This window comes from Kogia breviceps, chromosome 7, assembly GCF_026419965.1.
Source record: "Kogia breviceps isolate mKogBre1 chromosome 7, mKogBre1 haplotype 1, whole genome shotgun sequence".
Classification (NCBI taxonomy): Eukaryota; Metazoa; Chordata; class Mammalia; order Artiodactyla; family Physeteridae; genus Kogia; species Kogia breviceps.
This window is the reverse complement of record NC_081316.1, coordinates 88,253,668-88,325,756: the sequence shown is the minus strand read 5'-3', so window position 1 is coordinate 88,325,756 and position 72,089 is coordinate 88,253,668.

The following is a 72,089-nucleotide window of genomic DNA, read 5'->3' as shown; positions in this document are numbered from 1 at the left end:
CTAGTGATAAGCAGCGCCCTGGAACGCACACGAACCCTAACCCTTATCCCTACCGCAATCTCCTCCATAGGCCTCACCAGGAGCCTAACCCTAACCCTAGCTCCAACCCAGACTCTGAACCCTAAACCTCACCCGCAGCCTGAACCATGAGGCCTACCCTAACGATCAGCCGTGCCCTTCAATGCACACGCCCCCTAACACGTATCCGTAACCCAATCTCGACCATAGGACTCAGCGAGAGCCTAACCCTAACTCTCGCTCCAACCCTGACCCGGAACTCGAAGCCTTACCGACAGCCTGAAATGGGTCCTACCCTAACGATAAGCCGTGCCCTGCAACGAAAACGCCCCCTAACACATATCCGTACAGCAATCGCGACCCTAGGCCTCACTGGGAACCTAACCCTAACCCTAAGTCCAACCCTTACCCTGAAACCTAAGCCTCACCCACAGGCTGAACCCTGAGGCATACACTAACGCTAAGCTGTGCCCCGCAACGCACATGCCCCCTAACACGTATCCGTACCCCAATCTCCACCATAGGCCTCACCGCGAGACAAAATCTAACCCTAGCTCCAACCCTGACACTGAACACTAAGCCTCACCCGCAGCCTGAACCCTGATGCCTACCCTAACGATAAACCGCGCCCTGAAACGCACACGTGCCCTAACAGGTACCCGTACCACAATCCCGACCACAGGCCTCACCGGGAGACTAACCATAACCCTAGCTCCAACCCTGACCATGAACACTAAGCCTCACCAGCAGCATGAACCCTGAGGCCTACCCTAACCATCAGGCATGCCCTGCAACCCACACGCACCCTAACACGTGTCCGTACCCCAATCTCCACCATAGGCCTCACCGGGAGACTACACCTAACCCTAGCTCCAACCCAGACCCTAAACCCTAAACCTCACCCGCAGCCTGAACCCTGAGGCCTACCCTAACAATAAGCCGCGCCCTGAAACGCACACGCCCCCTAACAAGTATCAGTACCCCAATCTCCACCGAAGGCCTCACCGGGAGACTAAACCTAACCCTAGCTCCAACCCTGACCCTGAACCCTAAGCCTAATCCACAGCATGATCCCTGAGGCCTACCCTAAGGATAAGCCGGGCCCTGAAACGCACCAACCCCTAACACGTATCCGTACCACAATCTCCACCCCAGGCTTCACCGGGAGCCTAACCCTAACCCTAGCTCCAACCCTGACCTTGACCCCTAAGCCTCACGCGCAGCCTGAACCCTGAGGCCTACCCTAACGATCAGCAGCGCCCTGCAATGCACATGCCCCCTAACACGTATCCGTTCCACAATCTCGACCCTGGCCTCACCAGCAGCCTAACCCTAACCCTAGCTCCAACCCTGACCATGAACCCGAAGTCTCACCCGCAGCCTGAACCCCGAGGGCTACCCAAACGATCAGCCGTGCCCTGCAATGCACACGCTCGCTAACACCTATCCGTACTCCAAACTCGACCCTAGGCCTCAGCGAGAGCCTAACCCTAACCCTAGCTCCAATCCTGACCCTGAACCCTAAGCCTCACCCACAGCCTGAACCCTGAGGCCTACGCTCACGATAAGCCGCGCCCTGCAACGAAAACCCCCGTTAACACATATCCGTACCCCAATCGCGAACCTAGGCCTCACCGGGAGCCTTACCCTAACCCGAAGTCAAACCCTTACCCTGAACCCTATGCCTCACCCGCAGCCGGAACCCAGAGGCCCACCCTAAGGATAAGCCGCGCCATGCAACGCACACGCTCCCTAACACGTTTCCGTACCCGAATCTCCACCGAAGTCCTCACCGGGAGACTAAACCAAACCCTAGCTCCAACCCTGACCATGACCACTAAGCCTCACCCGCAGCCTGAACCCTGAGGCCTACCCTAAAGATCAGCCGTGCCCTGCAATGCACACGCCCCCTAACACGTATCCGTACCACAATCTCGACCCTAGGCATCACCAGGAGCCTAACCCTAACCCTAGCTCCAGCCCTGACCATGAACCCTAAGCCTCACCCGCAGCCTGAACCCTGAGGCCTACCCTAACGATCAGCAGCGCCCTTCAATGCACATGCCGCCTAACACGTATCCGTACCACAATCTCGACCCTGGCCTCACCAGGAGCCTACCCCTAACACTAGCTCCAACCCTGACCATGAACTCTAAGCCTCACCCACAGCCTGAACCCTGAGGGCTACCCTAACGATTAGCCGTGCCCTGAAATGCACACGCCCCCTAACACGTATCCGTACTCCAAACTCGACCCTAGGCCTCAGAGATAGCATAAACCTAACCCTAGCTCCAACCCTGACCCTGAACTCTAAGCCTCATCTTCAGCCTGAACCCTGAGGCCTACTCTAACGAAAAGCCACGCCATGCAACTCACACGCTCCCTTACACGTATCCGTACCCCAATCTCGACTCTAGGCCTCACTGGGACCCTAACGCTAACCCTAGCTCCAACCCTGACCCTGAACCCTAAGCCTAACCGGAAGACGGAACCCTGAGGCCTACCCTAAATATAAGCCGTGCCCTGCAACGCACACACCCCCTAACACGTACCCATACACCAATCTCGACCCTAAGCCTCACCGGGAGCCTGACCAAAGCCCTAAATCCAACCCAGACCCTGAACCCTAAGCCTCACCCGCAGTCTGAACCCTGAGGCCTACCCGAACGAGAAGCCTCGCCCTGCAAAAAAACGCCCTGTAACACATATACTTACGCCAATGTCGACCCTTGGCCGCACTGGGATCCTAAACCTAACCCTAAGTCCAACCGTTACCCTGAACACTAAGCCGCACCAGCATCCTGAACCCTGAGGCCTACCCTAACGATAAGACACGCCCTCCAACGCACACACCCCCTAACACGTATCCGTACCCCAATTTCAACCGTAAGCCTCACCGGGAGTCTAACACTAACCGTAGCTCCAACCCTGAACCTGAAATCTAAGCCTGACCAACAGCCCAATACCTGCGGCCTACCCTAACGATCAGCCACGCCCTGCAATGAACACGCCCCCTAACACGTATCCGTACCCCAATCTCGACCCAAAGCCTCACGGCGAGCCTAAACCTATCCCTAGCTCCAAACGTGACCCTGAACACTAAGTCTCACCTGCAGCCTGAACCCTGAGGCCTACCCTAATGTTAAGTCGCGCCCTGCAACGCAAACGCCCCCTAACACGTATCCGTACCCCAATCTCGAACCTAGGCCTCAGAGGGAGCCTAACCCTAACCCTAGCTCCCAGCCTGACCCTGAAACCTAAGCCTCATCCCCAGCCTGAACCCTGAGGCCTACCCTATCGATAAGCCACTCCCTGCAACGCAAACGCCCCCTAACACTTATCTGTACCCGAATCTCGACCCTAGGCCTCACCGCGAGCTGAACGCTAACTCTAGCTCAAACCCTGACCCTGAACCATAACCCTCACAGGAAGACTGAACTCTGAGGCCTACACTAACGATAAGCCGCGCCCTGCCACGCACACGCCCCCTAACACGTATCAATACCCCAATCTCGGCCCTAAGCCTCACCGGAAGCCTAACCCTAACCCTAGCTCCAACTCTCACCCTGAACAGTAATCCTCAACTGCAGCCTGAATCCTGAGGCCTAACCTAAAGATAAGCGGCGCTATGCAACACACACGCCCACTAACACGTATCCGTACCCCAATCTCGACCCTTGGCCTCACCGGGAGCTTAAACCTAACCTTAGCTCCAAACCTGACCCTGAAAACTAAGCCTCACCCGCAGCCTGAACCCTAAGGCCTACTGTAACGATAAGCCACGCCCTGCAACGCACACGCCCCCTAACACGTATCCGTATCCCAATCTCGACCTTAGGCCTCACAGCGAGCCGAACGCTAACGCAAGCTCCAACACTGACCCTGAACCCTAAGCCTCACAGGAAGACTGAACCCTGAGGCCTACACTACAGATAAGCCGCGCCCTGCAACGCCCACGCCCCCTACCACGTATCAGTACCACAATCTCGACCCTAAGCCTCACCAGAGGCCTAAACCTAACCCTAGTTCCAACCCTGACCCTGAACCCTATGCATCACCCGCAGCCTGAACCCTGAGGCCTACGCTAAGGATAAGCCGCACCCTGCAACAAAAACGCCCCCTACCACGTATCCGTACCCCAATCTCGACCCTAAGCCTCACCAGAAGCCTAAACCTAACCCTAGTTCCAACCCTGACTGAACCGTAAGCCTCACCTGCAGCCTGAAACCTGAGGCCTACGCTAAGGATAAGCCGCACCCGGCAACGAAAACGCCCCCTAACACATATCCGTACCCCACTCTAGAACCTAGGCCTCACCGCGAGCCTAACCCTAACCCTAAGTCCAACCGATACACTGAACCCTAAGCCTCACCTGCATCCTGAAACCTGAGGCCTACCCTAACGATAAGCCGCGCCCTGAAACTCACACGCCCCCTAACATGTATCCGTACCCCAATCTCGACCCAAAGCCTCACCGGGAGCATAACCCTAACCCTAGCTCCAACCCTGACCCTGAACAGTAAGCCTCACTCCCAGCCCGATACATGAGGCTTACCCTACCGATAAGCCGCGCCCTGCAGCACACACGCCCCCTGACACGTATCCGTACCCCAATCTCGACCCTACGCCTCACCGGGAGCCGAACGCTAATGCTACCTCGAACCCTGCCCCTGAACCTTAAGCCTGACAGGAAGACTGAACCCTGAGGCCTACACTAACGATAAGCCACGCCCTGCAATGCACACGCCCCCTAACACGTATCCGTATCCCAATCTCGACCCTACGCCTCACCGGGAGCATAACCCTAACCCTAGCTCCAAACCTGACTCTGAACACTAAGCCTCACCCGCAGCCTGAACCCGGAGGCTTACCCTAACGATAAGCCGCACCCTGCAACACACACGCCCCCTAACACATATCCTTACCACAATCTCCACCCTAGGCCTCATCGGGAGCCTAACACTAAACCTAGCTCCAACCCTGACCGTGACAACTATGCCTCACCCGCTCCCTGTACGCTGAGGCCTACCCTAATGATCAGCCGTGCCCCGCAATGAACACGCCCCCTAACACGTATCCGTAACCCAATCTCGACAGTAGGATTCAGCAAGAGCCTAACCCTAATCCTAGCTCAAACCCCGACCCTGAACCCTAATCATCACCCGCACCCGCAGCCTGAACGTGAGTCCTACCCTAACGATAAGCCGTGCCCTGCAATGCACAAAGCCTCTAACACGTATCCGTACCCCAATCTCCACCGAAGGCCTCACCGGGAGCCTAAACCTAACCCTAGCTCAAACCCTGACCCTGAACCCTAAGCCTCACCTGCAGCCTGAACCCTGAGGGCTACCCTAACGATAAGCCGCGCCCTGCAAAAACAACGCCCCCTAACACATATCCGTAGCCCAATCTCGACCCTAGGCGTGACCAGGAACCTAAACCTAACCCTAATTCCAACACTTATCCTGAACCCTAAGCCTCACCCACTGCCACAACCCTGAGCCCTACCCTAACGATGAGCCACGCCTTGCAAAGCACACTCCCCATAACACGTATCCATACCCCAATCTCGGACCAGGCCTCAGTTGGAGCCTAACCCTAATCCTATCTCCAAACCTCACCCTGAAGCCTAAGCCTCACACGCAACCTGAACCCTGAGGCCTACCGTAACGTTAAGCTGCGCCCTGCAATGCACACTCCCCCTAACATGTATCCGTACGCCAATCTCGACCCTAAGCCTCACCGGGAGCCAAACGCTAACGCTAGCTCGAACCCTGACCCTGACCCTTAAGACTCACAGGAAGACTGAACCCTGAGTCCTACACTAACGATAAGCCACGCCCTGCAACGCACACGCCCCCTAACACGTATCCGTACCCCAATCTGGACCCGAATCCTCACCTGGAGCCTAAACCTAACCCTAGCTTCAACTCTGACCCTGAACCCTTAGCCTCACCCGCAGCCTGAACCCTTAGGCCTACCCTAACGATAACCCATGCCCTGCAACAAACACGCCTCCTAACACGTATGCGTACCCCAATCTCGACCCAAAGCCTCACAAGAACTTGAACACTAACCCTAGCTCCAACTCTCACCCTGAACCCTAAGCCTCACCCACAGTCAGAACCCTGAGGCCTAAGCTAACGATTAGCCACGCCGGGCAACTCACATGCCCCTTACACGTATTCGTACCCCAATCTCGACCCTAGGCCTCACCGGGAGCCTAACACTAACCCTAGCTCCAACACTGAACCTGAACGCTAAGCCTCACCTGCAGCCTGAACCCTGAGGCCTACATTAACGAAAAGTGGCGCCCTGCAACCCACACGCCCCCTAACAAGTATCCGTACCACAATCACAACCCTAGGCCTCACCGGGAGCCTAACCCTAACCCGAGCTCCAACCATGTCCCTGAAACCTAAGCCTCATCTGCAGTCTGAACCCTGAGGCTTACTCTAACGATAAACCGCGCCGTGCCACTCACATGCCCCCTTACACATATCCGTAGCCCAATCTCGACCCTAGGCCTCACCGGGAGCCTAAACCTAACCCTAAGTCCAACCCTTACCCTGAACACTAAGCCTCACCCGCAGTCTGAACCCTGAGGCCTACCCAAATGATAAGCCACGCCCAGAAACACACACGCCCCCTTACACGTATCCGTACCCAAATTTCTACCCTAAACCTCACTGGGAGTCTAACCCTAACCCTAGCTCCAACCATGACCCTTAACCAAAAGCCTCACCCGCAGCCTGAACCCTGAGGCCTAAACTAACGATAAGCGGCACCCTGCAATGCACACGCCCCCAAACATGTTTCCGTACACCAATCTCAAACCAGGCCTCACCAGGAGTCTAACCCCAACCCGAGCTCCAACCCTGACCCTGAAATCTAAGCCTCATCCGCAGGCTGAAACCTGAGGCCTACCCTAACGTTTAGCCGTGCCCTGCAAGGAACACGTCCCTTAACACGTATCCCTACCCCAATCTCGACCCAAAGCCTCTCCGGGATCATAACCCTAACTCTAGCTCCAACCCTGACCCTGAACAATAAGCCTCACCAGCAACCCGATACTTGAGGCCTACCCTAACGATCAGCCACGCCCTGCAATGCACACGCCCCTTAACTCGTTTCTGTAACACAATCTCGACCCAAAGCCTCACCGGGAGCCCAACCCTAACCCTAGCTCCAACTCTCACCCTGAACGCTAAGCCTAAACCGCAGCCTAAACCCTGAGGCCTAACCTAACGATAAGCGGCGCCCTGCAACGCACACGCCCCCTAACAAGTATCCGTACACCAATCTCGAACCTAGGCCTCAGCGGAAGCCTCACCCTAACCCTATCTCCAACCATTAACCTGAACCCTAAGCCTCACCTGCAACCTGAACCCTGAGGCTTACCCTAACGATAAGCCGCGCCCTGCAACACAAACTCCCACTAACACATATCCGTACCCCAATCGCGACCCTAGGCCTCAACGGGAGCCTAACCCTAACCCTAGATCCAACCCTGACCCTGAACACTAAGCCTCACCCGCAGCCTGAACCGTGAGGCCTACCCTAACGATAAGCCACGCACTGCAACGAAAATGCCCCCTAACACATATCTGTACACCAATCGCGACCCTAGGCCTCACCGGAAGCCTAACCCTAACCCTAAGTCCAACCCTTACCCTGAACCCTAAGCCTCACCCACAGCCTTAACCCTTATGCCTGCCCTAACCATAAGCCACGCCCTGCAATGCACACACCCCCTAACACGAATCCATACCAAAATCTCGACCCTAGGCCTCACCGGGAGCCTAACCCTAACCCTAGCTCCAACCCTGACCATGAACCTTAAGCCTCCCACGCAGCCTGAACCCTGAGGCCTTCCCTAACGATCAGCTGTGCCCTGCAATGCACACGCCCCCTAACACGTATCTGTACCCCAATCTCGACCCTAGGCCTAAGTGGGACCCTCACCCTAACCCTATCTCCAACCCTGACCCTGGACCCTAAGCCTCACACGCAGCCTGAACCCTGAGGCCTACCCTAACGATAAGGAACGCACTGCAACAAAAACGCCCACTAACACATATCCGTACCCCAATCGCGACCCTAGGCCTCACCGGGATCCTAACCCTAAACCTAGGTTCAACCCTGATCATGAACCCTAAGCCTCACCCACAGCCTGAACCCTGAGGCCGACCCTAACGATCAGCCATGCCCTGCAATGCACACGCCCCCTAAAACGTATACGTACCCCAATCTCGACCCTAGGCCTCAGCGAGAGCGTTACCTTAACTGTAGCTCCAACTCTGGCCCTGAACCGTAAGCGTCAACCGCAGCCTGAACCCTGAGACCAACCCTAACGATAAGCCACGCCCTGCAACAAAAACGCCCCCTAACACATATCCGTACCCCAATCACGAACCTAGGCCTCACCGGGAGCCTAACCTTAAAGCTAAGTGCAACCCTTACCCTGAACCCGAAGCCTCACACGCAGCCTGAACCCTAATGATCAGCCGTGCCCTGCAATGCACACGCCCCCTAACACGTATCCGTACCCAAATCTCGACCCTAGGCCTCAGCGATAGCGTAACCCTAACCCTAGCTCCAACCCTGACCCAGAACACTAAGCCTCACCCGCAGCCGGAACCCTGAGGCCTACCCTAACGATAAGCTGCGCCCTGCAACCCAAATGGCCCCTAACACGTATTCGTACCCCAATCTCGACCGAAGGCCTCACCGGGAGCCTAAACCTAACCCTAGCTCCAACACTGACACCTAAACCTAAGCCTCGCCCGCAGCCTGAACGTGAGGCCTACCCTAACGATAAGCCGCGCCCTGCAACACACACGCATCCTAACACATATCCATACCACAATCTTGACCCAAGGCCTAACCGGAATTCAAACCCTAACCCTAGCTCCATCCCTGACACTGAACACAAAGCCTCACCCGCAGTCTGAACGCTGAGGACTACCCTAATGATAAGCCGCGCCCTGCAATGCACATGACCCCAAACACGTATCCGTACCCCAATCTCCACCCTAGGCCTCACCGGGAGCCTCACACTAACCCTAGCTCCAACCCTGACCATGACCACTAAGCCTCACACGCACCCTGTACCCTGAGGCATACCCTAACGATCAGCCATGCCCTGCAATGCACATGCCCCCTAACACGTATCCGTAACCCAATCTCCACCATAGGCCTCACCGGGAGACTACACCTAACCCTAGCTCCAACCCAGACCCTAAACCCTAAACCTCACCCGCAGCCTGAACCCTGAGGCCTACCCTAACAATAAGCCGCACCCTGAAACGCACACGCCCCCTAACAAGTATCAGTACCCCAATCTCCACCGAAGGCCTCACCGGGAGACTAAACCTAACCCTAGCTCCAACCCTGACCCTGAACCCTAAGCCTCATCCACAGCATGATCCCTGAGGCCTACCCTAAGGATAAGCCGGGCCCTGAAACGCACCAACCCCTAACACGTATCCGTACCACAATCTCCACACCAGGCTTCACCGGGAGCCTAACCCTAACCCTAGCTCCAACCCTGAACTTGACCTCTAAGCCTCACGCGCAGCCTGAACCCTGAGGCCTACCCTAACGATCAGCAGCGCCCTGCAATGCACATGCCCCCTAACACGTATCCATACCACAATCCCGACCCTGGCCTCACCAGGAGCCTAACCCTAACCCTAGCTCCAACCCTGACCATGAAACCTAAGCCTCACCCGCAGCCTGAACCCTGAGTGCTAACCTAACGATCAGCCGTGTCCTGCAATGCACACACCCCCTTACACGTATCCGTATGCCAAACTCGACCCTAGGCCTCAGCGAGAGCCTAACCCAAACCCCAGCTCCAACTCTGACCCTGAACCCTAAGCCTCACCCACAGCCTGAACCCTGAGGCCTACGCTAACGATAAGACGCGCCCTGCAACGAAAACGCCCGTTAACACATATCCGTACCGCAATAGCGACCCTAGGACTCACCGGGAGCCTAACCCTAACCCGAAGTCCAAACCTTACCCTGAACCCTATGCCTCACCTGCAGCCGGAACCCAGAAGCCCACCCTAACGATAAGCCGCGCCATTCAACGCTCCCGCCCCCTAACACGTATCCGTACCCCAATCTTGACCCTAGGCCTAACCGGAATTCTAACCCTATCCCTAGCTCCATCCCTGACCCTGAACACAAAGCCTCACCCGCAGCCTGAACGCTGAGGACTACCCTAATGATAAGCCACGCCCTGCAATGCACATGACCCCAAACACGTATCCATACCCCAATCTCCACCCTAGGCCTCACCGGGAGCCTCACCCTAACCCTAGCTCCAACCCTGACCATGACCCCTAAGCCTCACCCGCACCCTGTACCCTGAGGCATACCCTAACAATCAGCCATGCCCTGCAATGCACACGCCCCCTAACACGTATCCGTAACCCAATCTCGACCGTAGGATTCAGTGAGAGCCTAACCCTAATCCTAGCTCCGACACTGACCCTGAACCCTAAGCCTCACCCGCAGCCAGAACCCTGAGGCCTACCCTAACGATAAGCCACGCCCTGCAAAGAAAACGCCCCCTAACACATATCCGTACCCGAATCGCGAACCTAGGCCTCACCGAGATCCTAACCCTAACCCTAAATCCAACCCTTACCCTGAAACCTAAGCCTCAGCCGCCCCCTGAACCCAGAGGCCTACCATAACGATACGCCACGCCATGCAACGCACACGCCCCCTAACACGTATCCGTACCCCAATCTCGAACGTAGGCCTCAGCATGAGTGGAACCTTAACTCTAGCTCCAACCCTGGTCCTGAACCCTACGCCTCACTCGCAGCCTGAACCCTGAGGTCTACCCTAACAATAAGCCGCGCCCTGCCACGAAAACGACCCCTAACAGATATCCATACCCCAATCTCGACCATAGGCCTCACTGGGAGCATAACCCTAACCCTAGCTCCAACCCTGACCCTGAACACTAAGTCTCGCCCGCAGCCTGAACCCTGAGGCCTACCCTAACCATAAGCCGCGCCCTGAAACCCACACGCCCCCTAACACGTATCCGTACCCCAATCTCCACCGTAGGCCGCACCGGGAGCCTAACCCTAACCCTACATCCAAACATTACCCTAAACCCTAAGCCTCACCCGCAGCCTGAACCTGAGGCCTAACCTAGTGATAAGCCGCGCCCTGAAACCCACACGAACCCTAACACTTATCCCTACTGCAATCTCCTCCATTGGCCTCACCGGGAGCCTAACCCTAACCCTAGCTCCAACCCAGACTCAGAACCCTAAACCTCACCCTCAGCCTGAACCCTGAGACCTACCCTAACCATAAGCCGCGCCCTGCAACGCACACGCCCCCTAACACGTATCTGTACCACAATCTCCACCGAAGGACTCACAGGTAGACTAAACCTAACCCTCACTCCAATCCTGACCCTGAACCCTAAGCCTCACGCGCAGCCTGAACCCTGAGGCCTACCCTAACGATCAGCAGCGCCCTGCAATGCACATGCCCCCTAACACGTATCCGTTCCACAATCTCGACCCAGGCCTCACCAGGAGCCGAACCCTAACCCTAGCTCCAACCCTGACCATGAACCCTAAGTCTCACCCGCAGCCTGAACCCCGAGGGCTACCCAAACGATCAGCCGTGCCCTGCAATGCACACGCTCGCTAACACGTATCCGTACTCCAAACTCGACCCTAGGCCTCAGCGAGAGCCTAACCCTAACCCTAGCTCCAACCCTGACCCTGAACCCTAAGCCTCACCCACAGCCTGAACCCTGAGGCCTACGCTCACGATAAGCCGCGCCCTGCAACGAAAACCCCCGTTAACACATATCCGTACCCCAATCGCGAACCTAGGCCTCACCGGGAGCCTTACCCTAACCCGAAGTCCAACCCTTACCCTGAACCCTATGCCTCACCCGCAGCCGGAACCCAGAGGCCCACCCTAAGGATAAGCCGCGCCATGCAACGCACACGCCCCCTAACACGTTTCCATACCCGAATCTCCACCGAAGTCCTCACTGGGAGACTAAACCAAACCCTAGCTCCAACCCTGACCATGACCACTAAGCCTCACCCGCAGCCTGAACCCTGAGGCCTACCCTAACGATCAGCAGCGCCCTTCAATGCACATGCCGCCTGACACGTATCCGTACCACAATCTCGACCCTGGCCTCACCAGGAGCCTACCCCTAACACTAGCTCCAACCCTGACCATGAACTCTAAGCCTCACCAACAGCCTGAACCCTGAGGGCTACCCTAACGATTAGCCGTGCCCTGAAATGCACACGCCCCCTAACACGTATCCGTACTCCAAACTCGACCCTAGGCCTCAGAGAGAGCATAAACCTAACCCTAGCTCCAACCCTGACCCTGAACTCTAAGCCTCATCTTCAGCCTGAACCCTGAGGCCTACTCTAATGAAAAGCCACGCCATGCAACTCCCACGCTCCCTTACACGTATCCGTACCCCAGTCTCGACCCTAGGCCTCACTGGGACCCTAACGCTAACCCTAGCTCCAACCCTGACCCTGAACCCTAAGCCTACCCGGAAGACGGAACCCTGAGGCCTACCCTAAATATAAGCCGCGCCCTGCAATGCACACACCCCCTAACACGTACCCATACACCAATCTCGACCCTAAGCCTCACCGGGAGCCTGACCAAAGCCCTAAATCCAACCCAGACCCTGAACCCTAAGCCTCACCCGCAGTCTGAACCCTGAGGCCTACCCTAACAATAAGCCGCGCCCTGCCACGAAAACGACCCCTAACAGATATCCATACCCCAATATCGACCATAGGCCTCACTGGGAGCATAACCCTAACCCTAAGTCCAACCCTTACCCTGAAACCTAAGCCTCACCCGCACCCTGAACGGGAGGCCTATCCTAAGGATAAGCCACGCCCTGCAATGCACAAGCCCCCTAACAGGTATCCGTACACGAATCTCTACCGAAGGCCTCACCGGGAGCCTAAACCTAACCCTAGCTCCAACCCTGACCCTGAACACTAAGTCTCGCCCGCAGCCTGAACCCTGAGGCCTAGCCTAACCATAAGCCGCGCCCTGAAACAAACACGCCCACTAAAACGTATCTGTTCCTCAATCTCCAACGAAGGACTCACAGGTAGACTAAACCTAACCCTCGCTCCAAGCCTGACCCTGAACCCTAAGCCTCTCCCGCAGCCTGAACCATGAGGCCTACCCTAACGATCAGCCGTGCCCTTCAATGCACACGCCCCCTAACACGTATCCGTAACCCAATGTCGACCCTAAGACTCAGCGAGAGCCTAACCCGAACTCTCGCTCCAACACTGGCCCGGAACTCGAAGGCTTACCGACAGCCTGAACTGGGGCCTACCCTAACGATAAGACGTGCCCAGCAACGAAAACGCCCCCTAACACATATCCGTATCCCAATCGCGACCCTAGGCCTCACTGGAAACCTAACCCTAACCCTAAGTCCAACCCTAACCCTGAAACCTAAGCCTCACCCACAGGCTGAACCCTGAGGCTTACCATAACGCTAAGCCGTGCCCTGCAACGCGCATGCCCCCAACACGTGTCTGTACCCCAATCTCCACCATAGGCCTCACCGCGAGACGAAACCTAACCCTAGATCCAACCTTGACTCTGAACCTTAAGCCTCACCCGCAGCCTGAACCCTGAGGCCTACCCTAACGATAAGCCACTCCCTGCAACACAAACGCCCCCTAACACGTATCCGTACCACAATCTGTACCCTAGGCCTCACCGGGAGCCTTACCCTAACCCTAGCTCCAACCCAGACCATAACCCCTAAGCCTCACCCAAAGCCTGAACCCTGAGGCCTACCCTAACGATAAGCAGCGCCCTGCAATGCACATGCCCCCTAATACGTATCCGTTCAACAATCTCGACCCTGGCCTCACCAGGAGCCTAACCCTAACCCTAGCTCCAACCCTGACCATGAACACTAAGCCTTACCCTCAGCCTGAACCCTGAGGGCTACCCTAACGATCAGCCGTGCAATGCAATGCACATGCCCCCTAACACGTTTCCGTACTCCAAACTCGAACCTAGGCCTCAGCGAGAGCCTAACCCTAACCCTAGCTCCAACCCTGACCCTGAACCCTAAACCTCACCCACAGCCTGAACCCTGAGGCCTACGCTAACGATAAGTCGCGCCCTGCAACGAAAACGCCCGTTAACACATATCCGTACCCCAATCGCGACCCTAGGCCTAAACGGGGGCCTAACCCTAACCCGAAGTCCAACCCTTACCCTGAACCCTATGCCTCACCCGCAGCCGGATCCCAGAGGCCCACCCTAACGATAAGCCGCGCCATGCAACGCACACGCCCCCTAACACGTATCCGTACCCCAATCTCCACCGAAGGCCTCACTGGGAGACTAAACCTAACCCTAGATCCAACCCTGACCCTGAACCTTAATCCTAACCCGTAGCCTGAACCCTGAGGCCTACCCTAACGATAAGCCGCTCCCTGAAACGCAAACCTCCCCTAACACGTATCCGTACCACAATATTTACCCTAGGCCTCACCGGGAGCCTAAACCTAACCCTAGCTCCAACCCGGACCATGACCCCTAAGCCTCACCCACAACCTGAACTCTGAGGCCTACCCTAAAGATCAGCCAGGCCCTGCAATGCACACACCCCCTAACACGTATCCGTACCACAATCTCGACCCTAGGCATCACCAGGAGCCGAACCCTAACCCTAGCTCCAGCCTTGACCATGAACCCTAAGCCTCAACCGCAGCCTGAACCCTGAGGCCTACCCTAACGATCAGCAGCGCCCTGCAATGCACATGCTGCCTAACACGTATCCGTACCACAATCTCGACCCTGGCCTCACCAGGAGCCTACCCCTAACCCTAGCTCCAACCCTGACCATGTACTCTAAGCCTCACCTGCCGCCTGAACCCTGAGGGCTACCCTAACGATCAGTCGTGCCCTGCAATGCACACGCCCCCTAACACGTATCCGTACTCCCAACTCGACCCTAGGCCTAAGAGAGAGCATAAACCTAACCCTAGCTCCACTCCTGACCCTGAACCCTAAGCCTCACACACAGCCTGAACCCTGAGGCCTACCGTAACGATAAGCTGCGCCCTGCAACAAAAAACCTCCTAACACATATCCGTACCCCAATCGCGACCCTAGGCCACACTGGAAGCCTATCCCTAACCCTAAGTCCAACCCTGACCCTGAAACCTAAGCCTCACCCGCAGCCTGACACTGAGGCCTACCCTAACGCTAAGCCATGCCCCGCAACGCACATGCCCCCTAACACGTGTCCGTTCCCCAATCTCCACCATAGGCCTCACCGCGAGACGAAACCTAACCCTAGGTCCAACCCTGACACTGAACACTAAGCCTCACCCGCAGCCTGAACCTTGATGCCTACCCTAACGATAAACCGCGCCCTGAAACGCACACGTGCCCTAACATGTACCCGTACCACAATCCCGACCATAGGCCTCACCGGGAGACTAACCATAACCCTAGCTCCAACCCTGACCATGACCCCTAAGCCTCACCCGAAGCCTGAACCCTGAGGCCTACCCTAACGATCAGCAGCGCCCTGCAATGCACATGCCCCCTAACACGTATCCATTCAACAATCTCGACCCTGGCCTCACCAGGAGCCTAACCCTAACCCTAGCTCCAACCCTGACCATGAACACTAAGCCTTACCCTCAGCCTGAACCCTGAGGGCTACCCTAACGATCAGCCGTGCAATGCAATGCACACGCCCCCTAACACGTATACGTACTCCAAACTCGACCCTAGGCCTCAGCGAGCGACGAACCGTAACCCTAGCTCCAATCCTGACCCTGAACCCTAAGCCTCACCCACAGCCTGAACCCTGAGGCCTACGCTAACGATAAGCTGCACCCTGCAACGAAAAACCCCGTTAACACATATCCGTACCCCAATCGCGATCCTAGGCCTCACCGGGAGCCTAACTCTAACCCGAAGTCCAACCCTTACCCTGAACCCTATGCCTCACCCGCAGCTGGAACCCAGAGACCGACCCTAACGATAAGCCGCGCCATGCAACCCACACGCCCCCTAACACGTATCCGTACCCCAATCTCCACCGTAGGCGGCACCGGGAGCCTAACCCTAAACCTACATCCAAACAGTACCCTGAAACCTAAGCCTCACCCGCAGACTGAACCTGAGGCCTAACCTTGTGATAAGCCGCACCCTGGAACGCACACGAACCCTAACACTTATCCCTACCGCAATCTCCTCCATAGGCCTCACCGGGAGCCTAACCCTAACCCTACCTCCAACCCAGACTCTGAACCCTAAACCTCACCCGCAGCCTGAACCCTGAGACCTACCCTAACCATAAGCCGCGCCCTGCAACGCATACGCCCCCTTAAAAGTATCTGTACCCCAATCTCCACCGAAGGACTCACAGGTAGACTAAACCTAACCCTCGCTCCAAGCCTGACCCTGAACCTTAAGTATCTCCCGCAGCCTGAACCATGAGGCCTACCCTAACGATCAGCCGTGCCCTTCAATGCACACGCCCCCTAACACGTATCCGTAACCCAATGTCGACCCTAAGACTCAGCGAGAGCCTAACCCGAACTCTCGCTCCAACCCTGGCCCGGAACTCGAAGCCTTACCGACAGCCTGAACTGGGGCCTACCCTAACGATAAGACGTGCCCAGCAACGAAAACGCCCCCTTACACATATTCGTACCCCAATCGCGACCCTAGGCCTCACTGGAAACCTAACCCTAACCCTAAGTCCAACGCTTACCCTGAAACCTAAGCCTCACCCACAGGCTGAACCCTGTAGCCTACCATAACGCTAAGCCGCGCCCTGCAACGCACAAGCTCCCTAACACGTGTCCGTACCCCAATCTCCACCATAGGTCTCACCGCGAGACGAAACCTAACCTTAGCTCCAACCCTGACACTGAACACTAAGTCTAACCCGCAGCCTGAACCCTGATGCCTACCCTAACGATAAACCGCGCCCTGAAACGCACACGCGCCCTAACACGTACCCGTAACACAATCCCGACCATAGGCCTCACCGGGAGACTAACCATAACCCTAGCTCCAACCCTGACCATGAACACTAAGCTTCACCCGCAGCATGAGCCCTGAGGCCTACCCTAACCATCAGGAACGCCCTGCAATGCACACGCACCCAAACACGTATCCGTACCCCAATCTCCATCATAGGCCTCAGCAGGAGACTACACCTAACCCTAGCTCCAACCCAGACCCTAAACACTAAACCTCACCCGCAGCCTGAACCCTGAGGCCTACCCTAAGGATAAGTCGCGCCCTGCAGAGCAAACGCCCCCTAACACGTATCCATAACACAATCTCCACCCTAGGCCTCCCCGGGTGAATAAGCCTAACCCTAGCTCCAAAAATAACCGTGAACACTAAGCCTCACCCTCAGCGTGAACCCTGAGGTCTACCCTAATGTTAACCCGCGCCCCTCAATGCACACGCGCCCAAACACGTATCCGTACCCCAATCTCGACCCGAAGCCTCACCGGGAGCCTAACCCTAACCCTAGATCCAGCCTTGTCCTTAACACTAAGCCTACCCCGCAGCATGAACCCTGAGGCCTACCCTAATGATCAGCTGCGCACTGCAACACACACGCCCCCTAATACGTATCCGTACCCCAATCTCGACCCGAAGCCTCACCGGGAGCCTAATCCTTACCCTAGCTCCAACCCTGACCGTGAACACTAAGCCTCACCCGCAGCCTGAACCGTGAGGCCTACCCTAATGATAAACAGCGCGGTGCAACGCACACGCCCCGAACACATATCGGTACCCTTATCTCAATCCAGCCCTCACCGGGATCCTAATCCTAACCGTAGCTACAACCCTGACCCTGAACCCTAAGCCTCACCCGAAGCCTGAACCCTGAGGCCTACTATAACGATAAGCCACGCCCTGCAACGCACACGCCCCCTAACACGTATCCATACCACAATCTCGACCCTAGGTCTCACCGGGAGCCGAACAATAACCCTAGCTCCAACCCTGATCCTGAACCCTAAGCCTCACCTGCAGACTGATCCCTGAGGCCTCCCCCAACGATAAACCACGCCATGCAAATCACAGGCCCCATAACATGTCTGCGTACCCCAATCTCGCCCATAAGCGTCACCGGGAGCTGAACCCTAACCCTAGCTCCAACCCTGACCCTGAACCCTAAGCCTCACCTGCAGACTGAACCCAGAGCCCTACCCTAACGATAAGCCACGCCCTGCAATGCACATGCCCCCTAACACGTATCCGTAACCCAATTTAGACCCTAGGCCTGTGCGAGAGCCAAACCCTAACCCTAGCTCCAACTCAGACCGTGAATCCTAAGCCTCACCCGCAGCATGAACATTGAGGCCAACACTAACGATAAGCTGCGCCGTGCAACGCACACGCCCCCTAACACGAATCCGTACCCCAATCTCAACCCTAGGCCTCACTGGGAGATTAAACCTAACCTTACCTCCAACCATGACCCTGAACACTAAGCATCAGCCGAAGCCTGATCCCTGAGGCCTACCCTAACGATAAACCGCGCCCTGCAACGCAAACGCACCCTAACACGTATCCATACCCGAATCTCGTCCCGAAGCTTCACCGGGACCCTAACCCTAGCCCTATCTCGAACCCTGACCCTGAAACCTAAGCCTCAACCGCAGGCTGAATCTTGAGGCCTACCCTAACGATAAGCCGCGCCCTGCAACGCACATCCAAACTAACACGTATACTTACCCCAATCTCGACCCTACCCCTAACCGGGAGCCTAACCCTAACCCTAGCTCCAACCCTGACCCTAAACACTAAGCCTCACCTGCAGTGTGAACCTTGAGGCGTACCCTAACGATAAGCTGCGCCCTGCAACGCACACGGCCCATAACACGTATCCGTACCCCAATCTCGATCCGAAGCCTCACCGGGAGCCTAACCGTAACACTAGCTCCAACCCTGACCCTGAATCCTAAGCCTCACCCTCCGTCTGAATCCTGAGGCCTACCCTAATGATAAACCGCGATATGCAAGGAATACGACCCCTAACACGTATCCGTACCCCAAACTGGACCCTAGGCCTAACTGGGAGCCTAACCCTAACCCGAGCTCCAACCCTGACCCTGAAAACTAAGCCTGATCCGCAACCTGAACCCTGAGTCCTACTCTAACGATAAGCAACGCACTGCAATGCACACGTCCCCAAACACGTATCCATACCCCAATCTCGAACCTAGGACTCACCGGGAGCCTAACCGGAACCCTAGGTCCAACCCGGACCCTGAACACTAAGCCTCACCGGCAGCCTGAACCCTGAGGCCTACCCTAACGATAAGTCACGCCCTGCAACGCACACGCCCCCTAACACGTATCCATACCCCAATGTCGATCCGAAGCCTCACCGGGAGCCTAACCCTAACACTAGCTTCAACCATGACCCTGAACCCTAAGCCTCACCCGCAGCCTGAACCCTGCGGTCTACCCTAACGGTCAGCCGCACACTGCAACACCCACGCCCCGTATCACGTATCCGTTCCCCAATCTTGACTCTAAACCTCACTGGGAGCCTAACCCTAATCTTACCTAAAACCCTGACTGTTTAAACTAAGCCTCACCCACAGCCTCAACCCTGAGGCCTACCCTAACGATAAGCCACGCCCTTCAACGCACACGCCCCGTAACACGTATCCGTACCCCAAACTCGAACCAAAGCCTCACCGGGCGCCTAACCCTAACCCTAACTCCAACGCTGACCCTGACCCATAAGCATCACCCGCAGCGTGAGCCCTGAGGCCTACCCTAACGATACGCAGCGCCGTGCAATGCACACGCACCCTCAGACGTCGCCATACCCTAATATCGACCCTAGGCCTCACTGGGAGCCTAATCCTAACCCTACCTCCAACCCTGACCCTGAACACAAAGCCTCACCCAAAGCCTAAACCCTGAGGTGTATTGTAACGATACGCCGCGCCCTGCAACGCACACGCCCCCTAACACGTTTCCGTACCCCAATCTCGAACCTAGGCCTCAGCGGGAGCCGAACCTTAACCCTAGCTCCAACCCTCACCCTGAAACCTAAGCCTCACCCGCCGTCTGTACCCTGAGGCCTACCCTAATGATAAGCTGGGCTCTGCAAGGAATACACCCCCTAACCCGTATGCATACCCCAATCTCGACCCTAGGTATCACCAGGAGGCTAACCGTAACCCGAGCTCCAACGCTGACCCTGAAAACTAAGCTTCATCCTCAGCCTGAATCCTAAGGCCTACTCTCACGATAAGCCACGCCATGCAACTCACACGACCCGGTACAGGTATCAGTACCCCAATCTCGAACCTAGGCCTCACCGGGAGCCTAACCCTAACCCTACCTCCAACCCTGACCCTGAATCCTAAGCCTAACAGGAAGACTGATCCCTGAGGCCTACCCTAACTATAAGCCACGCCCTGCAATGCACACGCCCCCTAACACGTATCCATACCCCAATCTCGACCGTAAGCCTCACCGGGAGCCTAAATCTAACCCTAGCTCCAACCATGACCCTGAACCCTAAGCCTCACCACAGCCTGAAACCTGAGGCCTACCATAACAATAACCTGCGCCACGCAACGCACACGCACACTAACAGGTATCCGTACCCCAATCGCGACCCTAAGCCTCACCGGGAGCCTAACCATAACCCTAGCTTCAACCATTATTCTGAACCCTAAGCCTCACCCGCAGTCTGAACCCTGAGGCCTAGCCTAACGATAAGCCGCGCTCTGCAAGTAATATGCCCCCTAACACGTATCCGTACCCCAAACTCGACCCTAGGCCTCACTGGGAGCCTAACCCTAACCCGAGCTCCAACCCTGACCCTGAAACCTAAGCCTCATCCGCAAACTGAACCCGGAGTCTTACCGTAACGATAAGCCACGCCCTTCCACGCACACGCCCCCTAACACGTATCCGTACCCCAAACTCGAACCGAAGCCTCACCGGGAGCCTAACCATAACCCTAACTCCAACACTGACCCTGAAACATAAGCCTCACCCGCAGCGTGAGCCCTGAGTCCTACCCTAACAATAAGCAGCGCCGTGCAACGCACACGCACCCTAACACGTCCCCGTACCCTAATCTCGACCCTAGGCCTCACCGGGAGCCTAATCCTAACCCAAACTCCAACCGTGACCCTGAAGAGAAAGCCTCACACAAAGCCTAAACCCTGAGGCGTATTGTAACGATACGCCACGCCCTGCAACGCACATGCCCCCTAACACGTTTCCGTACCCCAATCTTGAACCCAGGGCTCAGCGGGAGCCGAACCCTAACCCTAGCTCCAACCCTCACCCTGAAACCTAAGCCTCACCCGCCGTCTGAACCCTGAGGCCTACCCTAATGATAAGCTGGGCTCTGCAAGTATCACCAGGAGCCTAACCGTAACACGAGCTCCAACCCTGACCCTGAAAACTAAGCCTCATCCGCAGCCTGAACCCTAAGGCTTACTCTCACGATAAGCCACGCTATGCAACTCACACGACCCGTTACAGGTATCCATACCCCAATCTCGACCCTAGGCCTCACCGGGAGCCTAACCCTAACCCTAGCTCCAACCCTGACCCTGAAACCTAAGCCTAACCGGAAGACTGATCCCTGAGGCCTACCCTAACTATAAGCCACGCCCTGCAATGCACACACCCCCTAACTCGTATCCGTACCCCAATCTCGACCATAAGCCTCACCGGGAGCCTAAATCTAACCCTAGCTCCAACCATGACCCTGAACCCTAAGCCTCACTACAGCCTGAAACCTGAGGCCTACCATAACAATAACCTGCGCCACGCAACGCACACGTATACTAACAAGTATCCGTACACCAATCGCGACCCTAAGCCTCACCGGGAGCCTAACCATAACCCTAGCTTCAACCATGATTCTGAACCCTAAGCCTCACCCGCAGCCTGAACCCTGAGGCCTACCCTAACTGTAAACCACGCCCTGCAACTCACACGCCCCCTAACACGTATTGGTACCCCAATCTCAACCCGAAGCCTCACCGGGAGCCTAACCCTAACACTAGCTCCAACCATCAACCTGAACCCGAAGCCTCACCCGCAGCCTGAACACGGAGGCCTACCCTAACGATCAGCCGCGCACTGCAACGCCCACCCCCCCTAACACGTATCCGTTCCCCAATCTCGACCCAAAACCTCACTGGGTGCCTTATGCTCACCCTAGCTAAAACCCTGATCCTTTAAACTAAGCCTAACCCACAGCTTCAAACCTGAGGACTACCCTAACGATAAGTCACGCCCTGCAACGCACACGCCCCCTAACACGTATCCGTGCCCCAATTTCGATCCAAAGCCTCACCGGGAGTCTAACCCTAACACGAGCTCCAACCATGACCCTGAAACCTAAGCCTCACCTGCAGCCTGAACCCTGAGGTCTACCCTAACGATCACCCGCACACTGCAACACCCAGGCCCCTTAAAAGGTATCCGTTCCTCAATCTTGACCCTAAACCTCACTGGGAGCCTAACCCTAATCCTACCTAAAACCCTGACCGTTTAAACTAAGCCTCACCCACAGCCTCAACCCTGAGGACTACAATAACGTTAGGTCGCGCCCTGCAACGCACACGACCCCTAACACGAATCCGTACCCCAATCTCGAACCTAGGCTTCAGCGGGAGCCTAACCCTAACCCTAGCTCCAACCCTGACCCTGAATCCGGAGCCTCATCCGCAAACTGAACACGGAGTCCTACCGTAACGATAAGCCACGCCCTTCAACGCACAAGCCCCCTAACACGTATCCGTACCCCAAACTCGAACCGAAGCCTCACCGGGAGCCTAACCATAACCCTAACTCCAACACTGACCCTGACACATAAGCCTCGCACGCAGCGTGAGCCCTGAGGCTTACCCTAATGATAAGCAGCGCGGTGCAACGTACACGCCCCCTAACACGTCCCCGTACCCTAATGTCGACCCTAGGCCTCACCGGGAGCCTAATCCTAACCCTAGCTCCAACCCTGACCCTGAACACAAAGCCTCGCCCAAAGCCTGAACCCTGAGGCGTATTATAACGATAGGCCACGCCCTGCAACGCACACCTCCCCTAACACGTTTCCGTACCCCAATCTCGAACCTAGGCCTCAGCGGGAGCCGAACCCTTACCCTAGATCCAACCCTGACCCTGAACCCTTAGCCTAACCGGAAGACTGATCCCTGAGGCCTACCCTAACTGTAAGCCGCGCCCTGCAATGCACACGCCCCCTAACACGTATCCGTACCCCAATCTCGACCGTAAGCCTCACCGGGAGCGTAAATCTAACCCTACCTCCAACCATGACCCTGAAACCGAAGCCTCACCCACAGCCTGAACCCTGAGGCCTACCCTAAGGATAAGTCACGCCCTGGAAAGAAAACGCCCTCTAACACGTATCCGTAACACAATCTCCACCCTAGGCCTCCCCGGGTGTCTAAGCCTAACCCTAGCTCCAAAAATAACCCTGAACACTAAGCCTCACCCTCAGCGTGAACCCTGAGGTCTACCCTAATGTTAACCCGCGCCCCTCAACGCACACGCGCCCAAACACGTATCCGTACCCCAATCTCGACCCGAAGCCTCACCGGGAGCCTAACCCTAACCCTGGATCCAGCCCTGTCCTTAACAGTAAGCCTACCCCGCAGCATGAACCCTGAGGCCTACCCTAATGATCAGCTGCGCACTGCAACACACACGCCCCCTAACACGTATCCGTACCCCAATGTCGATCCGAAGCCTCACCGGGAGCCTAACCCTAACACTAGCTTCAACCATGACCCTGAACCCTAAGCCTCACCCGCAGCCTGAACCCTGCGGTCTACCCTAACGGTCAGCCGCACACTGCAACACCCACGCCCCGTATCACGTATCCGTTCCCCAATCTTGACTCTAAACCTCACTGGGAGCCTAACCCTAATCTTACCTAAAACCCTGACTGTTTAAACTAAGCCTCACCCACAGCCTCAACCCTGAGGCCTACCCTAACGATAAGCCACGCCCTTCAACGCACACGCCCCGTAACACGTATCCGTACCCCAAACTCGAACCAAAGCCTCACCGGGAGCCTAACCCTAACCCTAACTCCAACGCTGACCCTGACCCATAAGCCTCACCCGCAGCGTGAGCCCTGAGGCCTACCCTAACGATACGCAGCGCCGTGCAATGCACACGCACCCTCACACGTCGCCATACCCTAATATCGACCCTAGGCCTCACTGGGAGCCTAATCCTAACCCTACCTCCAACCCTGACCCTGAACACAAAGCCTCACCCAAAGCCTAAACCCTGAGGTGTATTGTAACGATACGCCGCGCCCTGCAACGCACACGCCCCCTAACACGTTTCCGTACCCCAATCTCGAACCTAGGCCTCAGCGGGAGCCGAACCTTAACCCTAGCTCCAACCCTCACCCTGAAACCTAAGCCTCACCCGCCGTCTGTACCCTGAGGCCTACCCTAATGATAAGCTGGGCTCTGCAAGGAATACACCCCCTAACCCGTATGCATACCCCAATCTCGACCCTAGGTATCACCAGGAGGCTAACCGTAACCCGAGCTCCAACGCTGACCCTGAAAACTAAGCCTCATCCTCAGCCTGAACCCTAAGGCCTACTCTCACGATAAGCCACGCCATGCAACTCACACGACCCGGTACAGGTATCAGTACCCCAATCTCGAACCTAGGCCTCACCGGGAGCCTAACCCTAACCCTAGCTCCAACCCTGACCCTGAATCCTAAGCCTAACAGGAAGACTGATCCCTGAGGCCTACCCTATCTATAAGCCGCGCCCTGCAATGCACACGCCCCCTAACACGTATCCATACCCCAATCTCGACCGTAAGCCTCACCGGGAGCCTAAATCTAACCCTAGCTCCAACCATGACCCTGAACCCTAAGCCTCACCGCAGCCTGAAACCTGAGGCCTACCATAACAATAACCTGCGCCACGCAACGCACACGCACACTAACAGGTATCCGTACCCCAATCGCGACCCTAAGCCTCACCGGGAGCCTAACCATAACCCTAGCTTCAACCATTATTCTGAACCCTAAGCCTCACCCACAGCCTGAACCATGAGGCCTACCCTAACTGTAAACCACGCCCTGCAACTCACACGCCCCCTAACACGTATTGGTACCCCAATCTCAACCCGAAGCCTCACCGGGAGCCTAACCCTAACACTAGCTCCAACAATGACCCTGAAACCTAAGCCTCACCCGCAGCCTGAACACGAAGGCCTACCCTAACGATCAGCCGTGCACTGCAACCCCCACGCCCCCTAACACGTATCCGTTCCCCAATCTCGACCCAAAACCTCACTGGGTGCCTTATCCTAACCCTAGCTAAAACCCTGACTCTTTAAACTAAGCCTCACCCACAGCTTCAAACCTGAAGACTACCCTAACGATAAGTCACGCCCTGCAACGCACACGCCCCTTAACACGTATCCGTACCCCAATGTCGATCCGAAGCCTCACCGGGAGCCTAACCCTAACACGAGATCCAACCATGACTCTGAAACCTAAGCCTCACCCTCAGCCTGAACCCTGAGGTCTACCCTAACGATCAGCCGCACACTGCAACACCCACGCCCCCTAACACGTATCCGTTCCTCAATCTTGACCCTAAACCTCACTAGGAGCCTAACCCCAATCCTACCTAAAACCCTGACCATTTAACCTAAGCCTCACCCACAGCCTCAACCCTGAGGACTACAATAACGATAAGTCGTGCCCTGCAACGCACACGACCCCTAACACGTATCCGTACCCCAATCTCGAACCTAGACCTCAGCGGGAGCCTAACCCTAACCCTAGCTCCAACCCTGACCCTGAACCCGAAGCCTCACCCGCAGTCTGAACCCTGAGGCCTAGCCTAACGATAAGCCGCGCTCTGCAATGCACACGCCCCCTAACACGTATCCGTACCCCAAACTCGACCCTAGGCCTCACCGGGAGCCTAACCCTAACCCGAGCTCCAACCCTGACCCTGAAACCTAAGCCTCATCCGCAAACTGAACCCGGAGTCTTACCGTAACGATAAGCCACGCCCTTCCACGCACACGCCCCCTAACACGTATTTGTACCCCAAACTCGAACCGAAGCCTCACCGGGAGCCTAAACATAACCCTAACTCCAACACTGACCCTGACACATAAGCCTCGCACGCAGCGTGAGCCCTGAGGCTTACCCTAATGATAAGCAGTGCGGTGCAACATACACGCCCCCTAACACGTCCCCGTACCCTAATCTCGACCCTACGCCTCACCGGGAGCCTAATCCTAACCCTAGCTCCAACCCTGACCCTGAACACAAAGCCTCACCCAAAGCCTGAACCCTGAGGCGTATTATAACGATAAGCCGCGCCCTGCAACGCACACCTCCCCTAACACGTTTCCGTACCCCAATCTCAAACCTAGGCCTCAGCGGGTGACTAAGCCTAACCCTAGCTCCAAAAATAACCCTGAACACTAAGCCTCACCCTCAGCGTGAACCCTGAGGTCTACCCTAATGTTAACACGCGCCCCTCAATGCACACGCGCCCAAACACGTATCCGTACCCCAATCTCGACCCGAAGCCTCACCGGGAGCCTAACCCTAACCCTAGATCCAGCCCTGTCCTTAACACTAAGCCTACCCCGCAGCATGAACCCTGAGGCCTACCCTAATTATCAGCTGCGCACTGCAACACACATGCCCCCTAACATGTATCCGTACCCCAATCTCGACCCGAAGCCTCACCGGGAGCCTAACCCTTACCCTAGCTGCAACCCTGACCGTGAACACTAAGCCTCACCCGCAGCCTGAACCGTGAGGCCTACCCTAATGATAAGCAGCGCGGTGCAACGCACACGCCCCGAACACATATCCGTACCCTTATCTCGACCCAGCCCTCACCGGGAGCCTAATCCTAACCGTAGCTACAACCCTGACCCTGAACCCTAAGCCTCACCCGAAGCCTGAACCCTGAGGCCTACTATAACGATAAGCCACGCCCTGCAACGCACATGCCCCCTAACACGTATCCATACCACAATCTCGACCCTAGGTCTCACCGGGAGCCGAACAATAACCCTAGCTCCAACCCTGATCCTGAACCCTAAGCCTCACCTGCAGACTGATCCCTGAGGCCTCCCCCAACGATAAACCACGCCATGCAAATCACAGGCCCCATAACATGTCTGCGTACCCAAATCTCCACCATAAGCGTCACCGGGAGCTGAACCCTAACCCTAGCTCCAACCCTGACCCTGAACCCTAAGCCTCACCTGCAGACTGAACCCAGAGCCCTACCCTAACGATAAGCCTCGCCCTGCAATGCACATGCCCCCTAACACGTATCCGTAACCCAATTTAGACCCTAGGCCTGTGCGAGAGCCAAACCCTAACCCTAGCTCCAACTCAGACCGTGAATCCTAAGCCTCACCCGCAGCATGAACATTGAGGCCAACACTAACGATAAGCTGCGCCGTGCAACGCACACGCCCCCTAACACGAATCCGTACCCCAATCTCAACCCTAGGCCTCACTGGGAGATTAAACCTAACCTTACCTCCAACCATGACCCTGAACACTAAGCATCAGCCGAAGCCTGATCCCTGAGTCTTACCCTAACGATAAACCGCGCCCTGCAACGCAAACGCACCCTAACACGTATCCATACCCGAATCTCGTCCCGAAGCTTCACCGGGACCCTAACCCTAGCCCTAGCTCGAACCCTGACCCTGAAACCTAAGCCTCAACTGCAGCCTGAACCTTGAGGCCTACCCTAACGATAAGCCGCGCCCTGCAACGCACATGCCCACTAACACGTATACTTACCCCAATCTCGACCCTACCCCTAACCGGAAGCCTAACCCTAACCCTAGCTCCAACCCTGACCCTAAACCCTAAGCCTCACCTGCAGTGTGAACCTTGAGGCGTACCCTAACGATAAGCTGCGCCCTGCAACGCACACGGCCCATAACACGTATCCGTACCCCAATCTCGATCCGAAGCCTCACCGGGAGCCTAACCGTAACACTAGCTCCAACCCTGACCCTGAATCCTAAGCCTCACCCTCCGTCTGAATCCTGAGGCCTACCCTAATGATAAACCGCGATATGCAAGGAATACGACCCCGAACACGTATCCGTACCCCAAATTGGACCCTAGGACTAACCGGGAGCCTAACCCTAACACGAGCTGCAACCCTGACCCTGAAAACTAAGCCTGATCCGCAACCTGAACCCTGAGTCCTACTCTAACGATAAGCAACGCCCTGCAATGCACAGTCCCCTAACACGTATCCATACCCCAATCTCGAACCTAGGACTCACCGGGAGCCTAACCGGAACCCTAGGTCCAACCCGGACCCTGAACACTAAGCCTCACCGGCAGCCTGAACCCTGAGGCCTACCCTAACGATAAGTCACGCCCTGCAACGCACACGCCCCCTAACACGTATCCGTACCCCAATGTCGATCCGAAGCCTCACCGGGAGCCTAACCCTAACACTAGCTTCAACCATGACCCTGAACCCTAAGCCTCACCCGCAGCCTGAACCCTGCGGTCTACCCTAACGGTCAGCCGCACACTGCAACACACACGCCCCGTAACACGTATCCGTTCCCCAATCTTGACTCTAAACCTCACTGGGAGCCTAACCCTAATCTTACCTAAAACCCTGACCGTTTAAACTAAGCCTCACCCACAGCCTCAACCCTGAGGCCTACCCTAACGATAAGCCACGCCCTTCAACGCACACGCCCCGTAACACGTATCCGTACCCCAAACTCGAACCAAAGCCTCACCGGGAGCGTAACCCTAACCCTAATTCCAACGCTGACCCTGACACATAAGCCTCACCCGCAGCGTGAGCCCTGAGGCCTACCCTAACGATACGCAGCGCCGTGCAATGCACACGCACCCTAACACGTCGCCATACCCTAATATCGACCCTAGGCCTCACTGGGAGCCTAATCCTAACCCTACCTCCAACCCTGACCCTGAACACAAAGCCTCACCCAAAGCCTAAACCCTGAGGTGTATTGTAACGATACGCCGCACCCTGCAACGCACACGCCCCCTAACACGTTTCCGTACCCCAATCTCGAACCTAGGCCTCAGCGGGAGCCGAACCTTAACCCTAGCTCCAACCCTCACCCTGAAACCTAAGCCTCACCCGCCGTCTGTACCCTGAGGCCTACCCTAATGATAAGCTGGGCTCTGCAAGGAATACACCCCCTAACCCGTATGCATACCCCAATCTCGACCCTAGGTATCACCAGGAGGCTAACCGTAACCCGAGCTCCAACGCTGACCCTGAAAACTAAGCCTCATCCTCAGCCTGAACCCTAAGGCCTACTCTCACGATAAGCCACGCCATGCAACTCACACGACCCGGTACAGGTATCAGTAGCCCAATCTCGAACCTAGGCCTCACCGGGAGCCTAACCCTAACCCTAGCTCCAACCCTGACCCTGAATCCTAAGCCTAACAGGAAGACTGATCCCTGAGGCCTACCCTATCTATAAGCCGCGCCCTGCAATGCACACGCCCCCTAACACGTATCCATACCCCAATCTCGACCGTAAGCCTCACCGGGAGCCTAAATCTAACCCTAGCTCCAACCATGACCCTGAACCCTAAGCCTCACCGCAGCCTGAAACCTGAGGCCTACCATAACAATAACCTGCGCCACGCAACGCACACGCACACTAACAGGTATCCGTACCCCAATCGCGACCCTAAGCCTCACCGGGAGCCTAACCATAACCCTAGCTTCAACCATTATTCTGAACCCTAAGCCTCACCCGCAGCCTGAACCCTGAGGCCTACCCTAACTGTAAACCACGCCCTGCAACTCACACGCCCCCTAACACGTATTGGTACCCCAATCTCAACCCGAAGCCTCACCGGGAGCCTAACCCTAACACTAGCTCCAACAATGACCCTGAAACCTAAGCCTCACCCGCAGCCTGAACACGGAGGCCTACCCTAACGATCAGCCGTGCACTGCAACCCCCACGCCCCCTAACACGTATCCGTTCCCCAATCTCGACCCAAAACCTCACTGGGTGCCTTATCCTAACCCTAGCTAAAACCCTGACCCTTTAAACTAAGCCTCACCCACAGCTTCAAACCTGAAGACTACCCTAACGATAAGTCACGCCCTGCAACGCACACGCCCCTTAACACGTATCCGTACCCCAATGTCGATCCGAAGCCTCACCGGGAGCCTAACCCTAACACGAGATCCAACCATGACTCTGAAACCTAAGCCTCACCCTCAGCCTGAACCCTGAGGTCTACCCTAACGATCAGCCGCACACTGCAACACCCACGCCCCCTAACACGTATCCGTTCCTCAATCTTGACCCTAAACCTCACTGGGAGCCTAACCCCAATCCTACCTAAAACCCTGACCATTTAACCTAAGCCTCACCCACAGCCTCAACCCTGAGGACTACAATAACGATAAGTCGTGCCCTGCAACGCACACGACCCCTAACACGTATCCGTACCCCAATCTCGAACCTAGACCTCAGCGGGAGCCTAACCCTAACCCTAGCTCCAACCCTGACCCTGAACCCGAAGCCTCACCCGCAGTCTGAACCCTGAGGCCTAGCCTAACGATAAGCCGCGCCCTGCAATGCACACGCCCCCTAACACGTATCCGTACCCCAAACTCGACCCTAGGCCTCACCGGGAGCCTAACCCTAACCCGAGATCCAACCCTGACCCTGAAACCTAAGCCTCATCCGCAAACTGAACCCGGAGTCTTACCGTAACGATAAGCCACGCCCTTCCACGCACACGCCCCCTAACACGTATCCGTACCCCAAACTCGAACCGAAGCCTCACCGGGAGCCTAACCATAACCCTAACTCCAACACTGACCCTGACACATAAGCCTCGCACGCAGCGTGAGCCCTGAGGCTTACCCTAATGATAAGCAGCGCGGTGCAACGTACACGCCCCCTAACACGTCCCCGTACCCTAATCTCGACCCTAGGCCTCACCCGGAGCCTAACCCTAACCCTAGATCCAGCCCTGTCCTTAACACTAAGCCTACCCCGCAGCATGAACCCTGAGGCCTACCCTAATGATCAGCTGTGCACTGCAACACACACTCCCCCTAACACGTATCCGTACCCCAATGTCGATCCGAAGCCTCACCGGGAGCCTAACCCTAACACTAGCTTCAACCATGACCCTGAACCCTAAGCCTCACCCGCAGCCTGAACCCTGCGGTCTACCCTAATGGTCAGCCGCACACTGCAACACCCACGCCCCGTAACACGTATCCGTTCCCCAATCTTGACTCTAAACCTCACTGGGAGCCTAACCCTAATCTTACCTAAAACCCTGACCGTTTAAACTAAGCCTCACCCACAGCCTCAACCCTGAGGCCTACCCTAACGATAAGCCACGCCCTTCAACGCACACGCCCCGTAACACGTATCCGTACCCCAAACTCGAACCAAAGCCTCACCGGGCGCCTAACCCTAACCCTAACTCCAACGCTGACCCTGACCCATAAGCCTCACCCGCAGCGTGAGCCCTGAGGCCTACCCTAATGATACGCAGCGCCGTGCAATGCACACGCACCCTAACACGTCGCCATACCCTAATATCGACCCTAGGCCTCACTGGGAGCCTAATCCTAACCCTACCTCCAACCCTGACCCTGAACACAAAGCCTCACCCAAAGCCTAAACCCTGAGGTGTATTGTAACGATACGCCACGCCCTGCAACGCACACGCCCCCTAACACGTTTCCGTACCCCAATCTCGAACCTAGGCCTCAGCGGGAGCCGAACCTTAACCCTAGCTCCAACCCTCACCCTGAAACCTAAGCCTCACCCGCCGTCTGTACCCTGAGGCCTACCCTAATGATAAGCTGGGCTCTGCAAGGAATACACCCCCTAACCCGTATGCATACCCCAATCTCGACCCTAGGTATCACCAGGAGGCTAACCGTAACCCGAGCTCCAACGCTGACCCTGAAAACTAAGCCTCATCCTCAGCCTGAACCCTAAGGCCTACTCTCACGATAAGCCACGCCATGCAACTCACACGACCCGGTACAGGTATCAGTACCCCAATCTCGAACCTAGGCCTCACCGGGAGCCTAACCCTAACCCTAGCTCCAACCCTGACCCTGAATCCTAAGCCTAACAGGAAGACTGATCCCTGAGGCCTACCCTATCTATAAGCCGCGCCCTGCAATGCACACGCCCCCTAACACGTATCCATACCCCAATCTCGACCGTAAGGCTCACCGGGAGCCTAAATCTAACCCTAGCTCCAACCATGACCCTGAACCCTAAGCCTCACCGCAGCCTGAAACCTGAGGCCTACCATAACAATAACCTGCGCCACGCAACGCACACTCACACTAACAGGTATCCGTACCCCAATCGCGACCCTAAGCCTCACCGGGAGCCTAACCATAACCCTAGCTTCAACCATTATTCTGAACCCTAAGCCTCACCCGCAGCCTGAACCCTGAGGCCTACCCTAACTGTAAACCACGCCCTGCAACTCACACGCCCCCTAACACGTATTGGTACCCCAATCTCAACCCGAAGCCTCACCGGGAGCCTAACCCTAACACTAGCTCCAACAATGACCCTGAAACCTAAGCCTCACCCGCAGCCTGAACACAGAGGCCTACCCTAACGATCAGCCGTGCACTGCAACCCCCACACCCCCTAACACGTATCCGTTCCCCAATCTCGACCCAAAACCTCACTGGGTGCCTTATCCTAACCCTAGCTAAAATCCTGACCCTTTAAACTAAGCCTCACCCACAGCTTCAAACCTGAAGACTACCCTAACGATAAGTCACGCCCTGCAACGCACACGCCCCTTAACACGTATCCGTACCCCAATGTCGATCCGAAGCCTCACCGGGAGCCTAACCCTAACACGAGATCCAACCATGACTCTGAAACCTAAGCCTCACCCTCAGCCTGAACCCTGAGGTCTACCCTAACGATCAGCCGCACACTGCAACACCCACGCCCCCTAACACGTATCCGTTCCTCAATCTTGACCCTAAACCTCACTGGGAGCCTAACACCAATCCTACCTAAAACCCTGACCATTTAACCTAAGCCTCACCCACAGCCTCAACCCTGAGGACTACAATAACGATAAGTCGTGCCCTGCAACGCACACGACCCCTAACACGTATCCGTACCCCAATCTCGAACCTAGACCTCAGCGGGAGCCTAACCCTAACCCTAGCTCCAACCCTGACCCTGAACCCGAAGCCTCACCCGCAGTCTGAACCCTGAGGCCTAGCCTAACGATAAGCCGCGCTCTGCAAGTAATACGCCCCCTAACACGTATCCGTACCCCAAACTCGACCCTAGGCCTCACCGGGAGCCTAACCCTAACCCGAGCTCCAACCCTGACCCTGAAACCTAAGCCTCATCCGCAAACTGAACCCGGAGTCTTACCGTAACGATAAGCCACGCCCTTCCACGCACACGCCCCCTAACACGTATCCGTACCCCAAACTCGAACCGAAGCCTCACCGGGAGCCTAACCATAACCCTAACTCCAACACTGACCCTGACACATAAGCCTCGCACGCAGCGTGAGCCCTGAGGCTTACCCTAATGATAAGCAGCAAGGTGCAACGTACACGCCCCCTAACACGTCCCTGTACCCTAATCTCGACCCTAGGCCTCACCGGGAGCCTAATCCTAACCGTAGCTCCAACCCTGACCGTGAACACAAAGCCTCACCCAAAGCCTGAACCCTGAGGCGTATTATAACGATAAGCCGCGCCCTGCAACGCACACCTCCCCTAACACGTTTCCGTACCCCAATCTCAAACCTAGGCCTCAGCGGGTGACTAAGCCTAACCCTAGCTCCAAAAATAACCCTGAACACTAAGCCTCACCCTCAGCGTGAACCCTGAGGTCTACCCTAATGTTAACCCGCGCACCTCAACGCACACGCCCCGAACACATATCCGTACCCTTATCTCGACCCAGCCCTCACCGGGAGCCTAATCCTAACCGTAGCTACAACCCTGACCCTGAACCCTAAGCCTCACCCGAAGCCTGAACCCTGAGGCCTACTATAACGATAAGCCACGCCCTGCAATGCACACGCCCCCTAACACGTATCCATACCACAATCTCGACCCTAGGTCTCACCGGGAGCCGAACAATAACCCTAGCTCCAACCCTGATCCTGAACCCTAAGCCTCACCTGCAGACTGATCCCTGAGGCCTCCCCCAACGATAAACCACGCCATGCAAATCACAGGCCCCATAACGTGTCTGCGTACCCCAATCTCGACCATAAGCGTCACCGGGAGCTGAACCCTAACCCTAGCTCCAACCCTGACCCTGAACCCTAAGCCTCACCTGCAGACTGAACCCAGAGCCCTACCCTAACGATAAGCCACGCCCTGCAATGCACATGCCCCCTAACACGTATCCGTAACCCAATTTAGACCCTAGGCCTGTGCGAGAGCCAAACCCTAACCCTAGCTCCAACTCAGACCGTGAATCCTAAGCCTCACCCGCAGCATGAACATTGAGGCCAACACTAACGATAAGCTGCGCCGTGCAACGCACACGCCCCCTAACACGAATCCGTACCCCAATCTCAACCCTAGGCCTCACTGGGAGATTAAACCTAACCTTACCTCCAACCATGACCCTGAACACTAAGCATCAGCCGAAGCCTGATCCCTGAGGCCTACCCTAACGATAAACCGCGCCCTGCAACGCAAACGCACCCTAACACGTATCCATACCCGAATCTCGTCCCGAAGCTTCACCGGGACCCTAACCCTAGCCCTAGCTCGAACCCTGACCCTGAAACCTAAGCCTCAACTGCAGCCTGAACCTTGAGGCCTACCCTAACGATAAGCCGCGCCCTGCAACGCACATGCCCACTAACACGTATACTTACCCCAATCTCGACCCTACCCCTAACCGGGAGCCTAACCCTAACCCTAGCTCCAACCCTGACCCTAAACACTAAGCCTCACCTGCAGTGTGAACCTTGAGGCGTACCCTAACGATAAGCTGCGCCCTGCAACGCACACGGCCCATAACACGTATCCGTACCCCAATCTCGATCCGAAGCCTCACCGGGAGCCTAACCGTAACACTAGCTCCAACCCTGACCCTGAATCCTAAGCCTCACCCTCCGTCTGAATCCTGAGGCCTACCCTAATGATAAACCGCGATATGCAAGGAATACGACCCCTAACACGTATCCGTACCCCAAATTGGACCCTAGGCCTAACCGGGAGCCTAACCCTAACCCGAGCTCCAACCCTGACCCTGAAAACTAAGCCTGATCCGCAACCTGAACCCTGAGTCCTACTCTAACGATAAGCAACGCCCTGCAATGCACACGTCCCCTAACACGTATCCATACCCCAATCTAGAACCTAGGACTCACCGGGAGCCTAACCAGAACCCTAGGTCCAACCCGGACCCTGAACACTAAGCCTCACCGGCAGCCTGAACCCTGAGGCCTACCCTAACGATAAGTCACGCCCTGCAACGCACACGCCCCCTAACACGTATCCGTACCCCAATGTCGATCCGAAGCCTCACCGGGAGCCTAACCCTAACACTAGCTTCAACCATGACCCTGAACCCTAAGCCTCACCCGCAGCCTGAACCCTGCGGTCTACCCTAACGGTCAGCCGCACACTGCAACACCCACGCCCCGTAACACGTATCCGTTCCCCAATCTTGACTCTAAACCTCACTGGGAGCCTAACCCTAATCTTACCTAAAACCCTGACCGTTTAAACTAAGCCTCACCCACAGCCTCAACCCTGAGGCCTACCCTAACGATAAGCCACGCCCTTCAACGCACACGCCCCGTAACACGTATCCGTACCCCAAACTCGAACCAAAGCCTCACCGGGAGCCTAACCCTAACCCTAATTCCAACGCTGACCCTGACCCATAAGCCTCACCCGCAGCGTGAGCCCTGAGGCCTACCCTAACGATACGCAGCGCCGTGCAATGCACACGCACCCTAACACGTCGCCATACCCTAATATCGACCCTAGGCCTCACTGGGAGCCTAATCCTAACCCTACCTCCAACCCTGACCCTGAACACAAAGCCTCACCCAAAGCCTAAACCCTGAGGTGTATTGTAACGATACGCCGCGCCGTGCAACGCACACGCCCCCTAACACGTTTCCGTACCCCAATCTCGAACCTAGGCCTCAGCGGGAGCCGAACCTTAACCCTAGCTCCAACCCTCACCCTGAAACCTAAGCCTCACCCGCCGTCTGTACCCTGAGGCCTACCCTAATGATAAGCTGGGCTCTGAAAGGAATACACCCCCTAACCCGTATGCATACCCCAATCTCGACCCTAGGTATCACCAGGAGGCTAACCGTAACCCGAGCTCCAACGCTGACCCTGAAAACTAAGCCTCATCCTCAGCCTGAACCCTAAGGCCTACTCTCACGATAAGCCACGCGATGCAACTCACACGACCCGGTACAGGTATCAGTACCCCAATCTCGAACCTAGGCCTCACCGGGAGCCTAACCCTAACCCTAGCTCCAACCCTGACCCTGAATCCTAAGCCTAACAGGAAGACTGATCCCTGAGGCCTACCCTATCTATAAGCCGCGCCCTGCAATGCACACGCCCCCTAACACGTATCCATACCCCAATCTCGACCATAAGCCTCACCGGGAGCCTAAATCTAACCCTAGCTCCAACCATGACCCTGAACCCTAAGCCTCACCGCAGCCTGAAACCTGAGGCCTACCATAACAATAACCTGCGCCACGCAACGCACACGCACACTAACAGGTATCCGTACCCCAATCGCGACCCTAAGCCTCACCGGGAGCCTAACCATAACCCTAGCTTCAACCATTATTCTGAACCCTAAGCCTCACCCGCAGCCTGAACCCTGAGGCCTACCCTAACTGTAAACCACGCCCTGCAACTCACACGCCCCCTAACACGTATTGGTACCCCAATCTCAACCCAAAGCCTCACCGGGAGCCTAACCCTAACACTAGCTCCAACAATGACCCTGAAACCTAAGCCTCACCCGCAGCCTGAACACGGAGGCCTACCCTAACGATCAGCCGTGCACTGCAACCCCCACGCCCCCTAACACGTATCCGTTCCCCAATCTCGACCCAAAACCTCACTGGGTGCCTTATCCTAACCCTAGCTAAAACCCTGACCCTTTAAACTAAGCCTCACCCACAGCTTCAAACCTGAAGACTACCCTAACGATAAGTCACGCCCTGCAACGCACACGCCCCTTAACACGTATCCGTACCCCAATGTCGATCCGAAGCCTCACCGGGAGCCTAACCCTAACACGAGATCCAACCATGACTCTGAAACCTAAGCCTCACCCTCAGCCTGAACCCTGAGGTCTACCCTAACGATCAGCCGCACACTGCAACACCCACGCCCCCTAACACGTATCCGTTCCTCATTCTTGACCCTAAACCTCACTAGGAGCCTAACCCCAATCCTACCTAAAACCCTGACCACTTAACCTAAGCCTCACCCACAGCCTCAACCCTGAGGACTACAATAACGATAAGTCGTGCCCTGCAACGCACACGACCCCTAACACGTATCCGTACCCCAATCTCGAACCTAGACCTCAGCGGGAGCCTAACCCTAACCCTAGCTCCAACCCTGACCCTGAACCCGAAGCCTCACCCGCAGTCTGAACCCTGAGGCCTAGCCTAACGATAAGCCGCGCTCTGCAATGCACACGCCCCCTAACACGTATCCGTACCCCAAACTCGACCCTAGGCCTCACCGGGAGCCTAACCCTAACCCGAGCTCCAACCCTGACCCTGAAACCTAAGCCTCATCCGCAAACTGAACCCGGAGTCTTACCGTAACGATAAGCCACGCCCTTCCACGCACACGCCCCCTAACACGTATCCGTACCCCAAACTCGAACCGAAGCCTCACCGGGAGCCTAACCATAACCCTAACTCCAACACTGACCCTGACACATAAGCCTCGCACGCAGCGTGAGCCCTGAGGCTTACCCTAATGATAAGCAGCGCGGTGCAACGTACACGCCCCCTAACACGTCCCCGTACCCTAATCTCGAACCTAGGCCTCACCGGGAGCCTAATCCTAACCCTAGCTCCAACCCTGACCCTGAACACAAAGCCTCACCCAAAGCCTGTACCCTGAGGCGTATTATAACGATAAGCCGCGCCCTGCAACGCACACCTCCCCTAACACGTTTCCGTACCCCAATCTCGAACCTAGGCCTCAGCGGGAGCCGAACCCTTACCCTAGATCCAACCCTGACCCTGAACCCTTAGCCTAACCGGAAGACTGATCCCTGAGGCCTACCCTAACTATATGCCGCGCCCTGCAATGCACACACCCCCTAACACGTATCCGTACCCCAATCTCGACCGTAAGCCTCACCGGGAGCGTAAATCTAACCCTACCTCCAACCATGACCCTGAACCCGAAGCCTCACCCGCAGCCTGAACCCTGAGGCCTACCCTAAGGATAAGTCGCGCCCTGCAAAGCAAACGCCCCCTAACATGTATCCGTAACACAATCTCCACCCTAGGCCTCCCCGGGTGTCTAAGCCTAACCCTAGCTCCAAAGATAACCCTGAACACTAAGCCTCACCCTCAGCGTGAACCCTGAGGTCTACCCTAATGTTAACCCGCGCCCCTCAACGCACACGCGCCCAAACACGTATCCGTACCCCAATCTCGACCCGAAGCCTCACCGGGAGCCTAACCCTAACCCTAGATCCAGCCCTGTCCTTAACACTAAGCCTACCGCGCAGCATGAACCCTGAGGCCTACCCTAATGATCAGCTGCGCACTGCAACACACACGCCCCGTAACACGTATCCGTACCCCAATCTCGACCCGAAGCCTCACCGGGAGCCTAACCCTTACCCTAGCTCCAACCCTGACCGTGAACACTAAGCCTCACCCGCAGCCTGAACCGTGAGGCCTACCCTAATGATAAACAGCGCGGTGCACCGCACACGCCCCGAACACATATCCATACCCTTATCTCGACCCAGCCCTCACCGGGAGCCTAATCCTAACCGTAGCTACAACCCTGACCCTGAACCCTAAGCCTCACCCGAAGCCTGAACCCTGAGGCCTACTATAACGATAAGCCACGCCCTGCAACGCACACGCCCCCTAACACGTATCCATACCACAATCTCGACCCTAGGTCTCACCGGGAGCCGAACAATAACCCTAGCTCCAACCCTGATCCTGAACCCTAAGCCTCACCTGCAGACTGATCCCTGAGGCCTCCCCCAATGATAAACCACGCCATGCAAATCACAGGCCCCATAACATGTCTGCGTACCCCAATCTCGACCATAAGCGTCACCGGGAGCTGAACCCTAACCCTAGCTCCAACCCTGACCCTGAACCCTAAGCCTCACCTGCAGACTGAACCCAGAGCCCTACCCTAACGATAAGCCACGCCCTGCAATGCACATGCCCCCTAACACGTATCCGTAACCCAATTTAGACCCTAGGCCTGTGCGAGAGCCAAACCCTAACCCTAGCTCCAACTCAGACCGTGAATCCTAAGCCTCACCCGCAGCATGAACATTGAGGCCAACACTAACGATAAGCTGCGCCGTGCAACGCACACGCCCCCTAACACGAATCCGTACCCCAATCTCAACCCTAGGCCTCACTGGGAGATTAAACCTAACCTTACCTCCAACCATGACCCTGAACACTAAGCATCAGCCGAAGCCTGATCCCTGAGGCCTACCCTAACGATAAACCGCGCCCTGCAACGCAAACGCACCCTAACACGTATCCATACCCGAATCTCGTCCCGAAGCTTCACCGGGACCCTAACCCTAGCCCTAGCTCGAACCCTGACCCTGAAACCTAAGCCTCAACTGCAGCCTGAACCTTGAGGCCTACCCTAACGATAAGCCGCGCCCTGCAACGCACATGCCCACTAACACGTATACTTACCCCAATCTCGACCCTACCCCTAACCGGGAGCCTAACACTAACCCTAGCTCCAACCCTGACCCTAAACACTAAGCCTCACCTGCAGTGTGAACCTTGAGGCGTACCCTAACGATAAGCTGCGCCCTGCAACGCACACGGCCCATAACACGTATCCGTACCCCAATCTCGATCCGAAGCCTCACCGGGAGCCTAACCGTAACACTAGCTCCAACCCTGACCCTGAATCCTAAGCCTCACCCTCCGTCTGAATCCTGAGGCCTACCCTAATGATAAACCGCGATATGCAAGGAATACGACCCCTAACACGTATCCGTACCCCAAATTGGACCCTAGGCCTAACCGGGAGCCTAACCCTAACCCGAGCTCCAACCCTGACCCTGAAAACTAAGCCTGATCCGCAACCTGAACCCTGAGTCCTACTCTAACGATAAGCAACGCCCTGCAATGCACACGTCCCCTAACACGTATCCATACCCCAATCTCGAACCTAGGACTCACCGGGAGCCTAACCGGAACCCTAGGTCCAACCCGGACCCTGAACACTAAGCCTCACCGGCAGCCTGAACCCTGAGGCCTACCCTAACGATAAGTCACGCCCTGCAACACACACGCCCCCTAACACGTATCCGTACCCCAATGTCGATCCGAAGCCTCACCGGGAGACTAACCCTAACACTAGCTTCAACCATGACCCTGAACCCTAAGCCTCACCCGCAGCCTGAACCCTGCGGTCTACCCTAACGGTCAGCCGCACACTGCAACACACACGCCCCGTAACACGTATCCGTTCCCCAATCTTGACTCTAAACCTCACTGGGAGCCTAACCCTAATCTTACCTAAAACCCTGACCGTTTAAACTAAGCCTCACCCACAGCCTCAACCCTGAGGCCTACCCTAACGATAAGCCACGCCCTTCAACGCACACGCCCCGTAACACGTATCCGTACCCCAAACTCGAACCAAAGCCTCACCGGAGCCTAACCCTAACCCTAACTCCAACGCTGACCCTGACCCATAAGCCTCACCCGCAGCGTGAGCCCTGAGGCCTACCCTAACGATACGCAGCGCCGTGCAATGCACACGCACCCTAACACGTCGCCATACCCTAATATCGACCCTAGGCCTCACTGGGAGCCTAATCCTAACCCTACCTCCAACCCTGACCCTGAACACAAAGCCTCACCCAAAGCCTAAACCCTGAGGTGTATTGTAACGATACGCCGCGCCCTGCAACGCACACGCCCCCTAACACGTTTCCGTACCCCAATCTCGAACCTAGGCCTCAGCGGGAGCCGAACCTTAACCCTAGCTCCAACCCTCACCCTGAAACCTAAGCCTCACCCGCCGTCTGTACCCTGAGGCCTACCCTAATGATAAGCTGGGCTCTGCAAGGAATACACCCTCTAACCCGTATGCATACCCCAATCTCGACCCTAGGTATCACCAGGAGGCTAACCGTAACCCGAGCTCCAACGCTGACACTGAAAACTAAGCCTCATCCTCAGCCTGAACCCTAAGGCCTACTCTCACGATAAGCCACGCCATGCAACTCACACGACCCGGTACAGGTATCAGTACCCCAATCTCGAACCTAGGCCTCACCGGGAGCCTAAATCTAACCCTAGCTCCAACCATGACCCTGAAACCTAAGCCTCACCGCAGCCTGAAACCTGAGGCCTACCATAACAATAACCTGCGCCACGCAACGCACACGCACACTAACAGGTATCCGTACCCCAATCGCGACCCTAAGCCTCACCGGGAGCCTAACCATAACCCTAGCTTCAACCATTATTCTGAACCCTAAGCCTCACCCGCAGCCTGAACCCTGAGGCCTACCCTAACTGTAAACCACGTCCTGCAACTCACACGCCCCCTAACACGTATTGGTACCCCAATCTCAACCCGAAGCCTCACCGGGAGCCTAACCCTAGCACTAGCTCCAACAATGACCCTGAAACCTAAGCCTCACCCGCAGCCTGAACACGGAGGCCTACCCTAACGATCAGCCGTGCACTGCAACCCCCACGCCCCCTAACACGTATCCGTTCCCCAATCTCGACCCAAAACCTCACTGGGTGCCTTATCCTAACCCTAGCTAAAACCATGACCCTTTAAACTATGCCTCACCCACAGCTTCAAACCTGAAGACTACCCTAACGATAAGTCACGCCCTGCAACGCACACGCCCCTTAACACGTATCCGTACCCCAATGTCGATCCGAAGCCTCACCGGGAGCCTAACCCTAACACGAGATCCAACCATGACTCTGAAACCTAAGCCTCACCCTCAGCCTGAACCCTGAGGTCTACCCTAACGATCAGCCGCACACTGCAACACCCACGCCCCCTAACACGTATCCGTTCCTCAATCTTGACCCTAAACCTCACTGGGAGCCTAACCCCAATCCTACCTAAAACCCTGACCATTTAACCTAAGCCTCACCCACAGCCTCAACCCTGAGGACTACAATAACGATAAGTCGTGCCCTGCAACGCACAAGACCCCTAACACGTATCCGTACCCCAATCTCGAACCTAGACCTCAGCGGGAGCCTAACCCTAACCCTAGCTCCAACCCTGACCCTGAACCCGAAGCCTCACCCGCAGTCTGAACCCTGAGGTCTAGCCTAACGATAAGCCGCGCTCTGCAAGTAATACGCCCCCTAACACGTATCCGTAGCTCAAACTCGACCCTAGGCCTCACCGGGAGCCTAACCCTAACCCGAGCTCCAACCCTGACCCTGAAACCTAAGCCTCATCCGCAAACTGAACCCGGAGTCTTACCGTAACGATAAGCCACGCCCTTCCACGCACACGCCCCCTCACAAGTATCCGTACCCCAAACTCGAACCGAAGCCTCACCGGGAGCCTAACCATAACCCTAACTCCAACACTGACCCTGACACATAAGCCTCACACGCAGCGTGAGCCCTGAGGCTTACCCTAATGATAAGCAGCGCGGTGCAACGTACATGCCCCCTAACACGTCCCCGTACCCTAATCTCGACCCTAGGCCTCACCGGGAGCCTAATCCTAACCCTAGCTCCAACCCTGACCCTGAACACAAAGCCTCACCCAAAGCCTGAACCCTGAGGCGTATTATAACGATAAGCCGCGCCCTGCAACGCACACCTCCCCTAACACGTGTCCGTACCCCAATCTCAAACCTAGGCCTCAGCGGGAGCCGAACCCTTACCCTAGATCCAACCCTGACCCTGAACCCTTAGCCTAACCGGAAGACTGATCCCTGAGGCCTACCCTAACTATAAGCCGTGCCCTGCAATGCACACGCCCCCTAACACGTATCCGTACCCTAATCTCGACCGTAAGCCTCACCGGGAGCGTAAATCTAACCCTACCTCCAACCATGACCCTGAACCCGAAGCCTCACCCGCAGCGTGAGCCCTGAGGCCTACCCTAACGATACGCAGCGCCGTGCAATGCACACGCACCCTAACACGTCGCCATACCCTAATATCGACCCTAGGCCTCACTGGGAGCCTAATCCTAACCCTACCTCCAACCCTGACCCTGAACACAAAGCCTCACCCAAAGCCTAAACCCTGAGGTGTATTGTAACGATACGCCGCGCCGTGCAACGCACACGCCCCCTAACACGTTTCCGTACCCCAATCTCGAACCTAGGCCTCAGCGGGAGCCGAACCTTAACCCTAGCTCCAACCCTCACCCTGAAACCTAAGCCTCACCCGCCGTCTGTACCCTGAGGCCTACCCTAATGATAAGCTGGGCTCTGAAAGGAATACACCCCCTAACCCGTATGCATACCCCAATCTCGACCCTAGGTATCACCAGGAGGCTAACCGTAACCCGAGCTCCAACGCTGACCCTGAAAACTAAGCCTCATCCTCAGCCTGAACCCTAAGGCCTACTCTCACGATAAGCCACGCGATGCAACTCACACGACCCGGTACAGGTATCAGTACCCCAATCTCGAACCTAGGCCTCACCGGGAGCCTAACCCTAACCCTAGCTCCAACCCTGACCCTGAATCCTAAGCCTAACAGGAAGACTGATCCCTGAGGCCTACCCTATCTATAAGCCGCGCCCTGCAATGCACACGCCCCCTAACACGTATCCATACCCCAATCTCGACCATAAGCCTCACCGGGAGCCTAAATCTAACCCTAGCTCCAACCATGACCCTGAACCCTAAGCCTCACCGCAGCCTGAAACCTGAGGCCTACCATAACAATAACCTGCGCCACGCAACGCACACGCACACTAACAGGTATCCGTACCCCAATCGCGACCCTAAGCCTCACCGGGAGCCTAACCATAACCCTAGCTTCAACCATTATTCTGAACCCTAAGCCTCACCCGCAGCCTGAACCCTGAGGCCTACCCTAACTGTAAACCACGCCCTGCAACTCACACGCCCCCTAACACGTATTGGTACCCCAATCTCAACCCAAAGCCTCACCGGGAGCCTAACCCTAACACTAGCTCCAACAATGACCCTGAAACCTAAGCCTCACCCGCAGCCTGAACACGGAGGCCTACCCTAACGATCAGCCGTGCACTGCAACCCCCACGCCCCCTAACACGTATCCGTTCCCCAATCTCGACCCAAAACCTCACTGGGTGCCTTATCCTAACCCTAGCTAAAACCCTGACCCTTTAAACTAAGCCTCACCCACAGCTTCAAACCTGAAGACTACCCTAACGATAAGTCACGCCCTGCAACGCACACGCCCCTTAACACGTATCCGTACCCCAATGTCGATCCGAAGCCTCACCGGGAGCCTAACCCTAACACGAGATCCAACCATGACTCTGAAACCTAAGCCTCACCCTCAGCCTGAACCCTGAGGTCTACCCTAACGATCAGCCGCACACTGCAACACCCACGCCCCCTAACACGTATCCGTTCCTCATTCTTGACCCTAAACCTCACTAGGAGCCTAACCCCAATCCTACCTAAAACCCTGACCACTTAACCTAAGCCTCACCCACAGCCTCAACCCTGAGGACTACAATAACGATAAGTCGTGCCCTGCAACGCACACGACCCCTAACACGTATCCGTACCCCAATCTCGAACCTAGACCTCAGCGGGAGCCTAACCCTAACCCTAGCTCCAACCCTGACCCTGAACCCGAAGCCTCACCCGCAGTCTGAACCCTGAGGCCTAGCCTAACGATAAGCCGCGCTCTGCAATGCACACGCCCCCTAACACGTATCCGTACCCCAAACTCGACCCTAGGCCTCACCGGGAGCCTAACCCTAACCCGAGCTCCAACCCTGACCCTGAAACCTAAGCCTCATCCGCAAACTGAACCCGGAGTCTTACCGTAACGATAAGCCACGCCCTTCCACGCACACGCCCCCTAACACGTATCCGTACCCCAAACTCGAACCGAAGCCTCACCGGGAGCCTAACCATAACCCTAACTCCAACACTGACCCTGACACATAAGCCTCGCACGCAGCGTGAGCCCTGAGGCTTACCCTAATGATAAGCAGCGCGGTGCAACGTACACGCCCCCTAACACGTCCCCGTACCCTAATCTCGAACCTAGGCCTCACCGGGAGCCTAATCCTAACCCTAGCTCCAACCCTGACCCTGAACACAAAGCCTCACCCAAAGCCTGTACCCTGAGGCGTATTATAACGATAAGCCGCGCCCTGCAACGCACACCTCCCCTAACACGTTTCCGTACCCCAATCTCGAACCTAGGCCTCAGCGGGAGCCGAACCCTTACCCTAGATCCAACCCTGACCCTGAACCCTTAGCCTAACCGGAAGACTGATCCCTGAGGCCTACCCTAACTATATGCCGCGCCCTGCAATGCACACACCCCCTAACACGTATCCGTACCCCAATCTCGACCGTAAGCCTCACCGGGAGCGTAAATCTAACCCTACCTCCAACCATGACCCTGAACCCGAAGCCTCACCCGCAGCCTGAACCCTGAGGCCTACCCTAAGGATAAGTCGCGCCCTGCAAAGCAAACGCCCCCTAACATGTATCCGTAACACAATCTCCACCCTAGGCCTCCCCGGGTGTCTAAGCCTAACCCTAGCTCCAAAGATAACCCTGAACACTAAGCCTCACCCTCAGCGTGAACCCTGAGGTCTACCCTAATGTTAACCCGCGCCCCTCAACGCACACGCGCCCAAACACGTATCCGTACCCCAATCTCGACCCGAAGCCTCACCGGGAGCCTAACCCTAACCCTAGATCCAGCCCTGTCCTTAACACTAAGCCTACCGCGCAGCATGAACCCTGAGGCCTACCCTAATGATCAGCTGCGCACTGCAACACACACGCCCCGTAACACGTATCCGTACCCCAATCTCGACCCGAAGCCTCACCGGGAGCCTAACCCTTACCCTAGCTCCAACCCTGACCGTGAACACTAAGCCTCACCCGCAGCCTGAACCGTGAGGCCTACCCTAATGATAAACAGCGCGGTGCACCGCACACGCCCCGAACACATATCCATACCCTTATCTCGACCCAGCCCTCACCGGGAGCCTAATCCTAACCGTAGCTACAACCCTGACCCTGAACCCTAAGCCTCACCCGAAGCCTGAACCCTGAGGCCTACTATAACGATAAGCCACGCCCTGCAACGCACACGCCCCCTAACACGTATCCATACCACAATCTCGACCCTAGGTCTCACCGGGAGCCGAACAATAACCCTAGCTCCAACCCTGATCCTGAACCCTAAGCCTCACCTGCAGACTGATCCCTGAGGCCTCCCCCAATGATAAACCACGCCATGCAAATCACAGGCCCCATAACATGTCTGCGTACCCCAATCTCGACCATAAGCGTCACCGGGAGCTGAACCCTAACCCTAGCTCCAACCCTGACCCTGAACCCTAAGCCTCACCTGCAGACTGAACCCAGAGCCCTACCCTAACGATAAGCCACGCCCTGCAATGCACATGCCCCCTAACACGTATCCGTAACCCAATTTAGACCCTAGGCCTGTGCGAGAGCCAAACCCTAACCCTAGCTCCAACTCAGACCGTGAATCCTAAGCCTCACCCGCAGCATGAACATTGAGGCCAACACTAACGATAAGCTGCGCCGTGCAACGCACACGCCCCCTAACACGAATCCGTACCCCAATCTCAACCCTAGGCCTCACTGGGAGATTAAACCTAACCTTACCTCCAACCATGACCCTGAACACTAAGCATCAGCCGAAGCCTGATCCCTGAGGCCTACCCTAACGATAAACCGCGCCCTGCAACGCAAACGCACCCTAACACGTATCCATACCCGAATCTCGTCCCGAAGCTTCACCGGGACCCTAACCCTAGCCCTAGCTCGAACCCTGACCCTGAAACCTAAGCCTCAACTGCAGCCTGAACCTTGAGGCCTACCCTAACGATAAGCCGCGCCCTGCAACGCACATGCCCACTAACACGTATACTTACCCCAATCTCGACCCTACCCCTAACCGGGAGCCTAACACTAACCCTAGCTCCAACCCTGACCCTAAACACTAAGCCTCACCTGCAGTGTGAACCTTGAGGCGTACCCTAACGATAAGCTGCGCCCTGCAACGCACACGGCCCATAACACGTATCCGTACCCCAATCTCGATCCGAAGCCTCACCGGGAGCCTAACCGTAACACTAGCTCCAACCCTGACCCTGAATCCTAAGCCTCACCCTCCGTCTGAATCCTGAGGCCTACCCTAATGATAAACCGCGATATGCAAGGAATACGACCCCTAACACGTATCCGTACCCCAAATTGGACCCTAGGCCTAACCGGGAGCCTAACCCTAACCCGAGCTCCAACCCTGACCCTGAAAACTAAGCCTGATCCGCAACCTGAACCCTGAGTCCTACTCTAACGATAAGCAACGCCCTGCAATGCACACGTCCCCTAACACGTATCCATACCCCAATCTCGAACCTAGGACTCACCGGGAGCCTAACCGGAACCCTAGGTCCAACCCGGACCCTGAACACTAAGCCTCACCGGCAGCCTGAACCCTGAGGCCTACCCTAACGATAAGTCACGCCCTGCAACACACACGCCCCCTAACACGTATCCGTACCCCAATGTCGATCCGAAGCCTCACCGGGAGACTAACCCTAACACTAGCTTCAACCATGACCCTGAACCCTAAGCCTCACCCGCAGCCTGAACCCTGCGGTCTACCCTAACGGTCAGCCGCACACTGCAACACACACGCCCCGTAACACGTATCCGTTCCCCAATCTTGACTCTAAACCTCACTGGGAGCCTAACCCTAATCTTACCTAAAACCCTGACCGTTTAAACTAAGCCTCACCCACAGCCTCAACCCTGAGGCCTACCCTAACGATAAGCCACGCCCTTCAACGCACACGCCCCGTAACACGTATCCGTACCCCAAACTCGAACCAAAGCCTCACCGGGAGCCTAACCCTAACCCTAACTCCAACGCTGACCCTGACCCATAAGCCTCACCCGCAGCGTGAGCCCTGAGGCCTACCCTAACGATACGCAGCGCCGTGCAATGCACACGCACCCTAACACGTCGCCATACCCTAATATCGACCCTAGGCCTCACTGGGAGCCTAATCCTAACCCTACCTCCAACCCTGACCCTGAACACAAAGCCTCACCCAAAGCCTAAACCCTGAGGTGTATTGTAACGATACGCCGCGCCCTGCAACGCACACGCCCCCTAACACGTTTCCGTACCCCAATCTCGAACCTAGGCCTCAGCGGGAGCCGAACCTTAACCCTAGCTCCAACCCTCACCCTGAAACCTAAGCCTCACCCGCCGTCTGTACCCTGAGGCCTACCCTAATGATAAGCTGGGCTCTGCAAGGAATACACCCTCTAACCCGTATGCATACCCCAATCTCGACCCTAGGTATCACCAGGAGGCTAACCGTAACCCGAGCTCCAACGCTGACACTGAAAACTAAGCCTCATCCTCAGCCTGAACCCTAAGGCCTACTCTCACGATAAGCCACGCCATGCAACTCACACGACCCGGTACAGGTATCAGTACCCCAATCTCGAACCTAGGCCTCACCGGGAGCCTAAATCTAACCCTAGCTCCAACCATGACCCTGAAACCTAAGCCTCACCGCAGCCTGAAACCTGAGGCCTACCATAACAATAACCTGCGCCACGCAACGCACACGCACACTAACAGGTATCCGTACCCCAATCGCGACCCTAAGCCTCACCGGGAGCCTAACCATAACCCTAGCTTCAACCATTATTCTGAACCCTAAGCCTCACCCGCAGCCTGAACCCTGAGGCCTACCCTAACTGTAAACCACGTCCTGCAACTCACACGCCCCCTAACACGTATTGGTACCCCAATCTCAACCCGAAGCCTCACCGGGAGCCTAACCCTAGCACTAGCTCCAACAATGACCCTGAAACCTAAGCCTCACCCGCAGCCTGAACACGGAGGCCTACCCTAACGATCAGCCGTGCACTGCAACCCCCACGCCCCCTAACACGTATCCGTTCCCCAATCTCGACCCAAAACCTCACTGGGTGCCTTATCCTAACCCTAGCTAAAACCATGACCCTTTAAACTAAGCCTCACCCACAGCTTCAAACCTGAAGACTACCCTAACGATAAGTCACGCCCTGCAACGCACACGCCCCTTAACACGTATCCGTACCCCAATGTCGATCCGAAGCCTCACCGGGAGCCTAACCCTAACACGAGATCCAACCATGACTCTGAAACCTAAGCCTCACCCTCAGCCTGAACCCTGAGGTCTACCCTAACGATCAGCCGCACACTGCAACACCCACGCCCCCTAACACGTATCCGTTCCTCAATCTTGACCCTAAACCTCACTGGGAGCCTAACCCCAATCCTACCTAAAACCCTGACCATTTAACCTAAGCCTCACCCACAGCCTCAACCCTGAGGACTACAATAACGATAAGTCGTGCCCTGCAACGCACAAGACCCCTAACACGTATCCGTACCCCAATCTCGAACCTAGACCTCAGCGGGAGCCTAACCCTAACCCTAGCTCCAACCCTGACCCTGAACCCGAAGCCTCACCCGCAGTCTGAACCCTGAGGTCTAGCCTAACGATAAGCCGCGCTCTGCAAGTAATACGCCCCCTAACACGTATCCGTAGCTCAAACTCGACCCTAGGCCTCACCGGGAGCCTAACCCTAACCCGAGCTCCAACCCTGACCCTGAAACCTAAGCCTCATCCGCAAACTGAACCCGGAGTCTTACCGTAACGATAAGCCACGCCCTTCCACGCACACGCCCCCTCACAAGTATCCGTACCCCAAACTCGAACCGAAGCCTCACCGGGAGCCTAACCATAACCCTAACTCCAACACTGACCCTGACACATAAGCCTCACACGCAGCGTGAGCCCTGAGGCTTACCCTAATGATAAGCAGCGCGGTGCAACGTACATGCCCCCTAACACGTCCCCGTACCCTAATCTCGACCCTAGGCCTCACCGGGAGCCTAATCCTAACCCTAGCTCCAACCCTGACCCTGAACACAAAGCCTCACCCAAAGCCTGAACCCTGAGGCGTATTATAACGATAAGCCGCGCCCTGCAACGCACACCTCCCCTAACACGTGTCCGTACCCCAATCTCAAACCTAGGCCTCAGCGGGAGCCGAACCCTTACCCTAGATCCAACCCTGACCCTGAACCCTTAGCCTAACCGGAAGACTGATCCCTGAGGCCTACCCTAACTATAAGCCGTGCCCTGCAATGCACACGCCCCCTAACACGTATCCGTACCCTAATCTCGACCGTAAGCCTCACCGGGAGCGTAAATCTAACCCTACCTCCAACCATGACCCTGAACCCGAAGCCTCACCCGCAGCCTGAACCCTGAGGCCTACCCTAAGGATAAGTCGCGCCCTGCAAAGCAAACGCCCCCTAACATGTATCCGTAACACAATCTCCACCCTAGGCCTCCCCGGGTGTCTAAGCCTAACCCTAGCTCCAAAGATAACCCTGAACACTAAGCCTCACCCTCAGCGTGAACCCTGAGGTCTACCCTAATGTTAACCCGCGCCCCTCAACGCACACGCGCCCAAACACGTATCCGTACCCCAATCTCGACCCGAAGCCTCACCGGGAGCCTAACCCTAACCCTAGATCCAGCCCTGTCCTTAACACTAAGCCTACCGCGCAGCATGAACCCTGAGGCCTACCCTAATGATCAGCTGCGCACTGCAACACACACGCCCCGTAACACGTATCCGTACCCCAATCTCGACCCGAAGCCTCACCGGGAGCCTAACCCTTACCCTAGCTCCAACCCTGACCGTGAACACTAAGCCTCACCCGCAGCCTGAACCGTGAGGCCTACCCTAATGATAAACAGCGCGGTGCACCGCACACGCCCCGAACACATATCCATACCCTTATCTCGACCCAGCCCTCACCGGGAGCCTAATCCTAACCGTAGCTACAACCCTGACCCTGAACCCTAAGCCTCACCCGAAGCCTGAACCCTGAGGCCTACTATAACGATAAGCCACGCCCTGCAACGCACACGCCCCCTAACACGTATCCATACCACAATCTCGACCCTAGGTCTCACCGGGAGCCGAACAATAACCCTAGCTCCAACCCTGATCCTGAACCCTAAGCCTCACCTGCAGACTGATCCCTGAGGCCTCCCCCAATGATAAACCACGCCATGCAAATCACAGGCCCCATAACATGTCTGCGTACCCCAATCTCGACCATAAGCGTCACCGGGAGCTGAACCCTAACCCTAGCTCCAACCCTGACCCTGAACCCTAAGCCTCACCTGCAGACTGAACCCAGAGCCCTACCCTAACGATAAGCCACGCCCTGCAATGCACATGCCCCCTAACACGTATCCGTAACCCAATTTAGACCCTAGGCCTGTGCGAGAGCCAAACCCTAACCCTAGCTCCAACTCAGACCGTGAATCCTAAGCCTCACCCGCAGCATGAACATTGAGGCCAACACTAACGATAAGCTGCGCCGTGCAACGCACACGCCCCCTAACACGAATCCGTACCCCAATCTCAACCCTAGGCCTCACTGGGAGATTAAACCTAACCTTACCTCCAACCATGACCCTGAACACTAAGCATCAGCCGAAGCCTGATCCCTGAGGCCTACCCTAACGATAAACCGCGCCCTGCAACGCAAACGCACCCTAACACGTATCCATACCCGAATCTCGTCCCGAAGCTTCACCGGGACCCTAACCCTAGCCCTAGCTCGAACCCTGACCCTGAAACCTAAGCCTCAACTGCAGCCTGAACCTTGAGGCCTACCCTAACGATAAGCCGCGCCCTGCAACGCACATGCCCACTAACACGTATACTTACCCCAATCTCGACCCTACCCCTAACCGGGAGCCTAACACTAACCCTAGCTCCAACCCAGACCCTAAACACTAAGCCTCACCTGCAGTGTGAACCTTGAGGCGTACCCTAACGATAAGCTGCGCCCTGCAACGCACACGGCCCATAACACGTATCCGTACCCCAATCTCGATCCGAAGCCTCACCGGGAGCCTAACCGTAACACTAGCTCCAACCCTGACCCTGAATCCTAAGCCTCACCCTCCGTCTGAATCCTGAGGCCTACCCTAATGATAAACCGCGATATGCAAGGAATACGACCCCTAACACGTATCCGTACCCCAAATTGGACCCTAGGCCTAACCGGGAGCCTAACCCTAACCCGAGCTCCAACCCTGACCCTGAAAACTAAGCCTGATCCGCAACCTGAACCCTGAGTCCTACTCTAACGATAAGCAACGCCCTGCAATGCACACGTCCCCTAACACGTATCCATACCCCAATCTCGAACCTAGGACTCACCGGGAGCCTAACCGGAACCCTAGGTCCAACCCGGACCCTGAACACTAAGCCTCACCGGCAGCCTGAACCCTGAGGCCTACCCTAACGATAAGTCACGCCCTGCAACACACACGCCCCCTAACACGTATCCGTACCCCAATGTCGATCCGAAGCCTCACCGGGAGACTAACCCTAACACTAGCTTCAACCATGACCCTGAACCCTAAGCCTCACCCGCAGCCTGAACCCTGCGGTCTACCCTAACGGTCAGCCGCACACTGCAACACACACGCCCCGTAACACGTATCCGTTCCCCAATCTTGACTCTAAACCTCACTGGGAGCCTAACCCTAATCTTACCTAAAACCCTGACCGTTTAAACTAAGCCTCACCCACAGCCTCAACCCTGAGGCCTACCCTAACGATAAGCCACGCCCTTCAACGCACACGCCCCGTAACACGTATCCGTACCCCAAACTCGAACCAAAGCCTCACCGGGAGCCTAACCCTAACCCTAACTCCAACGCTGACCCTGACCCATAAGCCTCACCCGCAGCGTGAGCCCTGAGGCCTACCCTAACGATACGCAGCGCCGTGCAATGCACACGCACCCTAACACGTCGCCATACCCTAATATCGACCCTAGGCCTCACTGGGAGCCTAATCCTAACCCTACCTCCAACCCTGACCCTGAACACAAAGCCTCACCCAAAGCCTAAACCCTGAGGTGTATTGTAACGATACGCCGCGCCCTGCAACGCACACGCCCCCTAACACGTTTCCGTACCCCAATCTCGAACCTAGGCCTCAGCGGGAGCCGAACCTTAACCCTAGCTCCAACCCTCACCCTGAAACCTAAGCCTCACCCGCCGTCTGTACCCTGAGGCCTACCCTAATGATAAGCTGGGCTCTGCAAGGAATACACCCTCTAACCCGTATGCATACCCCAATCTCGACCCTAGGTATCACCAGGAGGCTAACCGTAACCCGAGCTCCAACGCTGACACTGAAAACTAAGCCTCATCCTCAGCCTGAACCCTAAGGCCTACTCTCACGATAAGCCACGCCATGCAACTCACACGACCCGGTACAGGTATCAGTACCCCAATCTCGAACCTAGGCCTCACCGGGAGCCTAAATCTAACCCTAGCTCCAACCATGACCCTGAAACCTAAGCCTCACCGCAGCCTGAAACCTGAGGCCTACCATAACAATAACCTGCGCCACGCAACGCACACGCACACTAACAGGTATCCGTACCCCAATCGCGACCCTAAGCCTCACCGGGAGCCTAACCATAACCCTAGCTTCAACCATTATTCTGAACCCTAAGCCTCACCCGCAGCCTGAACCCTGAGGCCTACCCTAACTGTAAACCACGTCCTGCAACTCACACGCCCCCTAACACGTATTGGTACCCCAATCTCAACCCGAAGCCTCACCGGGAGCCTAACCCTAGCACTAGCTCCAACAATGACCCTGAAACCTAAGCCTCACCCGCAGCCTGAACACGGAGGCCTACCCTAACGATCAGCCGTGCACTGCAACCCCCACGCCCCCTAACACGTATCCGTTCCCCAATCTCGACCCAAAACCTCACTGGGTGCCTTATCCTAACCCTAGCTAAAACCATGACCCTTTAAACTAAGCCTCACCCACAGCTTCAAACCTGAAGACTACCCTAACGATAAGTCACGCCCTGCAACGCACACGCCCCTTAACACGTATCCGTACCCCAATGTCGATCCGAAGCCTCACCGGGAGCCTAACCCTAACACGAGATCCAACCATGACTCTGAAACCTAAGCCTCACCCTCAGCCTGAACCCTGAGGTCTACCCTAACGATCAGCCGCACACTGCAACACCCACGCCCCCTAACACGTATCCGTTCCTCAATCTTGACCCTAAACCTCACTGGGAGCCTAACCCCAATCCTACCTAAAACCCTGACCATTTAACCTAAGCCTCACCCACAGCCTCAACCCTGAGGACTACAATAACGATAAGTCGTGCCCTGCAACGCACAAGACCCCTAACACGTATCCGTACCCCAATCTCGAACCTAGACCTCAGCGGGAGCCTAACCCTAACCCTAGCTCCAACCCTGACCCTGAACCCGAAGCCTCACCCGCAGTCTGAACCCTGAGGTCTAGCCTAACGATAAGCCGCGCTCTGCAAGTAATACGCCCCCTAACACGTATCCGTAGCTCAAACTCGACCCTAGGCCTCACCGGGAGCCTAACCCTAACCCGAGCTCCAACCCTGACCCTGAAACCTAAGCCTCATCCGCAAACTGAACCCGGAGTCTTACCGTAACGATAAGCCACGCCCTTCCACGCACACGCCCCCTCACAAGTATCCGTACCCCAAACTCGAACCGAAGCCTCACCGGGAGCCTAACCATAACCCTAACTCCAACACTGACCCTGACACATAAGCCTCACACGCAGCGTGAGCCCTGAGGCTTACCCTAATGATAAGCAGCGCGGTGCAACGTACATGCCCCCTAACACGTCCCCGTACCCTAATCTCGACCCTAGGCCTCACCGGGAGCCTAATCCTAACCCTAGCTCCAACCCTGACCCTGAACACAAAGCCTCACCCAAAGCCTGAACCCTGAGGCGTATTATAACGATAAGCCGCGCCCTGCAACGCACACCTCCCCTAACACGTGTCCGTACCCCAATCTCAAACCTAGGCCTCAGCGGGAGCCGAACCCTTACCCTAGATCCAACCCTGACCCTGAACCCTTAGCCTAACCGGAAGACTGATCCCTGAGGCCTACCCTAACTATAAGCCGTGCCCTGCAATGCACACGCCCCCTAACACGTATCCGTACCCTAATCTCGACCGTAAGCCTCACCGGGAGCGTAAATCTAACCCTACCTCCAACCATGACCCTGAACCCGAAGCCTCACCCGCAGCCTGAACCCTGAGGCCTACCCTAAGGATAAGTCGCGCCCTGCAAAGCAAACGCCCCCTAACATGTATCCGTAACACAATCTCCACCCTAGGCCTCCCCGGGTGTCTAAGCCTAACCCTAGCTCCAAAGATAACCCTGAACACTAAGCCTCACCCTCAGCGTGAACCCTGAGGTCTACCCTAATGTTAACCCGCGCCCCTCAACGCACACGCGCCCAAACACGTATCCGTACCCCAATCTCGACCCGAAGACTCACCGGGAGCCTAACCCTAACCCTAGATCCAGCCCTGTCCTTAACACTAAGCCTACCGCGCAGCATGAACCCTGAGGCCTACCCTAATGATCAGCTGCGCACTGCAACACACACGCCCCCTAACACGTATCCGTACCCCAATCTCGACCCGAAGCCTCACCGGGAGCCTAACCCTTACCCTAGCTCCAACCCTGACCGTGAACACTAAGCCTCACCCGCAGCCTGAACCGTGAGGCCTACCCTAATGATAAACAGCGCGGTGCAACGCACACGCCCCGAACACATATCCATACCCTTATCTCGACCCAGCCCTCACCGGGAGCCTAATCCTAACCGTAGCTACAACCCTGACCCTGAACCCTAAGCCTCACCCGAAGCCTGAACCCTGAGGCCTACTATAACGATAAGCCACGCCCTGCAACGCACACGCCCCCTAACACGTATCCATACCACAATCTCGACCCTAGGTCTCACCGGGAGCCGAACAATAACCCTAGCTCCAACCCTGATCCTGAACCCTAAGCCTCACCTGCAGACTGATCCCTGAGGCTTCCCCCAACGATAAACCACGCCATGCAAATCACAGGCCCCATAACATGTCTGCGTACCCCAATCTCGACCATAAGCGTCACCGGGAGCTGAACCCTAACCCTAGCTCCAACCCTGACCCTGAACCCTAAGCCTCACCTGCAGACTGAACCCAGAGCCCTACCCTAACGATAAGCCACGCCCTGCAATGCACATGCCCCCTAACACGTATCCGTAACCCAATTTAGACCCTAGGCCTGTGCGAGAGCCAAACCCTAACCCTAGCTCCAACTCAGACCGTGAATCCTAAGCCTCACCCGCAGCATGAACATTGAGGCCAACACTAACGATAAGCTGCGCCGTGCAACGCACACGCCCCCTAACACGAATCCGTACCCCAATCTCAACCCTAGGCCTCACTGGGAGATTAAACCTAACCTTACCTCCAACCATGACCCTGAACACTAAGCATCAGCCAAAGCCTGATCCCTGAGGCCTACCCTAACGATAAACCGCGCCCTGCAACGCAAACGCACCCTAACACGTATCCATACCCGAATCTCGTCCCGAAGCTTCACCGGGACCCTAACCCTAGCCCTAGCTCGAACCCTGACCCTGAAACCTAAGCCTCAACTGCAGCCTGAACCTTGAGGCCTACCCTAACGATAAGCCGCGCCCTGCAACGCACATGCCCACTAACACGTATACTTACCCCAATCTCGACCCTACCCCTAACCGGGAGCCTAACACTAACCCTAGCTCCAACCCTGACCCTAAACACTAAGCCTCACCTGCAGTGTGAACCTTGAGGCGTACCCTAACGATAAGCTGCGCCCTGCAACGCACACGGCCCATAACACGTATCCGTACCCCAATCTCGATCCGAAGCCTCACCGGGAGCCTAACCGTAACACTAGCTCCAACCCTGACCCTGAATCCTAAGCCTCACCCTCCGTCTGAATCCTGAGGCCTACCCTAATGATAAACCGCGATATGCAAGGAATACGACCCCTAACACGTATCCGTACCCCAAATTGGACCCTAGGCCTAACCGGGAGCCTAACCCTAACCCGAGCTCCAACCCTGACCCTGAAAACTAAGCCTGATCCGCAACCTGAACCCTGAGTCCTACTCTAACGATAAGCAACGCCCTGCAATGCACACGTCCCCTAACACGTATCCATACCCCAATCTCGAACCTAGGACTCACCGGGAGCCTAACCGGAACCCTAGGTCCAACCCGGACCCTGAACACTAAGCCTCACCGGCAGCCTGAACCCTGAGGCCTACCCTAACGATAAGTCACGCCCTGCAACACACACGCCCCCTAACACGTATCCGTACCCCAATGTCGATCCGAAGCCTCACCGGGAGCCTAACCCTAACACTAGCTTCAACCATGACCCTGAACCCTAAGCCTCACCCGCAGCCTGAACCCTGCGGTCTACCCTAACGGTCAGCCGCACACTGCAACACACACGCCCCGTAACACGTATCCGTTCCCCAATCTTGACTCTAAACCTCACTGGGAGCCTAACCCTAATCTTACCTAAAACCCTGACCGTTTAAACTAAGCCTCACCCACAGCCTCAACCCTGAGGCCTACCCTAACGATAAGCCACGCCCTTCAACGCACACGCCCCGTAACACGTATCCGTACCCCAAACTCGAACCAAAGCCTCACCGGGAGCCTTACCCTAACCCTAACTCCAACGCTGACCCTGACCCATAAGCCTCACCCGCAGCATGAGCCCTGAGGCCTACCCTAACGATACGCAGCGCCGTGCAATGCACACGCACCCTAACACGTCGCCATACCCTAATATCGACCCTAGGCCTCACTGGGAGCCTAATCCTAACCCTACCTCCAACCCTGACCCTGAACACAAAGCCTCACCCAAAGCCTAAACCCTGAGGTGTATTGTAACGATACGCCGCGCCCTGCAACGCACACGCCCCCTAACACGTTTCCGTACCCCAATCTCGAACCTAGGCCTCAGCGGGAGCCGAACCTTAACCCTAGCTCCAACCCTCACCCTGAAACCTAAGCCTCACCCGCCGTCTGTACCCTGAGGCCTACCCTAATGATAAGCTGGGCTCTGCAAGGAATACACCCCCTAACCCGTATGCATACCCCAATCTCGACCCTAGGTATCACCAGGAGGCTAACCGTAACCCGAGCTCCAACGCTGACCCTGAAAACTAAGCCTCATCCTCAGCCTGAACCCTAAGGCCTACTCTCACGATAAGCCACGCCATGCAACTCACACGACCCGGTACAGGTATCAGTACCCCAATCTCGAACCTAGGCCTCACCGGGAGCCTAACCCTAACCCTAGCTCCAACCCTGACCCTGAATCCTAAGCCTAACAGGAAGACTGATCCCTGAGGCCTACCCTATCTATAAGCCGCGCCCTGCAATGCACACGCCCCCTAACACGTATCCATACCCCAATCTCGACCGTAAGGCTCACCGGGAGCCTAAATCTAACCCTAGCTCCAACCATGACCCTGAACCCTAAGCCTCACCGCAGCCTGAAACCTGAGGCCTACCATAACAATAACCTGCGCCACGCAACGCACACGCACACTAACAGGTATCCGTACCCCAATCGCGACCCTAAGCCTCACCGGGAGCCTAACCATAACCCTAGCTTCAACCATTATTCTGAACCCTAAGCGTCACCCGCAGCCTGAACCCTGAGGCCTACCCTAACTGTAAACCACGCCCTGCAACTCACACGCCCCCTAACACGTATTGGTACCCCAATCTCAACCCGAAGCCTCACCGGGAGCCTAACCCTAACACTAGCTCCAACAATGACCCTGAAACCTAAGCCTCACCCGCAGCCTGAACACGGAGGCCTACCCTAACGATCAGCCGTGCACTGCAACCCCCACGCCCCCTAACACGTATCCGTTCCCCAATCTCGACCCAAAACCTCACTGGGTGCCTTATCCTAACCCTAGCTAAAACCCTGACCCTTTAAACTAAGCCTCACCCACAGCTTCAAACCTGACGACTACCCTAACAATAAGTCACGCCCTGAAACGCACACGCCGCTTAACACGTATACGTACCCCAATGTCGATCCGAAGCCTCACCGGGAGCCTAACCCTAACACGAGATCCAACCATGACTCTGAAACCTAAGCCTCACCCTCAGCCTGAACCCTGAGGTCTACCCTAACGATCAGCCGCACACTGCAACACCCACGCCCCCTAACACGTATCCGTTCCTCAATCTTGACCCTAAACCTCACTAGGAGCCTAACCCCAATCCTACCTAAAACCCTGACCATTTAACCTAAGCCTCACCCACAGCCTCAACCCTGAGGACTACAATAACGATAAGTCGTGCCCTGCAACGCACACGACCCCTAACACGTATCCGTACCCCAATCTCGAACCTAGACCTCAGCGGGAGCCTAACCCTAACCCTAGCTCCAACCCTGACCCTGAACCCGAAGCCTCACCCGCAGTCTGAACCCTGAGGCCTAGCCTAACGATAAGCCGCGCTCTGCAATGCACACGCCCCCTAACACGTATCCGTACCCCAAACTCGACCCTAGGCCTCACCGGGAGCCTAACCCTAACCCGAGCTCCAACCCTGACCCTGAAACCTAAGCCTCATCCGCAAACTGAACCCGGAGTCTTACCGTAACGATAAGCCACGCCCTTCCACGCACACGCCCCCTAACACGTATCCGTACCCCAAACTCGAACCGAAGCCTCACCGGGAGCCTAACCATAACCCTAACTCCAACACTGACCCTGACACATAAGCCTCGCACGCAGCGTGAGCCCTGAGGCTTACCCTAATGATAAGCAGCGCGGTGCAACGTACACGCCCCCTAACACGTCCCCGTACCCTAATCTCGACCCTAGGCCTCACCGGGAGCCTAATCCTAACCCTAGCTCCAACCCTGACCCTGAACACAAAGCCTCACCCAAAGCCTGAACCCTGAGGCGTATTATAACGATAAGCCGCGCCCTGCAACGCACACCTCCCCTAACACGTTTCCGTACCCCAATCTCGAACCTAGGCCTCAGCGGGAGCCGAACCCTTACCCTAGATCCAACCCTGACCCTGAACCCTTAGCCTAACCGGAAGACTGATCCCTGAGGCCTACCCTAACTATAAGCCGTGCCCTGCAATGCACACGCCCCCTAACACGTATCCGTACCCCAATCTCGACCGTAAGCCTCACCGGGAGCGTAAATCTAACCCTACCTCCAACCATGACCCTGAACCCGAAGCCTCACCCGCAGCCTGAACCCTGAGGCCTACCCTAAGGATAAGTCGCGCCCTGCAAAGCAAACGCCCCCTAACATGTATCCGTAACACAATCTCCACCCTAGGCCTCCCCGGGTGTCTAAGCCTAACCCTAGCTCCAAAGATAACCCTGAACACTAAGCCTCACCCTCAGCGTGAACCCTGAGGTCTACCCTAATGTTAACCCGCGCCCCTCAACGCACACGCGCCCAAACACGTATCCGTACCCCAATCTCGACCCGAAGCCTCACCGGGAGCCTAACCCTAACCCTAGATCCAGCCCTGTCCTTAACACTAAGCCTACCGCGCAGCATGAACCCTGAGGCCTACCCTAATGATCAGCTGCGCACTGCAACACACACGCCCCCTAACACGTATCCGTACCCCAATCTCGACCCGAAGCCTCACCGGGAGCCTAACCCTTACCCTAGCTCCAACCCTGACCGTGAACACTAAGCCTCACCCGCAGCCTGAACCGTGAGGCCTACCCTAATGATAAACAGCGCGGTGCAACGCACACGCCCCGAACACATATCCATACCCTTATCTCGACCCAGCCCTCACCGGGAGCCTAATCCTAACCGTAGCTACAACCCTGACCCTGAACCCTAAGCCTCACCCGAAGCCTGAACCCTGAGGCCTACTATAACGATAAGCCACGCCCTGCAACGCACACGCCCCCTAACACGTATCCATACCACAATCTTGACCCTAGGTCTCACCGGGAGCCGAACAATAACCCTAGCTCCAACCCTGATCCTGAACCCTAAGCCTCACCTGCAGACTGATCCCTGAGGCCTCCCCCAACGATAAACCACGCCATGCAAATCACAGGCCCCATAACATGTCTGCGTACCCCAATCTCGACCATAAGCGTCACCGGGAGCTGAACCCTAACCCTAGCTCCAACCCTGACCCTGAACCCTAAGCCTCACCTGCAGACTGAACCCAGAGCCCTACCCTAATGATAAGCCACGCCCTGCAATGCACATGCCCCCTAACACGTATCCGTAACCCAATTTAGACCCTAGGCCTGTGCGAGAGCCAAACCCTAACCCTAGCTCCAACTCAGACCGTGAATCCTAAGCCTCACCCGCAGCATGAACATTGAGGCCAACACTAACGATAAGCTGCGCCGTGCAACGCACACGCCCCCTAACACGAATCCGTACCCCAATCTCAACCCTAGGCCTCACTGGGAGATTAAACCTAACCTTACCTCCAACCATGACCCTGAACACTAAGCATCAGCCGAAGCCTGATCCCTGAGGCCTACCCTAACGATAAACCGCGCCCTGCAACGCAAACGCACCCTAACACGTATCCATACCCGAATCTCGTCCCGAAGCTTCACCGGGACCCTAACCCTAGCCCTAGCTCGAACCCTGACCCTGAAACCTAAGCCTCAAATGCAGCCTGAACCTTGAGGCCTACCCTAACGATAAGCCGCGCCCTGCAACGCACATGCCCACTAACACGTATACTTACCCCAATCTCGACCCTACCCCTAACCGGGAGCCTAACCCTAACCCTAGCTCCAACCCTGACCCTAAACACTAAGCCTCACCTGCAGTGTGAACCTTGAGGCGTACCCTAACGATAAGCTGCGCCCTGCAACGCACACGGCCCATAACACGTATCCGTACCCCAATCTCGATCCGAAGCCTCACCGGGAGCCTAACCGTAACACTAGCTCCAACCCTGACCCTGAATCCTAAGCCTCACCCTCCGTCTGAATCCTGAGGCCTACCCTAATGATAAACCGCGATATGCAAGGAATACGACCCCTAACACGTATCCGTACCCCAAATTGGACCCTAGGCCTAACCGGGAGCCTAACCCTAACCCGAGCTCCAACCCTGACCCTGAAAACTAAGCCTGATCCGCAACCTGATCCCTGAGTCCTACTCTAACGATAAGCAACGCCCTGCAATGCACAGTCCCCTAACACGTATCCATACCCCAATCTCGAACCTAGGACTCACCGGGAGCCTAACCGGAACCCTAGGTCCAACCCGGACCCTGAACACTAAGCCTCACCGGCAGCCTGAACCCTGAGGCCTACCCTAACGATAAGTCACGCCCTGCAACACACACGCCCCCTAACACGTATCCGTACCCCAATGTCGATCCGAAGCCTCACCGGGAGCCTAACCCTAACACTAGCTTCAACCATGACCCTGAACCCTAAGCCTCACCCGCAGCCTGAACCCTGCGGTCTACCCTAACGGTCAGCCGCACACTGCAACACACACGCCCCGTAACACGTATCCGTTCCCCAATCTTGACTCTAAACCTCACTGGGAGCCTAACCCTAATCTTACCTAAAACCCTGACCGTTTAAACTAAGCCTCACCCACAGCCTCAACCCTGAGGCCTACCCTAACGATAAGCCACGCCCTTCAACGCACACGCCCCGTAACACGTATCCGTACCCCAAACTCGAACCAAAGCCTCACCGGGAGCCTAACCCTAACCCTAACTCCAACGCTGACCCTGACCCATAAGCCTCACCCGCAGCGTGAGCCCTGAGGCCTACCCTAATGATACGCAGCGCCGTGCAATGCACACGCACCCTAACACGTCGCCATACCCTAATATCGACCCTAGGCCTCACTGGGAGCCTAATCCTAACCCTACCTCCAACCCTGACCCTGAACACAAAGCCTCACCCAAAGCCTAAACCCTGAGGTGTATTGTAACGATACGCCGCGCCCTGCAACGCACACGCCCCCTAACACGTTTCCGTACCCCAATCTCGAACCTAGGCCTCAGCGGGAGCCGAACCTTAACCCTAGCTCCAACCCTCACCCTGAAACCTAAGCCTCACCCGCCGTCTGTACCCTGAGGCCTACCCTAATGATAAGCTGGGCTCTGCAAGGAATACACCCTCTAACCCGTATGCATACCCCAATCTCGACCCTAGGTATCACCAGGAGGCTAACCGTAACCCGAGCTCCAACGCTGACCCTGAAAACTAAGCCTCATCCTCAGCCTGAACCCTAAGGCCTACTCTCACGATAAGCCACGCCATGCAACTCACACGACCCGGTACAGGTATCAGTACCCCAATCTCGAACCTAGGCCTCACCGGGAGCCTAACCCTAACCCTAGCTCCAACCCTGACCCTGAATCCTAAGCCTAACAGGAAGACTGATCCCTGAGGCCTACCCTATCTATAAGCCGCGCCCTGCAATGCACACGCCCCCTAACACGTATCCATACCCCAATCTCGACCGTAAGCCTCACCGGGAGCCTAAATCTAACCCTAGCTCCAACCATGACCCTGAACCCTAAGCCTCACCGCAGCCTGAAACCTGAGGCCTACCATAACAATAACCTGCGCCACGCAACGCACACGCACACTAACAGGTATCCGTACCCCAATCGCGACCCTAAGCCTCACCGGGAGCCTAACCATAACCCTAGCTTCAACCATTATTCTGAACCCTAAGCCTCACCCGCAGCCTGAACCCTGAGGCCTACCCTAACTGTAAACCACGCCCTGCAACTCACACGCCCCCTAACACGTATTGGTACCCCAATCTCAACCCGAAGCCTCACCGGGAGCCTAACCCTAACACTAGCTCCAACAATGACCCTGAAACCTAAGCCTCACCCGCAGCCTGAACACGGAGGCCTACCCTAACGATCAGCCGTGCACTGCAACCCCCACGCCCCCTAACACGTATCCGTTCCCCAATCTCGACCCAAAACCTCACTGGGTGCCTTATCCTAACCCTAGCTAAAACCCTGACCCTTTAAACTAAGCCTCACCCACAGCTTCAAACCTGAAGACTACCCTAACGATAAGTCACGCCCTGAAACGCACACGCCGCTTAACACGTATCCGTACCCCAATGTCGATCCGAAGCCTCACCGGGAGCCTAACCCTAACACGAGATCCAACCATGACTCTGAAACCTAAGCCTCACCCTCAGCCTGAACCCTGAGGTCTACCCTAACGATCAACCGCACACTGCAACACCCACGCCCCCTAACACGTATCCGTTCCTCAATCTTGACCCTAAACCTCACTGGGAGCCTAACCCCAATCCTACCTAAAACCCTGACCGTTTAAACTAAGCCTCACCCACAGCCTCAACCCTGAGGACTACAATAACGATAAGTTGTGCCCTGCAACGCACACGACCCCTAACACGTATCCGTACCCCAATCTCGAACCTAGACCTCAGCGGGAGCCTAACCCTAACCCTAGCTCCAACCCTGACCCTGAACCCGAAGCCTCACCCGCAGTCTGAACCCTGAGGCCTAGCCTAACGATAAGCCGCGCTCTGCAATGCACACGCCCCCTAACACGTATCCGTAGCTCAAACTCGACCCTAGGCCTCACCGGGAGCCTAACCCTAACCCGAGCTCCAACCCTGACCCTGAAACCTAAGCCTCATCCGCAAACTGAACCCGGAGTCTTACCGTAACGATAAGCCACGCCCTTCCACGCACACGCCCCCTAACACGTATCCGTACCCCAAACTCGAACCGAAGCCTCACCGGGAGCCTAACCATAACCCTAACTCCAACACTGACCCTGACACATAAGCCTCGCATGCAGCGTGAGCCCTGAGGCTTACCCTAATGATAAGCAGCGCGGTGCAACGTACACGCCCCCTAACACGTCCCCGTACCCTAATCTCGACCCTAGGCCTCACCGGGAGCCTAATCCTAACCCTAGCTCCAACCCTGACCCTGAACACAAAGCCTCACCCAAAGCCTGAACCCTGAGGCGTATTATAACGATAAGCCGCGCCCTGCAACGCACACCTCCCCTAACACGTTTCCGTACCCCAGTCTCGAACCTAGGCCTCAGCGGGAGCCGAACCCTTACCCTAGATCCAACCCTGACCCTGAACCCTTAGCCTAACCGGAAGACTGATCCCTGAGGCCTACCCTAACTATAAGCCGCGCCCTGCAATGCACACGCCCCCTAACACGTATCCGTACCCCAATCTCGACCTTAAGCCTCACCGGGAGCGTAAATCTAACCCTACCTCCAACCATGACCCTGAACCCGAAGCCTCACCCGCAGCCTGAACCCTGAGGCCTACCCTAAGGATAAGTCGCGCCCTGCAAAGCAAACGCCCCCTAACATGTATCCGTAACACAATCTCCACCCTAGGCCTCCCCGGGTGTCTAAGCCTAACCCTAGCTCCAAAGATAACCCTGAACACTAAGCCTCACCCTCAGCGTGAACCCTGAGGTCTACCCTAATGTTAACCCGCGCCCCTCAACGCACACGCGCCCAAACACGTATCCGTACCCCAATCTCGACCCGAAGCCTCCCCGGGAGCCTAACCCTAACCCTAGATCCAGCCCTGTCCTTAACACTAAGCCTACCGCGCAGCATGAACCCTGAGGCCTACCCTAATGATCAGCTGCGCACTGCAACACACACGCCCCCTAACACGTATCCGTACCCCAATCTCGACCCGAAGCCTCACCGGGGGCCTAACCCTTACCCTAGCTCCAACCCTGACCGTGAACACTAAGCCTCACCCGCAGCCTGAACCGTGAGGCCTACCCTAATGATAAACAGCGCGGTGCAACGCACACGCCCCGAACACATATCCATACCCTTATCTCGACCCAGCCCTCACCGGGAGCCTAATCCTAACCGTAGCTACAACCCTGACCCTGAACCCTAAGCCTCACCCGAAGCCTGAACCCTGAGGCCTACTATAACGATAAGCCACGCCCTGCAACGCACACGCCCCCTAACACGTATCCATACCACAATCTTGACCCTAGGTCTCACCGGGAGCCGAACAATAACCCTAGCTCCAACCCTGATCCTGAACCCTAAGCCTCACCTGCAGACTGATCCCTGAGGCCTCCCCCAACGATAAACCACGCCATGCAAATCACAGGCCCCATAACATGTCTGCGTACCCCAATCTCGACCATAAGCGTCACCGGGAGCTGAACCCTAACCCTAGCTCCAACCCTGACCCTGAACCCTAAGCCTCACCTGCAGACTGAACCCAGAGCCCTACCCTAACGATAAGCCACGCCCTGCAATGCACATGCCCCCTAACACGTATCCGTAACCCAATTTAGACCCTAGGCCTGTGCGAGAGCCAAACCCTAACCCTAGCTCCAACTCAGACCGTGAATCCTAAGCCTCACCCGCAGCATGAACATTGAGGCCAACACTAACGATAAGCTGCGCCGTGCAACGCACACGCCCCCTAACACGAATCCGTACCCCAATCTCAACCCTAGGCCTCACTGGGAGATTAAACCTAACCTTACCTCCAACCATGACCCTGAACACTAAGCATCAGCCGAAGCCTGATCCCTGAGGCCTACCCTAACGATAAACCGCGCCCTGCAACGCAAACGCACCCTAACACGTATCCATACCCGAATCTCGTCCCGAAGCTTCACCGGGACCCTAACCCTAGCCCTAGCTCGAACCCTGACCCTGAAACCTAAGCCTCAACTGCAGCCTGAACCTTGAGGCCTACCCTAACGATAAGCCGCGCCCTGCAACGCACATGCCCACTAACACGTATACTTACCCCAATCTCGACCCTACCCCTAACCGGGAGCCTAACCCTAACCCTAGCTCCAACCCTGACCCTAAACACTAAGCCTCACCTGCAGTGTGAACCTTGAGGCGTACCCTAACGATAAGCTGCGCCCTGCAACGCACACGCCTCATAACACGTATCCGTACCCTAATCGCGACCCTAGGCCTAACCGGGAAACTAAACCTAACCCTAGCTCCAACCCTGAACCTGAAACCTAAGCCCCACCCGCAGCCTGAACCTGGAGGTCTACCGTAACGATAAGCCGCACCATGCAACACACACGCCCCCTAACACGTATCCCTACCACAATCTCGACACTAAGCCTTACCGGGAGCTGTACCCTAACCCAAGCTACAACCGTGACACTGAACCCAAAGCTCCACCCACAGCCTCAACCCTGAGGCCAAACTTAATGATCAGCTGTGCCCTGAAATGCACACGCCCCCTAATACGTATACGTATTCCAATCTCGTCCCTAGGCCTCAACGAGGGCCGATACCTAACCCTAGCTCCAACCCTGACCCTGAATGCTAAGCCTCACCCGCAGACTGAACCCTGAGGCCTACCCTAACGATAAGCCGCACCATGTAACGCACACGCCCCCTACCACGTATCCGTACCCCAATCTCGACCCTAGGCCTCCCCGGGAGCCTAACCCTAACCCTAGCTCCATCTTTGACCATGAACCCTAATCCTCACGCGCAGCCTGATCCCTGAGGCCTACCCTAACGATACACCGCGCCCTGCAATGCACATGCCCCCAAACACGTGTCCGTACCCCAATCTCGACCCTAGGCCTCACCGGGAGCCTAACCCTAACCCTAGCTCCAACCCTGCCCCTGAACGGTAAGCCACACCTGCAGCCAGAACCCTGAAGCCTACCGTAAGGATAAACCGCGCCCTGCAACGCACACGTCCCTAAACACGTATCCATACCCCAATCTGTACCCTGGGCCTCACCGGGAGCCTAAACCTAACCCTAGCTCCAACCATGACCATGCACACTGAGCCTCACCCGTAGCCTGAACCCTGAGGCCTACCCTTACGATAACACACGCCATGAAACGAACACGCCCCCTAACATGTATCCGTACCCCAATCTCCACCGTAGGACTCACCAGGATACTACATATAACCCTAGCTCCAAACATGACCCTGAAACCTAAGCCTAACCCGCAGCCTGAACCCTGAGGCCTACCCTAACGATAAGCCACGCCCTGAGACGCACATGCCCCCTAACATGTATCCGTACCCCAATCTCGAACCTAGGCCTCAGCGAGAGCCTAACATTAACCCTAGCTCCAAGCCTGACTCTGAACCCTAAGCTTCAACCGCAGCCTGAACCCTGAGTCCTACCCTAACGATAAGCCACGCCCTGCAACGAAAACGCCCCCTAACACATATCGGTACCCCAATCTCGACCCTCGGACTCACTGAGAGCCTAATCCTAACCCTAAGTCCAACCCTTACCCTGAACACTAAGCCTCACCCGCAGGCTGAACCCTGAGGACTACCCTATCGATAAGCCACGCGCTGCAACGCACACGCCCCCGAACACGTATCCGTACCCCAGTCTCCACCATAGGCCTCACCGGGAGACTAAACCTAACCATAGCTAAAACCGTGACCCTGAAACCTGATCCTAACCCGCAACCTGAACCCTGAGGCCTACCCTAACGATAAGCCGCACCATGCAACGCACACGCCTCATAACACATATCCGTACCCCAATCTCGACCCTAGGCCTCCCCGGGACCCGAACTGTAAACCTAGCTCCAACCGTGACCCTGACCAATAAGCCTCACCCTCAGCCTGAACCCAGAGGCCTACCCTAAGGGTAAGCTGCACCATGCAACGCACTCGCCCCCTAACATATATCCGTACCCCAATCTCGACGCTAGCCCTAACTAGGAGCCTAACCCTAACCCTACCTCCAACACTGACCCTTAACCCTAACCTCACCCGCCGCCTGAAACCAGAGGCCTACACTAACGATAAGCCACGTCCTGAAACGCACATGCCCCCAAACACGTATCCGTACCCCAATCTTGAACCTAAACCTCACTGGGAGCCTAAACCTAACCCTAGCTAAAACCCTGACACTGAATACAAAGCCTCACCCGCACGCTCAACCCTGCAGTCAACCCTAACGATATGCCACGCCCTGCAACGCACATGCCCCCTAACACGTATCCGGACCCCAATCTCGACCTTGGGACGCAACGGGAGCCTAAATCTAACCCTAGCTCCTATCCTGACCCTGAACACTAAGCCTCACCCGCAGCCTGAACCCTGAGGCCTACCCTAACGATAAGCAGCACCATGTAACGCACACGCCCCCGAACATGTATCCGTACCCCAATCTCGTCCCTAGACCTCCCCGGGAGCCTAACCCTAACCCTAGCTCCAACCCTGACCCTGAACACTAAGCCTCACCTGCAGCCTGAACCCTGAGGCCTACCCTCACGATAAGCTACACGCTGCAAGGCACACGCCCCTAACATGTATCCGTACCCCAATAGCGACCCTAGGCCTCACCGGGAGCCTAACCCTAACACTGGCTCCAACCCTGACCCTGAACACTAAGCCTCACCAACAGCCTGAACCCTGTCGCCTGCCCTAACGATAAGCCGCGTACTGCAATGCACACATCCCCAAACACGTATCCGTACCCCAATCTCGACCCTAAACTTCACTGGGAGCCTAACCCTAACCCTAGCTCGAACCCTGACCCTGAACGATAAGCCTCACCCGCAGCCTGAACCCTGAGTCCTACCCTAATGATAAGCCACGCCCTGCAACGAAAACGCCCCCTAACCCATATCCGTACCCCAATCTCGACCCTCGGACTCACTGAGAGCCTAATCCTAACCCTAAGTCCAACCCTTACCCTGAACACTAAGCCTCACCCGCAGGCTGAACCCTGAAGCGTACCCTATCGATAAGCCACGCGCTGCAACGCACACGCCCCCGAACACGTATCCGTACCCCAGTCTCCACCATATGCCTCACCGGGAGACTAAACCTAACCCTAGCTAAAACCGTGACCCTGAAACCTGATCCTAACCCGCAACCTGAACCCTGAGGCCTACCCTAACGATAAGCCGCACCATGCAACGCACACGCCTCATAACACATATCCGTACCCCAATCTCGACCCTAGGCCTCCCCGGGACCCGAACTGTAAACCTAGCTCCAACCGTGACCCTGACCAATAAGCCTCACCCTCAGCCTGAACCCAGAGGCCTACCCTAAGGGTAAGCTGCACCCTGCAACGCACTCGCCCCCTAACATATATCCGTACCCCAATCTCGACGCTAGCCCTAACTGGGAGCCTAAACCTAACCCTACCTCCAACCCTGACCCTGAACGCTAACCTCACCCGCAGCCTGAACCCAGAGGCCTACACTAACGAGAAGCCACGTCCTGCAACGCACATGCCCCCAAACACGTATCTGTACCCCAATCTTGAACCTAAACCTCACTGGGAGCCTAAACCTAACCCTAGCTAAAACCCTGACACTGAATACAAAGCCTCACCCGCACGCTCAACCCTGAAGTCAACCCTAACGATATGCCGCGCCCTGCAAACAACATGCCCCCTAACACGTATCCGGACCCTAATCTCGACCTTGGGACGCAACGGGAGCCTAAATCTAACCCTAGCTCCTACCCTGACCCTGAACACTAAGCCTCACCCGCAGCCTGAACCCTGAGGCCTACCCTAACGATAAGCAGCACCATGTAACGCACACGCCCCCTAACATGTATCCGTACCCCAATCTCGTCCCTAGACCTCCCCGGGAGCCTAACCCTAACCCTAGCTCCAACCCTGACCCTGAACAATAAGCCTCACCCACAGACTGGAACCTGAGGCCGACCCTAACGATATGCCATACCATGCAACGCACACGCCCCCTAACACGTATCCGTACCCCAATCTCGACCTTAGGCTTAATCGGGAGCCTCACACTAACCCTAGCTCCAACCCTGTCCCTGAACACAAAGCCTCACACGCAGGGTGTACCCAGAGGCCTACCCTAACGATAAGCCGCGCGCTGAAATGCACATGCCCTCTAACACGTATCCGTACCCCAATCGCAATCCTAGGCCTCACCGGGAGCCTAACCCTAAACCTAAGTCCAACCCTTACCCTGAAAACTAAGGCTCACCCACAGCCTGAACTCTGAGGCCTACCATAACGATAAGCCCCACGATGCAACGCACACGCCCCCTAAGTCATATCCGTACCGCAATCTCGACCCTAGGCCTCCCAGGGAGCCTAAACGAAACCATAACTCCTACCCTGACCCTAAACACTAAACCTCACCCGAAGCCTGATCCCAGAGCCCTACGCTAACAATAAGCCGCACCCTGAAACGCACACACCCCCGAACACGTATCCGTATCCCAATTTCGACCCTAGCCCTAACCGGGAGCCAAACCCTAACCCTAGTTCCAACACTGACCCTGAACACTAAGCCTCACCTGCAGCCTGAACCCTGAGGCCTACACTAACGATAAGCCACGTCCTGCAACGCACACGCCCCCAAACACGTATCCCTACCACAATCTCGACCCTAATCCTCACTGGGAGCCTAAGCCTAACCATAGCTAAAACCCTGACCCTGAACCCTAAGCCTCACCCACAGCCTGAACCTTGAGGCCTACCCTCACGATAAG